At 34.7% G+C, this 70684-nt stretch overlaps 3 protein-coding genes across 4 annotated transcripts; all 3 read left to right on the forward strand.

Annotated features, from left to right (window-relative positions):
* The first annotated feature begins 9926 nt into the window (after window positions 1-9926).
* LOC21404954 (tubulin-folding cofactor C) lies at window positions 9927-23642 on the forward strand. 2 transcript variants are annotated; one of them, XM_024166060.1, is made up of 3 exons: window positions 9927-11234; window positions 11673-11729; window positions 23089-23642. In XM_024166060.1, exon 1 carries the CDS (start codon window positions 10040-10042, stop codon window positions 11135-11137), a length of 1098 nt encoding a protein of 365 aa, XP_024021828.1. In that variant the 5' UTR covers window positions 9927-10039; the 3' UTR covers window positions 11138-11234; window positions 11673-11729; window positions 23089-23642. The 2 variants fall into 2 exon arrangements, with proteins under 2 accessions (XP_024021828.1, XP_010087605.1); XM_010089303.2 differs by lacking the exon at window positions 11673-11729 and having other exon boundaries at window positions 23089-23641.
* A 17292-nt stretch (window positions 23643-40934) lies between these two features.
* LOC21404955 (transcription factor MYB93) lies at window positions 40935-42467 on the forward strand. Its single transcript, XM_010089304.2, has 3 exons — window positions 40935-41067; window positions 41170-41299; window positions 41677-42467. Exons 1-3 carry the CDS (start codon window positions 40935-40937, stop codon window positions 42437-42439), a joined length of 1026 nt encoding a protein of 341 aa, XP_010087606.1. The 3' UTR covers window positions 42440-42467.
* Window positions 42468-67113: 24646 nt separating this feature from the next.
* Window positions 67114-68344, forward strand: LOC21404958 (protein SENSITIVE TO PROTON RHIZOTOXICITY 1). The gene has a single exon (XM_010089307.2). It carries the CDS (start codon window positions 67223-67225, stop codon window positions 68183-68185), a length of 963 nt encoding a protein of 320 aa, XP_010087609.1. The 5' UTR covers window positions 67114-67222; the 3' UTR covers window positions 68186-68344.
* The last annotated feature ends 2340 nt before the right edge of the window (window positions 68345-70684 follow it).

Here is a 70684-nt window from a genome sequence, read left to right on the forward strand (position 1 = left end):
TGTCCCTCAACCGCGTGGTCTTCAGCCACATTATTACCTCCAGCCACGACCACAAGGTTCAGGTTTTCAGCAGAGTCAGAGTTATCAGCCTACTCCTCAAGCTTCTGGGAGTCAGAGACCTTACTTTTCAGGAGGAAATGCTGGTGCAAGTAGCAGTCATGGGAATCGTGGTAGAGGACAAAGGAACAAGGGAAAGTCTCAGGGTCAGGCTTATGCTGTCACATCAACAATAACCATTGGTCGAGGACAACAGGCTGATCACTCCGTAGTTGATGGTACGATACTTGTCTCTCATTCTTGGGCTCAGGTGTTATTTGATACTGGTGCCACGCATTCTTTTATTTCTATGTTATTTGCTTCAGTTCTACAATTAGGCGTTGATACGCATGATCCCCCTTTGACTCTTAGTACACCGATGAGAGGTATAGCTTAGGTATCTATGATTTATAGATCCTGTTGTATAGTCTTAGGCGATCATCGACTATCAGCCGACCTATTTGTGTTGCCAATGACTGGGTTTGACGTCATACTAGGTATGGATTGGTTAAGTAAGTATCGTGCTACAGTGGATTATTACCGGAGACGTGTCACACTCCTTACTAAAAAGGGCAAGTCATAGACTATCAGGCTAAGACAGGAGCAGTGACGCCAACACCTATTTTAAAAGCTTGCATTGGAGGTCGGAAGAATCTAGAGAGCTTGGGAATGGTTTTCGCATTAGAAGGAGAGTATGAGGCAAATGAATCTTCGTATATACCGGTGGTGGATGATTTTCAAGATGTGTTTCCAAATGAGCTACCAGGGCTTCCACCGGACAGAGAGATTGAGTTTTGCATAGATTTAATCCCCGGTACCTCTCCTATTTCTATTGCTCCATACCGCATGGCACCTGCTGAAAATGTTGAGTTAAGGAAGCAATTGTAAGAATTAATGGAGAAAGGGTTTATTCGTCCTAGTACATCACCGTGGGGAGCTCCTGTCCTTTTCGCAAAGAAGCATGATGGGTCATTGAGACTTTGCATGGATTACCGTCAACTCAACCGAGTCACCATAAAAAATAAGTATCCATTACCCCGCATTGACGAATTGTTTGATCAGTTAGGTGGGTCCCGATATTTCTCCAAGATTGATTTACGGTTAGGATATCATCAGTTGAAGGTAAGAGATGAGGATGTTTCAAAGACGGCTTTTCGCACTCGCTATGGTCACTACGAGTTTCTTGTCATGCCATTCGGGTTGACCAATGCACCAGCCGCATTTATGGACCTCATGAACAGAGTTTTTCGTCCGCATTTAGATCGCTTTATCATCGTCTTCATCGATGACATCTTGATTTATTCCAAGACTCAAGAGGAACATGCAGAACATTTGAGAATTGCCTTGCAGACTTTAAGGGAACATCGTCTATATGCTAAGAAAGAAAAGTGTGATTTCTAGATGACTGAAGTGAAATTCCTTGGACATGTTGTTTCCCAAGAGGGCATATCAGTTGATCCCTCCAAGGTAGAGGCTGTGTTGAACTGGGGGCATCCGAAGAATGTGTCAGAGATTCGTAGTTTCCTTGGGTTAGCGGGATATTATCGGCAATTTGTGGAAAATTTCTCGAGGATTGCATCGCCTTTGACAAGGTTGACGAGAAAGGATGTTAGGTTTGTTTGGGATGAAGAATGTGAGGAAGCGTTCATGGAGCTGAAACATCGACTCACTAGTGCTCCTATTCTCATAGTCCCTAGCAGCAACGAACCCTACATAGTGTTTACCGATGCTTCTAGGAATGGAGTGGGATGTGTGTTGATGCAGCAAGGTCGAGTGGTAGCTTATGCTTCATGATAGCTGAAACCCCATGAGGTGAATTACCCTACCCACGACTTAGAACTAGCTGCAGTGATCTTTGCACTCAAAATTTAGAGGTGTTATCTCTATGGTGCAAAATTTGAGCTTTTTACTGACCATCAAAGCCTCAAGTACCTGTTCACCTAACGAGATTTGAATTTGAGACAACGAAGATGGATAGAGTATATGGAAGATTACGATTTCAATCTTCAGTACCACCTAGGAAAAGCTAATGTTGTAGTAGATGCTTTGAGCCAGAAGAGCCATGGAGTCTTGGCTAGTTTGGCATTTGAAGATTGGAATATGTTAGCTACCGTTGGGAGTTTTGATTTGCAGTACTATGAGGACAGGTACAAGGCATGTGTCTTCAACATTGTGGCAACTCCTACCTTGATGCAACTGGTAAAGCAAGGGCAATGGCATGATGAAGAACTTGGTGAAGTTTGGGACCAGCTTCAAAGTGGAGAACAGATTGAGGAATGGCAGGTAAGTCCAGAGGGATTCCTCCTTCGGAGAGGGAAACTTGTGGTTCCGAATGATCCTGATCTCCGAGATGCCGTGTTGTATGAGGCTCATCGCTCTAAGTTTTTCATTCACCCTGGGAGCACTAAAATGTACATGGACTTGAAAAGGCAATACTGGTGGCACGAAATGAAACGCGACGTTGCCAATTTTATGGCTAAATGTGCAATATGTAAACAGGTCAAAGCGGATCATCAGAGACCTGGTGGCGAGTTGCAGCCCTTACCTATTCCTGATTGGAAGTGGGACCACATGACAATGGATTTCGTCACGGGATTACCTAGAACCCAAGAGGGGTATGATGCTGTATGGGTTATTGTGGATCGCTTGACGAAGACTGCCCATTTCATTCCTATAAGAGCTAATTATAAGGTTCCCAAGCTGTGTCGATTGTACATCGAGAGGGTAGTCACGTTACACGGTGTCCCTATGTCTATTGTCTCTGATTGTGATGCTCGATTCACCTCTAAGTTTTGGAAATGATTACAGAATTTGGGAACTGAGTTGAGATTTAGCACCGCTTTTCATCCCCAGACTGATGGCCAATCAGAGCGGGTCATACAGATTCTTGAAGATATGCTTCGCACTTGTATTTTGGACTTTGGAGGCAGATGGGGTTAGTACCTACCAAATGCTAAATTTGCCTACAATAACAGCTATCAAGCTAGCATTGGAATGGCTCCATTTGAGGCTCTGTATGGTAGACCCTGCAGATCTCCTTTATGTTGGGCTGAGAAAGAAGAACACATTAATCTCGGGCCTCAGTTTGTACGGGAAACAACAGATAAAGTTCAACTTATTCATGATCGCCTCAAAGCTGCTCAGAGTCGACAAAAAAGTTATGCAAATAACCGGAGACAACCGTTGGAGTTCGAGATTGGAGATTTTGTGTTCTTAAAAGTGACCCCAAAACGCGGTGTTTCTCGTTTTGGTGTTCGAGGCAAGCTTGCACCGAGATACACAGGGCCATTTCAGATACTAGAACGAATTAGACCAGTTGCATACCGCCTAGACCTGCCATCCCAATTGTCTCATGTCCATAAGTCTTCCACGTGTCGATGCTATGGAAGTACGAACCAGATCCGTCTCAGATAATAACATGGAAAGATGTCCCGATCCAGGTAGACACGACTTACGAGGAGTTTCCTGTTCAGATTTTAGAACGTGAGATTAAGACTCTGCGTCGTCGTGAGATACCCTTGGTAAAAGTTCTATGGTAGTATCATAGAGATGAGGAAGCTACTTGGGAGCTTGAGTCAGAAATGCAGAAAAAGTACCCTTATCTATTCTAAATACAGTTGTAATTGTAATTTCGAGGACGAAATTTCCCAAAGGGGATGAAGTTGTAAAACTCAAAATTTATTTGGGGTCAATTTGTAATTTTTAAAGACTTAAGTGTGAAAATTTTAGAAATCTGGGCCAGAATTTGAATTTAAGAGAAATATGGGGGTCAAAAATGAAAATTTTGACAGTTAGCATGCCCAACCTGTCATTTAGTGCCACTTGGGTGTGTTCCTCATCCTCACCAATCAGAAAACCCTCATTTTCCCTCTCTTCATTTTCTCTCATTTTCTCTCCTTTTCTCCACGCACGGCCGACCCACCTTCGGCGAGATTCCGGCATCCGTTTTCGACACCTCCCGGCTCGTTGGAAAGATAGCCGCCAACTCCGCCGGACGACGCCACACTCGCCAGCCAAAGTTTCAAAAAACACCCAAACTTTCGATCGTGATATCTTCGCCGTCCGGTGTCCGATTGAGGTGATTCTGGTCCCAATAGACTCAGAATGAAGAAACGAAGAAAACCGTACTAGCAGCACGACTTGATTCTGACCGGAGCACCGCCGCCCGTGGTGGTCAGATTTCTCGCCACCGCCGCCCTCGTACCTCCCTCCGCCGACTGTCGTGAACGACACCGCCCAGCTCATTAGCTTCAGAGGGAGCCGACAAGTCGTTCTGGGCCACCAGCCGTGGTCACCGCCGTTGGCTTGCCGGAAAACGAGCCGCCGTCACCGTGAGAAAAATGGGAGGATGGTTCCGGTGATCTAGCCGTTGGATCCTCGTGATCTTAGTGTCAAAATACTCAGAATCTCACGAGTAATGAAAGCCCTCAATCAATTTTGAAGATCCGTGACTGAAAAACAAAGATTCAAGACTCAAAATTCAGCCGGAAGTGAGGAACCCGATCCGTGTTGTTAGAGGCCGAATTTGGTAAAATTGACATCGCCATTGGATTCAGAACTATTGATTTAGGGGGGATAGGACCCAAGTCTGCCGCAGGATTCTTCACCGGGAAGCTCCGTCGCCGTACCGCCACCGCCGGTGGCCGGATTCCGGCGAAGCTTCATTTCTCAGCTTCTCGACTTCCGATTGACGATCCGTTTTGAGGTAGGGGTCCTATTACTTAACTTTTGTGGTATTTTATTTAATTTATTTTATTTTTTAAAATTTGAGAAGATTGAAATTGTATATCAAACTTATTTATTACTGTTATACGATATGACTTGAAACAGAACCATTAGGGGGCCCGTCCTGTAATGTACAGCGTGGCCAAGAGATTTTGACATAATTTTGGAATCTGACACAAAAGCATGGTTAGGAGAATGTAAACCGGACCCGATAGTGAGATAGTGTGCTAACAGTAGGTGTGGCCGTTCACCATCCCTGGGTGTGAACCCGAAAAGGTAAAAGAGGGGAGGAGTGATGACGCTCTCCGGGGTTGAGAATCCCTAAGGTTACTGTACAGTGGTTGCGTCTTGGTGAGGGCTCAGAACGACAGTTCACCCTTGCCCGTGGTTCGAGAACTGATCTGGTAGGGACGCCGAGATAGAGCTCCTTGCTATCAGTGCCTCTGAATCATCGCGCCCTTCGGGGGTTTTTCATCACGAGTGTACGGATTGGGTTATCTCACTGATACTGATCATCTGACTCATTATACATAAAACATAAAAACTACTAACCATGCAGGCTTAGTTGGAAAACTAAATAAAACTAAAGGTGAGTAATAGTCCTCCTACTGAGCATTTCATGCTCACCCCTTTTCTCTTCCCATGCCCAGGTGGTGTGCAGTGTAATCTTTCAGACGAGGAGTAGACGTCTCACAGTGTGCACGTGTTGGAGACCTATCCCTTCTTTTGGTCTTCTTTTTTTATGTAAGATTCTGACTGAGTTGTTTTCAAGATGGATGTGACTGATGATGGTTGTATTATTTTAGTATTTTACTTGGTGCTACATTGTACTGTGGATTTCTGGTTTAATTTTCTTTGTCGAGTTGTGATTTTAATCATGAGTTTTTCGTTAAAAGTCCCATGGGCACTTGTCGTTTATATTTCAGGAGTTATATTTTCGTTTATCCCTCGTATTTTATTCTTATTGCGTAACCCCCACCTAGGGGTGTTACAAGCATTTGGTTTTCACTTGTTGGTCTAGTACTGCTTATTTCGCTGCGTTGTGGTGTCCTTGCAACGCCGCTCTTTATCACTCCTCTCGTCACATGGGATGGCTCATTGTCTATATTTTTGTCTGTGTTGCTGGGGTTTCTTCTCTATTTGTGATAGGTGTTTATTGAAAATAAAGGCGATGTTAGTTCCACCATATAGTTGTTGTGTCTTGTTTTTAGGCTATGTTTTTTCTTTAATAACGAAGGTGGTCTCCTCACTCTCTCGTTTTGTGTCCTACCCGTTAAGTAGTTTCTTTGTGGTGTTGTGGATGACCTATGTGATACGGGTCTCGTGGTCTTAATCGATTGGAGTTATCCTTTGATTGTAAAAATATTATTTAAAGAGTTTTATGTATGCTTGATGGTGTGTGTGCCCTTTTAGTTTTCTGTTGTTGGAACTTGTTGCACATTTTACCTCTACATGCATTTTCATTAGAATTTACTGGTGGATCTAGTCTACGATCAGGGTTATATTTCCTTGTATTTTGAGGTCATTTGAGTTGTGTGTCTTTCTTTAATTTGAAATACAATTGCCTTTAAAAAAAAAAAGAATAGTAATTTGGTCATTGTATGTCCTAAAAACCTATTTTAAGGTACCAAAGTGTCGTTTTTGAAAGAGTCAAGTTACGTTCTTGATATTATGAAAAGCATAAAGTGATAAAGTAATCTTTTTTTTTTTTTTGAAAAAGATAAAGTAATCTTTTTGAATAACACAAGATATTAAAATAATTTTTTTGTGTTGTCAAAAATGATATTTTTCCTATTTAAATTTTTTTTGTGATACTTTTTAGTATAGAAACTTCAAAGTTTCTCAAAACAATAACAATCGTTTTTACACTGTATTTTAAGTATATTCAAAAAGTACACTATATATTCTTTTTACCTCATCAAATATAAATTTGTACCATATACCATTTCCAAGTCAATAGACAATGTTTGAAAAATCTAAAAACTAAAAAGAAAAGTTACGCATTGCCGTAGAGCAAAGTGAGCCTTATTTTTTCTCTTCAGGTGTCGCCTCCGCATGAGCATCGTCGATCCTCGTCCCATTACTGTAGAACAAACGAGCCCGACATTTTGTTGACTGTCCACGTTTTGCAAATTCTCCCATTGTAATTTCTGGTGAGAAAGAGAAGATGCAATTTGAAGTAGTATTCTTTTTTTTTTTTGGTTGCATTTTTAGTGTATAGATCTTCCTTACAATGTTTGAATCTTATTTGTCAATGAATTTGAAATATTAAGGGGACAAAATCAGAAACTTAGGCCTTGTTCGTTTCGCGGATTCGAGTTATTAATTTAAGTTAGATGTGACATTTGAAAGCTTTTAACTATAGCAGAAAAAGTCAGATGTGACATTTTTTAAGAAATTTCAACTATAGAAACCTAGAACTGAAAACTCAAATTTGTGAAATGAGCGATGCCTTTGTTGAAAATAGTGTCATAGAATCATGAGATATAATAAAATATTTATTATTTATTTAATAAAAGAGTTTATTCATTATTTTATGTGCATATATTATTGAATATTTTATGAATATCATTGAAAATTCTAGGATCATTTATGTGACCTTAAATATTATATATTAACATTATATGCGATAGGATAATATTTAATGATAATAATAAAAACGATGTTCGTAATGAATTTAATTAAAGTTTATAATCTTTAATTAAAACATTACTAATACGTGTAATTCCTATTTAGAATGAAACGGCGTTATCTGCACTGTTAATATGATGAGATTTTGAATGAGAGTATTACGCATGATGAGATTGTGTGGAACCGGGACACAGACACAATATGAATTTTTGATAATTTCTATTAAGTATAGAAATTCTAATTGAGTTTATTGATGGTTATATATAAAGCGATCTTAATCCTGAGTTATCAGTAAACTTCTATTTATGAATTTGTGTTTTTGATTTACTTGGTACAGATTCTGAGATGTTAAATCCTATTCCTTGTTTTTTAGAGAAATGATGAAGTGAGTAGACGAGAATGTTATTATACAAGATGAAATCCATTCCTTCTTGAGAAAGAAGTAGATAAATAATTCTCTTGATGATCGATTCGGTTCTTAGACTAGAAGGAGCTCTGATTCATGAATTTATTTTATAAATTACTGTGCATTAGAGAATCAATGGTACTCAAGAATAAAGATGTAATTAGATAGATTACCGGATTTCACCTAGCTCTAACTATGAGTTATTTATAGATGATTGATCTATATGTAATGACTATATCAAATGGACACTTCACAATTTAGAAGTAAATTATATATATAATTATGAGAGTGCAATTCCAAATTTAAAGTGGAGTAACTTTTTGAATTAGTAGAATTAATTAAAGAGTTAATTAATTATTAATTTTATTAGATCTCAGAATTATAGGTCCATAAGTCCATGTGTCATCCTTGTAATCTTACAAGACAATAAGGGCGAAATGGAAAGTTTAGAATTATAGAATTCTATGCTTAAGAATAATTAATTGAGAATTAATTATAAATTAAAATAATGTGATCATTTAAAATTTGAATTTTGAAACACACATGTGCATGAATCCATATGGTGTACATGCCTTGCACTGTGAGAATCCTTTAGAGATTCAATTGCTTACTTTCTAAGTTATCCAATTGAAATTCAAATTAAATTAAGTTTGACTTTTATTGGAATTTAAATTTGAGTTAAAATTGGATTGCATGATAAAGAATTTTTTTTTCTCCTTTCCTATTTGCTATTTGAGCCAACCACACGGGAGAATATCCCTGTGCTGGCCGGCCCCTATGGCAAAGAAAGAAAGAGAAATTTGTTTCCAAAATCAATTAGAATTAAGAGATAATTATCAAGCTTTATATTGGAGATAAGGATAAGACTTTTTGAGAGTCTGACAACTACTCTATAAATATGAGATTGCGGAAAATTAGAAAGCACAAGTTTTGCTCTCTTTAGCATAGTGTGGCCGAATTTTATAGAGTGAGGAAAAGAAAAATTTTATCTCAAATTCCACATCGTGCATGTGTTGGTGTCCGTGTTATACTTGAGTGTTTATTTGCTAATCCCGTTTTGTTTGAGGTGTGCCCACACACACGTCTTCGTAGATTCAAAAAATTGACGAGGAAGATATATATACTATAAGCAAGTTTGGAGCGAGGAACTTTCGTAGTCAAAGAATTTAAATTATCGACATAATCATTCGCTAGGTAAATTTATTCATAAATTAATTTAATTAATTTATTCGTGCATAAATTAATGTATTCTGTAGAATATCTCGAAGGTTTGTTAAAATTTTTATTATACACGATCCGTTAGATACAAGCTTTTGCATAGAAAATCGTTTTTAAAACCAACAATAACCTCTTAGACATTGACGATGGTGGAGAATAAAGTGTTTTACTGCATTTTTTCCTTATTTTCTTTTTAGTCATGTTTTTAAGTTTTTATAAATTTTTATAAATTTATTTTAATTGTATCATTTTTGGGTCAAAATTCACCATTGAGTTGGAGACAGTATGTACCTCTTACGTATTAAATTAGATTTAGAAGTAGATATTACATGAGGTCAAAAATTAAATGTATACTTTATAAATGAACTCAAAAGAGAGCTCATAATTCTATATAAAAATAAGACAGGTTATAAAAAGTTAGAAATGTCTTTAAGTTCGGCGCTCGAACTAGTCTAGTAAATATAACTCTTTTCTCGTATTTTTGTGTAATATTGTTCTTTAATATAATTTATTTAAGTATGTGTTAATATTAAGCGTTATATTTAAATAAATTAAATGTTACACAAATATATAAATGATGTTATATGAGAATACGAAAAAAAAAAAAAAAAAAAACATTTGTTGGACAATACAGGTGCCGGATTTAAGATTTAAAAAATGATATTCTCATCAAAATAAAATCTCATTTGTATCTCATTTACTCACAAAATAATGGATCTCGGTCCTATCCATTTAACTAGACCGCTTTAGGTGAGTAAGGTGATTTTAACCGATGAGATAAATAGGGTGCTCTACTGCTCTTAAGATTTTATCTAAAAAGTTAATTAAACTTTTTTTTTTTTTTTCTTTTTTTTCAAATTGTTATAATCGTTTTTAACGTTATTTGTTGTTCTTTCAGAATGTTGTCGTTTTTAAGCTCAGTTTTGGGTTTTTCACAAAATCACGCCTCCTTCCCTTCCTCGCCTTCTTGTTCTCCCGCGCAGACCAAAATCTGAACCAGCCACGCTTACCTTCGTTGCAACAATGGCGGACGAAGAAGACGCTCTCTCATCAAACCCTAACGAGGCTCCAAACCACTCGGAAGAATCCCGGCAAAGGAAGCACGCTGCGCTGCTTGAACGCCTCGCGAATCGCCACCAGACTCGTCTCGAGAACTCCCTCACCCGCCGATCCGCTGATTCTGACTCGTCCTCATCGTCCCCTTCCTTCGAGTCGACCTCTTCCTTCCTCTCTCGCTTTGCCGATTCCAAGCGCTCCATCGAGTCCCGAATCGCCCAGTGCCGACTCACCCCAACCTCCGAGTCGACTCAGCTCAAATCTAACCTGGACAGCATCTCCGCCTCCATATCCGATCTCGAGAAGCTCGTCGCCGAGAACTCCTACTTCTTGCCGTCGTACGAGGTCCGATCCTTGCTCAAAGCGATCTCCGATCTGAAACAGAGCCTTGAGAGTTTGAGCTCCGAGTTGGTCCCGAAGAAGAAATTCATCTTCAAGAACAAAGCGGCGAAGAAAGAGAAAGCTCCAATTTTCGATTCAATGAAAGAGAAGGAACCTGAAACCGACAAGCCTGCGAAGGTCGGTTTCACCGTTCCGGAATCGCCTGGGTTTCGGAACAAGACCGGCGAGGTTTTGGTGAGAGAATTCAAGGGATCGGAGATCGGAGAATTCACGATTTCGGACCTTGATTCGTGCGAGGTGAGGCTGATTGGCTGCGTCAGAGCGTTGTTTGCTCACCGGCTTCGGAACTGTCGAATCTTCGGAGGCCCTGTGTCGGCTTCAATCCTGATTGAGGGAGCTGAGGATTGCGTGTTCGTAATCGCATCGCATCAGATTCGCATTCACCATGTGAAAGCAAGCGACTTTTATCTCAGAGTCAGAAGCAGGCCGATAATTGAGGACACTACCAATGTGAGATTCGCACCTTATTGTTTAAGCTATGAAGGGATTGATGAAGATCTTAAGAGTGCCGGGCTTAATGAGGAGACAGGGAATTGGGCCCATGTGGACGATTTCGGGTGGCTGCGGGCAGTTCAGTCGCCGAATTGGTCGATTTTACCGGAAAATGACAGGATTGGGTTGATTAAGATTTCAGATCCGAATAAAGGAGCAGAGAAAATCTAGTGTTGTGTTGAAGTTTGAGTTTGGTCAATTTTGTTGCCCCTAATGAGTGCTCAGATTGTTTGTCTCTGAAATGGCTCGTTCAGTTATGAGAGTTCAGGTAACTTGTTTTTTGTATTTAGAATTTATGATTGATATTTAGCGGATTACATTCTTTTAGTGATTGGTTGATCATTGTAAATTAGAATGCTATTCTATGTTATGCTATTCATATCAATTTGCAATTTCTGTTGTGCAACATGAATACAAAAATTGCAATTTGTACGATATGTGTACAGATATTGCTATTTGTAACAATATGAAATTGAAGTTATTCTAAATTGCTGGGATAAGTCCTATAAAAGTAGTTAATTCCCAGTTTTTGTGACAATGTGATTATACTGTTGCGTTATAAACCTCTACAAACTTGTTGGTTATTCAGAATGGGAGATTAATGTTATAGCTGGTTAAAGGATATTTGTTTGACAGTCGATTTAAGTTATCCATTTAAATTTGTTTCAAAATGTTTATGTTTCTCAATATGAATTTGTATCTCAAGGCATTTCCAAATTTTACTTCTACTGAGCAAGAGTATCTCCATCGGCTATTTAGTCAGGTATTGACTATTGCCCTAAATTTCATTTTATGCAGTAGACAATCTCTTATGTGGGTTATTATTTTTTCTTCTGAAATTATGTTTTGAAATTTTGTGAAATGATAACTGTGGTTTCGAATGAGAATTCTATATTTAGTTGAGCCAAAACATGGCTATTTATACACGGTATACAAGCTGTCTTTACAGCTATGATTACATCAGAAAAAAGGAAACAAAAACTATTTAGGAAACAAATCACCTAATCAAGAAACATGAAACTAATTACACATTAATCCTTGAAAGTCAACTATCTACTTCGCTAAAATGTATTCGGATTCTTTCCTATTTTCTGACACTACCCCTCAAGCTGGTGAGTATACATCTTTCATTCCCAGCTTGGAGATAATTCCTTGGAATGCTATGTTATCCAAGCCCTTGGTGAGTACATCTGCAAGTTGTCCTTTGGTTGAGATATATGGAGTACAAATCAAGCCACTATCCAACTTTTCCTTTATAAAATTCCGATCCACCTCAATATGCTTTGTTCGGTCGTGTTGAACAAGATTATGAGCTATACTTATTGCAGATTTGTTGTCACACAGTAGCCTCATAGGTCCTTCCCACTTGATTTTTAAATCCTCTAGGATTATCTTGATCCACAGTAACTCGCATATCCCCAGTGCCATTCTCTTGAACTCGGCCTCTGCGCTTGATCTTGCTACCACGTTTTGTTTCTTACTTCTCCACGTCACAAGATTACCTCCAAGAAATGTGCAATAGCTTGAGGTAGATCTTCTATCAATAGGAGAGCCTGTGTAATCTGTATTGGTATAGACGTCAAGTGACATTCCACCATTCCTTCTGAATAGAACACCTCTACCAGGATTTCCCTTCAGGTAGTGTAGTATTCTGTTTACCGCGTGCAAGTGAGCTCCCTCCTTGGGAGCTTGCATAAACTGACTCACAACACTCACGGCAAACGCAATGTCTGGTCTGGTATGAGTTAAATAAATGAGCTTTCCAACCAGCCTTTGATACATCTCCCTGTCTGCTGCTGGACTTTCACTTGCTTCGCCCAGTTTTTGATTTACATCAATCGGTGTGGATGCTGGTTTGCATGCCAATTTCCCCGTCTCTCTTAAGAGGTCTGTGACATACTTCTGTTGTGAAATAAGGATCCCTTCACTGGAGTGAGCTACTTCAATCCCTAAGAAATACTTCAGTCTACCAAGCTCCTTCTTCTCAAATTCCTTGGCTAGACACTTTCTCAAGGCCTCTTTTTCCTTCTCGTCATTCCCAATCATAATTTTTTCATCAACATATACCAAGAGAGTTGTCACTCCCCCTGAATCTGAGTGCTTGATGAAGAGTGTATGGTCTCCCTGACTCTGTTTGTATCCAGTGGCTAGCATTACTTTTGAGAATCTTCCAAACCAGGCTCTAGGAGATTGCTTAAGACCATATAATGCCTTCTTCAACTTGCACACCTTGTTATCTCTTGTATTCCATTTGAATCCAGGTGGAATTTCCATGTATATCTCTTCCTCTAACTCGCCATGGAGAAAATCATTTTTTACATCAAACTGATCCAAATACCAGTTGTAGTTGACAGCTAGAGACAATAGGATTCTGATGGTATTCATTTTGGCCACCGGAGCAAATGTCTCCTGATAATTTACCCCATAAGTCTGTGTGTATCCCTTTGCCACAAGTCGGGCTTTGTACCTTTCAAGTGAACCATCTGACTTGTACTTCACAGTATACACCCATTTGCACCCCACGGCTTTCTTCCCTTGTGGTAGATCAACAACCTCCCATGTATTATTCTTCTCAAGTGCCTGCTTTTCTTCTCTCATAGCAGCTTTCCATTTCTCATCAGATAACGCCTCATAAATAGTATTAGGGTATGAATAGTATTTAACTGGACCAAGAAATTTTTATGTAAAGGTGAAAATCTTTCAAGTGACATATTTTGCTAAAGGATACAAAGGATGTTTAGTGCATTCCCTTGTACCTTTCCTAACAGCAATGGGAAGGTGAACATCATCGGATATTGGAGAAGAAGTAATGTTTGGAACTGTACTCACCTCAATTCCAGGAGTGGGAGCTGATTCTTGGATTTGTTCTGGAGTGGGATCCGGATCCCTACACCTAGAGTAAACCTAGTCAAACCTAAATGTGTCATGGATTCCTGTCATTGGTGGAGAAGTTGGTTCTCTTTGAGATAGTTTAGGCTTTGTTTGGGATGGCTCAGGTGACTCAGCTGGCTCAAGAGGTACTGGTTGAGGCAAGGAAGGAGGCAATATCCTGGAAGGGGAAGAAGATATGTCAAGCAAAAATGTGTCCCTATCCTTATCTTCCATAAATGGCATTGACTCCCCTTGAAGATAAGGTTGAGTGAAATATGGTTTGTGTTCTTCAAACATAACATTAGCCGAGATGTAGGTTTTTCTGGTGGGTGGATGAAAACATTTGTAACCCCGCTGGGTTGGAGAATATCCCACAAAAATACACTTGACAGCTCTTGGATCTAATTTTTACCTGTTATGGCTATGAATGTGAACGGATGCAGTGCATCCAAAAATTCTAGGAATAAGGTTACTTGTGATTCTAAGGTCAAGATAGAACTTGGAAAGAGTTTCCAATGGTGTTTTAAACCCTAAGACTTTCGAGGGCAGTCGGTTGATCATATATGCAGCTGTGAGAACAGCTTCCCCCCAATAGTTTTTCGGAACATTTTGGCGAAAGAGAAAGGCTCGAGTGGTTGCTAACAAGTGACCATTTTTTCTTTCGGCCACACCATTTTGTTGGGGAGTGATACACGCTTGTGTTTCGCAAATTCACAAACCTCACAATGTAAGTGTTCATTCCCCAATCCTTTAAACAAAGATGGAAACATAATTTTTAGGATCCCAAAAGATGGTTGTCCTAGTCTAAAGTGATAGAGCCAAATGGTATCTTTATTGGATAGTGACAAAAAGAAAAATTTTTCTTGACATTATTAGATTTGCTTGATTCCTCTAGGTAGTATAGTCCGTCTCTCTCCTTTGCAAGCCAATCCTTTTCCCCGAAACCTGGTCCTGAAATAGACAATGAGAGGGATAAAAAAGTACGTTACAGTTCATGTCATGAGTAAGTTTTTTTATGGATATCAGGTTGGCGGAAAGTTTTAGACATGAAGCACATTTTTTAGGATGAGAGGGAGAGATGTAAACATCCCCTAGACCAGCTACAGTGATAAGAGAACCATCTGCAACAACTATTTTTCTATTGCTTGGACAGGGAATATAAGTGTTGAAACTTAGTGAAGAATGGGTCATGTGGTCAGTGGCTCTTGAGTCAATAATCCATACATCCTTGATACTATTTCCTGAGACAGTCAATCCTTAAGAAACAGAAAACTTACCTGAGAATGCAAGGGAGCATGCACTAGTCGGTTTCTCCAGGGTACCCAGAAGTTCTCTCAGTTTGTCTATCTCCTCTCTAATCTTTCTTGGACTCAGATGCCTTTCCTGACTGGGCTGAGTTTGATTTGCTGTGGTATTGGCTTGACTCTGGTTTCTCTGTGGAGCTCCTCGTTGATTCCATTCCCTGCTTGGTGGCTTGCCATTTAACTTCCAGCAGTTCTCTTTAGTGTGTCTCGATTTCTTACAAAAATTACACCAGAGAGAGTCCTTATTGTCTTGATTCCGAGTCCTTGATAGCTCTGTTTACCCACTCTCCTTCGATGCTGGTTCAGGGGCTGTCACCATTGCAGATCCGTCCATACTTTGAGGCTCGAGCATAACCCCTCTGCGACTTTTCTCGGCACGAATCAAGGAGATTTGCTTCATTCAGTGATGGCAATTCCTCTTTGCCTAAAATTTGGACTCTAACTTAATCAAAGTCAGCATTAAGTCCTGCAAGGAAATTGTAAACTCGATCTTTCTCGATAAAGTTTTTCAGAATTGCTGCATCTTCGGAGCATTTGGTTTCAATGCACTGGTAGTAGTCAAGTTCCTGCCACAGATTTTTCAACAAGTTGGCATATTCAGTCACAGTTTTACTACCTTGCTTTGTTCCACTAACCTTGACCTTGATCTCAAAAATTTGGGCTGCATCAAGAGCTTTCGAGTATGTCTGTCGAATAACGTCCCAAATTTCCTTTGTCGTGGATAAGAACATGACAGTGTCACTAACTTCTGGATTCATGAAATTCCATAGCCAAGACATAATCATAGAATCTGCTTCATCCCATGCTTCAAAATTTGGGTCATTCTCCTTTGGTTCTGTCCCAAGAAGATGACTTAGCTTTCCTTTCCCCTTCAAATAGGTTTTCACAAAGTGAGACCACTTCAAGTAGTTTCTCCCATTCAACCTATATGCTGCCTGCATATTTTGGAGATCTCCAGACGTTTGTTGAACCAGAGATTCCTCAGATTGTGCAGTGGTCTTAGAAGACTTAGTTTCAGACATGCTGTTTCTGACTAAGGGAAGAATTGAGGGCAGAAAATTTGGTAGGGTTTTCTGGCAATGAAGGCTGGAAATAACAAGGGCTATGAAGGCTGAAAAAGCTTTCAGAGTTTATGGCTCTGATACCATGTGGTTTCGAATGAGAATTCTATTTTTAGTTGAGCCAAAACATGGCTATTTATACACGGTATACAGGCTGTCTTTACAGCTACGATTACATCAGAAAAAAGGAAACAAAAACTATTTAGGAAACAAATCACCTAACCAAGAAACAGGAAACTAATTACACATTAATCCTTGAAAGTCAACTATCTACTTCCCTAAAATGTATTCGGATTCTTTCCTATTTTCTGACAATAACAACATTAGAATTCCCTATAACTTGTTGGTGGGAAAGAATAGTGAAAGTTTGATAGGATCTGGTCTCAATACAAATCAGAAAGTAGCATGACCAGGGAAAATAGATCGAACAAAAGATTCTGAATAGTTTTCTATTAAGTAAAATAGCAAGGAAAATACAAGGATATGGGGTTTTCAAGTGACCCTTGCACTCCCTAGAGCTAATGCTTGTCTAGATGCAGAAAACTTAGAGAAATTGGTCGATGCCTTCCACTGAGCCCTCCTCCAAGTTTTATTCTTTCTATCCCTAACTAACTAACCGAACTTCTCCCAATGCATTCACGCAATTCCCACACCAAAGCAACTAACCCTCGCTTACTCCATTGCAAGCACAACATTGCTAATGTTAGACCCTGCAGCTTCTTCCCCTGCCAACTCAGCAGCACACTCACTTGCACTGCATTCAGCAGATTCTACCTCACGCAACCCTTCTTTCCTTCCTTTTTTGGCAGTTTTCCTCTTCCAAGCATAGGTAAAAACGCAAAGGAAGCTTATCAAAATTCAAACAACTAAAGGGAAAAGGCCCCTTGGATCCTTTATTTTAGGCAACCCTAAAAAAGTCTTGAAGTACTCGGATGGCGGCAGGGTTGTCTTGTAAGGATTGTAAGGGATTTCCCTTATAAGCTCTTTTAAGAGTATAGAAATGATGAAGAGAAGAATGTTGCAAGATAAAAGTAATGGTGGTTGAAAGGCATTTTGAAAAGAATGAGGCTGCTTTTATAAGATTTTTGGTCTCTAGAGGTGGTACTGTCTGAAGGGGAGGTTGTTTAGGTTTCTGAATTGGGTAAGCCCTTGCACATTGGGTATTGCTTCCCAACATCATATTAGAGATTGGAAACATGTCTTCATTGTACTTAACTAAGGTTAGGATTGATGTTTTTCTTTCCTTTGTCATGGTTCTTGAAAGGTTGCACTGTCTTCTCATGTGCTTAGCCGTGTCTGTTGAGTTTGTATTGTTTTCGACTGTTTGTGGTCTGCTGCTCATTCGGCCACCAGTTTTCCTTTTTATTTTTTATGCTGTTTGCATGGATGCCCTGTCCTTCTTTGGTTGTACATTTTAATTACTTTTTATTTTTCAATAAACTTCTCTGTTTCTTATTTATTTATTTATTTTTTTAAAGTTTGAACTATAGAGTTCTTTCACTGTTTAGAAAAACAATGTTTTATTTCATTGCAAAAATTTTATAACTTTTATTAACCTTTGATAAGATGGGTTAATGGGCATTGTTAGAATTGTTTTTGGGCTTTATTCTTATGGGCTTAGTAATCAATTTGTTTGTCCTTAATATCTGTTCTACAGCCTTTATATAAAAAAGGCATCTTATGCATTTCTCAGTTAATAAATGACAATACATTTTAGCAGAAGTAGCAAATTCTTGTTTTCTCCGTCTCCTTCTAGAAACCTGTTCATGGTATCAGAGCCTTAGATCCATGGCAACTCTTGCAACCTCAGCTTCTCCTAGCTCCACAAAGAAATTTCAATCTAAACCAAACCTCAAATCCCCAGATCCAACTTCCAAACACCTTTGTATTCCGCTGCAAACACTATTCCCACATTCTATTCCCAAAATACCCAAATCCAATTCCAACCGAATTATCCTCCTACCTTCCCTCAATATCTTCCTATTCGGCTTGCTAATTTTCCTCCTCCGTCTATGGATCAACCCCTTATTGTGAAGCTCAACATTGACAACTATTTAATTTGGAAAAATCAACTACTGAACATGATAATTGCAAATGGTATGGAGGGCTTTATTATTGGGACTCATCAACCACCAGCTCGTTTTCTTGATCTGAATCAACAACAGAGTAATCTTAATTTTTGCTTTGGGACAGGTATAATCGCCTCTTAATGAGTTGGATTTATGCGTCTGTTTTTGAAGACATTATGTCTCAGATTGTTCTTTTTGATACGGCTCAAGAAATTTGGCAAAGTTTGGCTCAAATGTATGAATCTGTTGCTCTTTCTTGAGTTACTGAGTTGAGGACTCAGCTCTAGATCTTGAGAAAAGATGGCTTGTTTGCCGCTAAATTTGTTCAGAAGATTAGGAAAATTTGCAACTGTTTGGCATTTATTGGATACCCAGTGTCTAGAGAAGATCACCTAATTTATTTCTTTAATGGTCTTGACCAAGAGTATAACCCATTTGTTGAGTCGGTGAGTAATCGTCTAGATTCACCGCCTGTTGAGAAGATTCACAGCCTATTCTTCAATTTTGCGGCCTGACTTGCTTGACAACACGCCACTACTCAGCTTAGCTCCCTTCAAGCCAATGTTGCTACCACTTTTCCCATACCCACTCCAAAGACTTCTCAACCCCGTCATTACCAATATTCTAACAGAGCTCCTCCCAAGCCAGTTTAGAATGTTTCAACTCAAGCTGGTTTACTCGGCAAACCACCAAGTTCCCCATTGACTGGTCGCTCTAAACAAACAACTGGAGCACTTTTTAGGTCATCTCCTTGCCATATATGTGGCAAAGATAATCACACTGCCTATATTTGTTATCAGCGGACCAATGTGAGCTATAAACCACCAGTTATGAAGGCCTTTAATGTCACTGCATCCTCAAAAACAGAGCTTGGGTCTACAAATCCATTCCTTGATCCAGCTCTACAAGCACTGTTCAGGACCAATCCTGGTATCTAGACTCTGGGGCTACACACCACTTCACTCCAGATGCTTCTTTGTTGCAAGATGCTGAGCCATACCATGGGATTGATCATGTTGTGGTGGGAAATGGTAAGACTCTTGCAATCTTGAATGTTGGGCATGCTTGTATTCCATCTTCACTGCATAAACCACTACACTTATCTCTAGTCTTACACACACCCGCATTATCTTCAAGTCTAGTCAGTGTCAATCAATTATGTCGTGATAATCAGGTCTTTGTTGGTTTCACCCTGATTTTTTCCTTGTCAAAGATCAGGTTTCCAAGCAAATTCTCCTCCGGGGCAAACTTAACAATGGTCTCTACACCATCTCCTCTTCCAACTCCTCACCAACCTCTTCAATCCAACCTTCATGCTTGCTCCATCAATTGTCTCCTGATCTCTGGCACTCTCGTTTGGGACACCCCGCCTCTCCTATAGTGCATAGGATTTTACAATTTTGTAATCTTTTAAGTTCTAAGCAATCTCAGCTTTCCTTTTGTAATTCCTGTAAAATGGCTAAAAGCCATCGTTTACCTTTTGTTTTGTCAAACTCAAGAGCAATGAAATCCTTTGAATTAATTCATACTGATGTGTGGGGTGCTAGTCCTGTTCAATCAATCACTAGTGTTCGTTATTTTGTGTTGTTTATTGATGATCATACACGCTTCACTTGGCTTTATTTACTAAAAACAAAAGATGAAGCTTATATAGCTTTCCTTCGGTTTAAAGCTTTAGTGGAAACTCAATTTAATTCAAAAATTAAACGAGGTCAATCTGATTCCAGCTACACCAGAACAAAATGGGAGGGTCAAACGAAAACATCGTCATGTTGTCGAGACTGGTTTGACCCTTATGGCTTATTCTAGCATGCCTTTAGCATATTGGCCTTATGCATTTCAAACAACTGTCTATTTAATTAATCGAATGCCTACCTTGATTCTACATCATAAATCCCCTTATGAACTCTTACATAACAAATTGCCACTCTACGATTCCTTACGTGTATTTGGCTGTTCTTGTTTCCCATTTATCCGTCCTTTCAATGCTCACAAATTACAATACCGATCCGTGGAATGTGTGTTTCTAGGATATAGCTCGCAACATAGGGGTTATGTGTGTCTTGATTACCACTCCGGTAAAATATACGTCTCTCGCCATGTGGTGTTTAATGAGTCGTCCTTTCCTTTCAAATCCTTTTCCTCTCAGGCTAGCCGCGCTATGACGATTGAGTCTTTTGCTTCCCTTGCTTCCTTTTTACCTTCTTTTCCTACTTCTACTCCCACATCTTCTCCTTATCCTATCTCCGCTAGTCCTCCACTTCGTACTCCTTTCTCCGTGTCCTCGTCTCCCACCTCGATCGTCTCTACTCATTTTCTTTCCTCCCCTTCCTATTCTTCTACTCATTCTTCCTTTCCACATGGTCCTTTTCCTCCTTCTCCTACTTTATCTACTAGTCCTCAACATGCTCCACCACCTTCATTTGCCGCCGATGTGTTTACTACATTGCCTGACATTCAATTGCATAAGCCCCCATCCCCTTTTAATGTGCATCCCATGACTACAAGAGCGAAAAAAGGCGTGTTTCAACCAAAAGCATTCCAAGTAGGCCTCAGTCAGCCTACTGGTTATAAGCAAGCCTCTCACCATCCGGAATGGATTGGTGCTATGAATGCTGAGTACAATGCACTAGTTCAGTATAACACATGGTCTCTTGTGCCCCTCCCACCGAGTCACACCATCATTGGTTGTAACAATGGTACTGTGGACTGTTACAAGGCACACTTGGTTGCAAAATGCTTCAATCCGACTGAAGGTCTTGACTATTTTGAGACTTTCAGTCTAGTTGTTAAGCCCACCACTATCCGCATAGTTCTCACTATTGCCTTATCTAGAGGTTGGTCCATTCACTAGTTAGATGATCTCATTGAAGAGGTTTATATGCAACAACCGCCCGGTTTTGTTGATTCCTCTAATCCTACTGCTGTGTGCTGTCTCCATAAATCTCTTTATAGGCTTAAACAGTCTCTTCGCGCCTGGTATACCAAGCTTAGCACTTTCTTACTTCAATGGGGTTTCACTGCTTCTCTTGTTGACACATCCATGTTCTATTTTCATGGTCTTCAGGGCACCCGGATTGTGCTAGTTTATGTGGACGATATTCTTCTTACTGGCAGTGCTGACTCCGTCATTCATGATTTGATTTTATATTTACAATCGAACTTTGCCATCAAAGATCTCGGTCCCTTACATTATTTCTTAGGCATTGAAGTTGCTGTTAGTTTACCATCCATCCCAAAAGCTTAAGCTGTTAGGAGGTATGCCAACAATAGTTTTATACTTTAACACTCCCCCTTACTTATGGGCTGGACAATGGGCAATCGTGTGGGTAAATTAATTGGAAAGCCCAACACGTGAATATTTAAGCCCGAGATATATTAAAGACCCAACACATGATAATTTTAAATGGGGATAAAGAGTGCACTTACGGGGGTTTGAACTCAGGACCTCCCTCTCTGACCCATCCCAAAAGCTTAAGCTGTTAGGAGTTGGGCCAACAATAGTTTTATACTTTAACAGTTACTTGTCATGCTGATACAATTCATTTATGCCAAGAAAAGTATATTCAAGATCTCTTATCCAAGGTTGCCCTGCTTGATGCTAAACCCATGACAACACCCATGGCTTCTGGCCCGGTTCTTTCGTCTCAAGATGGTTTGCCTTTGGCTAATTCTACCGTCTACCGTAGCATTGTTGGAGCCTTACAATATTGTAGCATTACTCGCCTGGATATTAGCTTTGCTGTTAATAAAGCTTGTCAGTTTCTCCATCGTTCCACTGACTGCCATTGGCAAGCTGTGAAATGGATCGTCCATTACCCCAAAGCCACTCCATCCCATGGTTTGTTACTGCAACGGTCCCCTAAGCTCTCTCTTCAATGTTTCACATATGCAGATTGGGCTTCTTGTCCTGATGATTGTAAGAGTACTGGTGGTTACTGCGTTTATCTTGGTCACTGCCTTGTTTCTTGGTCCTCCTCTAAACAAAAAGTAGTCTCTCGCTCCAGTACTGAGTCTGAATATAGGGCTCTTGCTAATGCTGTTGCTGAAATCAGTTGGCTTGAGTCTCTTCTCTATGAGCTGCACATTATTTAAGCTTCTGTTCCCACTATTTTTTTGTGATAATCTTAGCACGACATATCTTGCAGCTAATCCCATTATGCATGCATGGAGTAAACATGTTGAAGTTGACCATCACTTTGTTCGTGATCGTGTGGTCAAGGGTTCCTTATTGGTGCAGCACGTTCCCTCTCCTGACCAAATTGCTGATGTGTTTACTAAGCCTCTTCCTCAAAAAGAGTTTCTAGCTTTTCGTTCCAAGCTCACTGTCCTCGTTCGGCCTGTGTAAGATGGGTTAATGGGCCTTGTTAGAATTGTTTTTGGGCTTAGTAATCAATTTGTTTGTCCTTAATATCTGTTCGGCAGCCTTTATATAAAAAGGCATCTTATGCATTTCTCAGTTAATAAACGACAATACATTTTATCAGAAGTAGCAAATTCTTGTTTTCTTCGTCTCCTTCTTCTTCTTCCTTCTTCCTTCTTCTAGAAACCTGTTCAACCTTGTGTTAAACCTTGTGTTAATTTAGCTTTGCTCAATTCTATTAGTTTCAAATTTCCAAGTTGCCACGTTTTGCACAGAAACATATTGGTACCTCTTCCGACACAAATTTGAATGTGTTATGTATGGACTTAACAATATAGCATAATTTTTTTGTTTCCAGGAATAGTTTTGCTTAAACACTGTATAATATGCTGGGATAAAATTAATACAATTAGCTAAAAAGCTGAATCTCATTTGTCTCTGTTGAATATCGCAGGAGGAATTTGAATCGTTGTCTTGAAACACAGGTATTTCTTCTTCATGATGTTGCTTTGTAATGTTATTACATATGTATTTGTGCATAAGAACTCTCACATAATTTGCGGTTGTATGCAGAGTTCTTTTTTTTTCTTTTTCCTTTTGTCTTCTTAATCTTGATGCTTACAAATTTTTAATGCGCTACAATGAAAAATAGTAAGATGATGCACAAAAATAGTTTCAAGTGCATAAACCGACATGGAGTTCATTTGTGGTATTTGGTTCGCACGCTGTGCTACTGTTCTTGTTGCACAGACTCTGTTGTGTTGATCCATTATCATGCATAGCATAAGGAAATAGATTTCGATTTTACGACAGAGAAAAGGTTATGCAGAGTAGCTTATGGGTTTGACATGTCTCCATGGAGCATATTGTCGATTTTGTCACAAAGAGTATTGACACTCGTCATCTTAAATAGTAAGATCACTGTTCAGAGTCCAGATAAATAGATAATGCAGAAAAGGATCTAATCCAAAAAAAAAAAAAAAAAATTGTCTCAACCAATTCCAACCGTTTCCTGATTCTGACATTGGATAAAGATCTTGCTGGCATTCAACTGTCTATAAGATTATGACATACTAGTATCAAGGACGTGGCCCCATTCGTGACAATATATATATATATATACATTTTTTTTTATTTTATATGTCTTCTTTTGTAAAAAATTTATCTGATATTATTGAGTGTGATTAACAATATTTCAGAAAAACATTTTTCTATTCACTTTGGAATCTTTTGTTAAACTTGACTGTGTATAGCATTTTCTTCTCCAAACATAGATATGCAAACATGAATAATACCAATCTGATATTCAGTCAGGGAAGATACATTAAGACTTATATACATACAATAAAAGAAATCCATGACTTATGTGAAATTGATTAGCCCTTGAGTCGATAATGTATGACAATAACTAACACTTCGATACCTAAATTGTATTTTTTTTGAAGGAATTATAGAAAGTGGTAATAACTAATAAGTTGTCCTCAAAAGTGAAATAAAACCTAATAAAAAAACTTTACAGTTTAAGTATGAAGGTTGATGCTAACACTGATGGCGTTTTACAAAGATGGGTGTGTGGCTGAAACTTTAGTTCCTTTCCAATGTGGGACTCCTAACATTTATTGTTGTGAGTTTCAAACCATTCAATATTATAATAAATATTTTTCGGGTGTCCAGACTAACACAACAATAGAAGTGGTGTACGAGTGGTAAAGCATGCATGTTAATTACATGCCCTTAGACAGAGGCACACCGCTTATGGTCAGTTCGGGTTGATTTGGTTGATGATTGGTTTACGTTAGGTCAGGTGACTTTTGGTGCGGTTTCGGCCAATTTTATCGATTATTTCGGTTGAATCAATTACTCTAAACACCCTTACTCACTATATTTTTCGGTAAATTTATCACAAAGTATAACATTTGTTAAGTTTAACATATAAAATAGCATTTTGTTAAGTTTAGCATATAAAATAGCATTGTATCGGAGTGATTTTTCAATCAAATGTCAAAACTTAGTATTGGAACATCAATTTGATTTTGTATTAGAGATGCTAATCATGTCCATAAGTTAAAGCATAAGCATCAATGGTCAGATAAAAAAAAAGTAAATGTCATATTTGGCCAAAAAAATAGGAGTTATCTCGCTTTCTTCTTGCAACTTATGATAGCACAAAGATCCCTGGTTTTCCAAACTTGTAATAAATTGTAACTTCTGCACTTCTCTCTCCCTCTCTCCCTCTCTCTATTGGCCGTTATGTATTGTTAGCGACAAGCACACCTCTACATGCACGTAGTAGAAAAATAAATTGAAACAAAAATAATAGAAAAACATAAAATATAAAGATTTACATGGTTTGAAAAAATTTCTTACGTCCACGGGATATGGAGAAAAATTCACTAACAATTTCAGAATTACATACTCAACAAATTTTCTTACTTTCTCTCTCTACCCAAAATCCCTTACACCATTTACCTATTTCTGTTCTCACTTTTTTCTATTTCTCTCAAAAAGACACTCTTTTTTTGCACTTTTTTCTGAGCATACATAAAACCTACACAAAACACTTATTTATAGACTTCTAATAAGCTAAAATATAACTCTTGCCAAAAAAAAAAATAATAATAATAACTTACCCAAAAATACAAAGTAACTTTTTCAAAACTAATTTGAGTCACATACCCAACATATTTTTTATTAATTGTTCCCTAATAAGATATTCCTTCCTCTGATCCACCTCTCTTTCCTGAAGCTGGCTAATTTGTCCATACTACAATCACGCTTTAGGTAATTTGAAGATTTTGACCATTGTGCAGCACATTCACACTGACTTTGACTTCAGTCTGGCCTAAGAAATTGCCTGCATGTTCCTTTCATCCTCATAACTTCAATTAAAGATCTGATTGTTTGAAAATGCAGGTTGGTTTTTGGTCCTTAATCTATAACCAAATTGCCTTTCTCAAAGAAAGTAATCGAAGATTCTATGTTGGAGTCATCAAATCTAATATTTTAAAGAGGTCATATGAGAAATCTGTGTATGGCTAATTTAAAAGTGATTCCTCAATGTGAAAGTTTGTGTTGTCAGCTTTTTCTGTTAAATTCATGTTATCCAAAAGTCAATTTCCAACTCCTGTTAAAGTTTTCTACTTGCCAGCCTAACCATAGTTGTAAAGGAAAAGGTCTCTAGAAAACAACACTTCTTACAGGAGATTTTGAACAAGTTTTTCAGTGCTTTCTCATAGTTTTAATCACTGAAATATGTCCTTTTTTCCCCCCCTCACCTGGGCCCTCTTACTTTGAATAATACATTATATTTTCTATAGTGCAACATGACGATGCCCTAATTTTAGCCTTGCTCTTTATCTATTGAAGTTTTGGACTTTTTGGTGTTGCTTGTACCGACTCCAACAACGTGATTCTCGTTATAAAACTTTGACTAGGTTCTCTTAGATCTAATATCTAGTCAAACTGATTATTTTTGAACTAAATTACCAGATCATGCCTATATTTGCTATTTCCAATGTGATTATCTGCTGATGATCTTCATGCAGAACTTTTCGAAACCATTTTTCATTTGTCTGAGATAGTCATGAACACATCGATATCATTCCACACAGACTCTTCTATGTTCATCATGCATGATTCATTTCCAGGGTCTTGTGAATTCGGTTTCGAGTATTGGGTGGTGTGAAGGACCAAGATGTCTTGCCAGATTCATTGCTAAAAACTGCAGGTATGTTTTCATTCACATGTTGAACTTCAATTGCAAAACCCCATGTGCTGAGGATATAAGATTTCATGTCTTTACACCACCGTTATTGATGAAGTGTTTGTGTATCCGTGTCTGAATTTGAGGGCCCCTTTACTACTAAGTATTTTAATTACAAATGCTTAAATAATTTCTACCATTAATTTATTTTCTTTTGACAATAATATGTTCAGATAATTTCTTCTCAAAATGACAGTCCTTACATCCTGAAATTTTAAGTGATAAATAGTTTGGATGCTTTGTCATGACCCAAGATCATCTAACAAAGTAACATTGCTGCCCGCTTATTCTTGAATTGTATGATCTACTTGTACGCATTACACATTCCGATCAGATTTTTGCCTCTAGTTAGTAACATGATTTTCAAATTCATTAGACTTGGACGTGCTTGATTTCTACCCCCAAGAAGGATAAAAAGAGAAGTAAGAAGATGTAACAAGAAGATTTTGGGCCTGTTTAGTTTGCTGATTCGTGTTTTTAATTTGAGTTGAGATGTGACTTTATGTGAGAGTTAAAAAAAAAGTGATTATCTCAGAGAGCTTTTTACTGTAGCAAAATTTGAATTCTAAACTCGAATCGGTGAAATGAACGGAGCCTTAATTTAGATTTTCCTTTTATCCTTTTTGTTGAATACCAAGAAAAACAAGTTGAGTTATATGCTCTGTTTGATCTGAGGGATTTAGAGTGTGAAAGATGAAGAGTTGTAGGGATGAAGAGGGTTACAATAATTCTTTTACTTTATTTGGTGAGAGAGAGAATTGTGAGCATCGATCATAGTCATATATTTTTCATTTTACTATATATTGATAATTCTTTTTGAAGGGTAAAATAGTATTTTTAACGTAAATTTCAAGATTGACGGGCCCAAAAAGAGATTCTCACCCTCTCTCTCATTGTCCCTCCCACCAAACACACTGGTAAGGATGGACTTCTTACATAAGTTGTGAGTGGGCTTGGGCCCATGTACATAAATAAATGAAAGAACTAATTATGCCATCATATTGCTAACGATAGGGTATCAAGCTTTGAGTCTTGTACTCAAAGAAGCACATAGTACGTCACAATCATATATAATATGGTATCAAGCTTTGTTTATTCTTGATGCGTTAGTATGATCAATAAATCTTCGTAACTTTATATATCTTAGTGCACTATCACAAAATTAACTGCCCCTTATGATCTTGTGGCATTTGTGTATGACCTTTTTGCTAATTACATTTTAGGCTGTTTAGTTGATGTATTTAAACTTTTAATTCTAATTACGGTAGTGTTTTTCTCTCATAAAAAATTTGAATAAAAAATTCTCACCAACGGTTCTCTTACCAAATTTTCATCAATGAATCAAAATCACTGACTTGAATGCATAAACCAATCAGGCCCTTTATATCACATTAGTAGAAGTTCTTCACCGCGACTTAGGAGAAAGTTATGGTTCGACCTTTTATATATGTCAAATTTTATGTTCAACTGTTTTTGTTATAATTCAAGAAAAAGAAAACTCAGTTTGCAAAGGGCTAATTAACCATGTTTGTAATTATGTGTGAAAACTGTTAGATTAGCTCTAGTTGAAGTTTAAATATTACTAGCAAGCAAAATCCAGTTCTCTTTCCCACTTGCAGCAATTTTATCCCTTTCTCTCATTAATTAACGTCTGAATCGTAGTCATTTTTACTTTCATTTATCAATTTATATATATATTTATATATATATTTTTCAATTCTTAATGAACTTATAAGCTTGTAAGATAGTTAAATGTATCCAAAAACTTGTGAAGTATATATACTTGAGATCATTTTGAGTTTGAAATAAGAATTAAAGATGCAAACTAAAACGAAATTTTCTTAAAAAACATACTAAATATGAAAACTGATAAATTTAGGGGGGACAAATAAGGGGGGAAAGTAAAATTTGGTGGCAATGGGTCTACATTTTAAAAAAAGGCCTTGGGCCCACGCCGGAGGGGGGGTACTGCGGCGGGAGGGGGGCAGCTGGGAACGATGCAGCTCCGTCTCTACTTAATTTCTTTACGAAAATTTCTGTCACAAAAAGTCACAATAACACCTTATTATTTAAAATGACATAAATAATAAGTCTCCACAAAATCATAATAAATCATTTACTTTTCTCTTTCTTTTATTAAGAAATCATGGAATATCCAAGCTAGCGAAAATGGAATATAGTTGGACAGTTCTCCGGCTAGTTATTGAAATTATTCGAATTCTTTGTTCTTCCTTTTTAAGGAAATAGGGCAACATGCATCTCATTATGAGGATAAATCTCAACTAGATTAAAACTCATTGATATTGCTTTTCTGTTTAATATATGCTCTATTTTTATTTTCCTTTTTTCTATTAATGCAACCTAGCTAGGATCCTTCTAGTAGTAATAAGGTACTTCCGAGCTTCATTTTCTTCCCTATATTGCAATTGAGAAATGTAGCATCACTATTTCTATCATTTTCTGCTTTTATTGTTAGACACGTGCACTCCACTAAAATGATATATTATTATTTAAACAGAAAATAAAATAATAGCATTTCTCATTGTAATTTTGTGTACTACATTACATGAAGTGGCCATATATATAAACCGAGATATATATAGCTGGTTCTTAAAGTAATCATTCTTGATAAAAACTCAAGGAGATACAATAGTATAGTATACATGGGAATCCATAAATCATAAGATTTTAAATTTCACATATAGCGTGATACTCGTTGGTAATGCGTTTGTAGTTCAACCAGAAGTTGTAGAAAACGATGGCTGAATACGTATGGCTCGTGAACAAGTTCTCGGGACCAAACAAGAATAAGAAATAGATATATTGAATAATGTTATCTATAATTATCGTGCTATAATAAGATATAATATTATATATACATATGCTTTTTGTTGCACCAATTAAATGTGTATAAAGATGGTTGCATATATAGTTTAATGATAATTTTACACCTAGAGTTTAAATCTGCTTCTCTTAAATTACAAAACAATTATGCATATGCCGTATATTTGCACATTAAGATAGATGTGCGCGTGAGTATATATTTGTTGTTCACTGCATCGTGAATTTGATAATCATGTTCAATTCAAACTAATCTATCGGATTGCATTTGTGTTATCCATCGGATTGTGGATTGTGTATTTCCTAATTCACGAAATCCACGAATCCATACTATATATACATTTATAAAAATTTTATAACATATATACGCATATATTACTCATAATTTTTTATCCAAGTTTATTATAATAGATCATAATGCTTCAATTTCGTTTATTATAAATATTTGTACTCGAATGTGCTATATAAATTGGATTTATTTGAATTTTTATGTTATGGTATGCTAATTTTATAGTGAATTTTATGAGAATAGTACAAAAATGAAAGTACAAGAGTTTTAAATTTAGAGACGCAAATCATAGGCCCAATCTGCTAATCTGTGAAATTCGACGTAGGATTGGATTAGGGGAATTTTGAATTGATAATTATAAAAGGATTAAAATTACAAAATTTACCATGAGTTTAAACTTTTACTTCTTATTCTTGATAAATACTCTTTTTTTAGTGTAATTATTTGATTAAAAAAGTTATGAATTAAGAGTTATAAAGTATAAAAATTCTGATCTATGCACTTTAAAATGGTATTTGTCAAGATTACACTTTCTCAACTCAAAAGTTTTACATTAGATTACAGATTGACATGTAATCCATGAAATCCCATCAGTTGGTCTTGGACCAGTAGTGTCCTCTGTTGCTAGGGTAGAGGCTTAGATTCCAACGGCTCGAAAATTTAAAGCGTTAAATGTTAGAATTAAAAGTTCAAAATTATTTTATAAAAAAGAAAAAAAAGAGATTTGATGGTAGTGCCAATGACCCTTAAATTTGTTTTGAAACAGTAACCATTAAATTTTTGGACACCAAATACTAATTACATTCGAGGTAATAATAATCTTTTCCTTCAACATATCTTGGAAAATATAGGGGTTTAGATTGGATTTTTTTATTGATGTTGATTTTCCAATTTGGAATTGTACGTAGAAATGATTGCCAGATTATTGAACTCTTTATATATAAATATGTATATGTATATATATATATATATGCATGTTTAGAAGCATATTACTGTTTATTTGGCGAGTTTAAACCATAATTCAAATCTTTTTGATATAGTATATTTTTTTCCTACAAAATTTGAAATTTTGTCAATACGGGTATTTTGTCTCACAAATTACTCATTGTCCGATACTTAATTTGTCTCTTAACTGTTCCTTTTCTAGTGTACGTAATATATGTATGTCTCTCGACAGAGAAAGCCATTTGATAGAGGATTAAGTTACTAGTTGCATTTAATATCAATTATTCTTTTTCAGTTTATTTAAAATATCTCTCTCAACAAAGCAAACCTAGAGCTAGGTCCTCTTTTTACATATACATACAGACAAATTTTCAAATGTATCTTTTACATATACATACAGACAAATTTTCAAATGTAGCCACGTTTTCATGCCATTAATTAATGTAAAAGTTTAATAACATGACGCGGTAAGAATCTAATTTTATTAATTATTATAAATAATTTTTTAATTAAATATTTAATTTATTACAACCGTCAAATTAATATCTTGTTTTCAAAATTATGACACTTACTGATGAATAAATATTAAAAATACCATTAAAACTCTGTAAGTATATTTTGCACGTTCCTGTTTTCTGTTACATTTCAGCATCCAAATTAATGAGTGTGTGCCAGTGCCACATATATACGTCGTCATATATAGGTAGGGCAGTAATATTTTTCTACAGAAATATTGTACAACTACAACTATTCCTACAAAAGTTGGTGTGAAAACTGCAGTCAGTTAGTGACCAAATTACTGAGATGATCCTCAAATTTAGGTTCCATCCACATACACATTTGTATATATCAAACAATTATCAACTGTCAATGTCACTATCTTTTGTTGTCACTTTTGTTATTAGCTTTATATATAGCTGTTATGTGATGTCACTGCCGATAGAAGTTAAGCCAACAAATAAAAATGTAGTAGTTGATGCCTAAGACAATGATTTTGGAAGTAAAATAATTTCTATAAATTACTTTCTATATATAGAGCAGCATTATGGTATAGAAACCCCAAAGAAAGAAAAAATATATATTCTAAGTGTAGCTAGTAATAATAAATATCATATATTGTTCCAAAAAAAAATATCATACGTATTTAATTACCTCTTCAATTCCACTATATTGGGCATAACGGTTGAGAAAAACTGTACCCTAGAAATGGTGGTCAACATATAATCAATCAGGAGTGATCAAGAAGCTTTGAGCACTAATTTTAAGGTTGATAAAAAGTTGATTTACATAGTTTGGAACGACGACTTTGAAGTCTTTTTTAATTAGTCTGTCCTTTCAGAATTTAAAAAAAAAAAAAAAACTATTGTTAATGATTGGTAAAACAGTCGTGGGAAAATAAGAAAGAAAATTAGCGGGTTTGAGATGTAAGGAATATTTTTTTTTAAGGTGTTTATTATTTTCCTCCACAATAAAAGTTTGCTAACCAAATTTTGTGGCAAATTATGATCTGGTTCATATTAAACCTGGAGGTATTTAAATTTGACCATCAAATTTAACCGATTTGAAGATATTAAAAATGAGCACCCTAAACGCTGAAACGCCCTCATATCCAAACATGAGGTCTGGTGGTGTACACCAAGAGAAATTATTCATGTACTAATTACACACATTTCCATATTAAATATTTATATATTCTTTCTAGATTCTCAGTACGGGACTTTCAGTTTTTCATCATCTCATAAATATTATAATTTCCCAACAATAGTAATACATTTAAGTTTTATTAATTTTACACTTATTAAAGTTATCTATCTTACTTGTTAAATGACTAATGCAGTAGTTTTGGTCAAGATCACACTAAATAAAATTATCTTACTTATGATATTGCACAAAAAAAAAAAAAAAAGAACAAAAAGAGCACCTCAGGAGAAAGACAACCTTGCCACACGTAATTATCGTTGAAAAACGGTAAAGATATGATGAAATTAGCACAGATTTTGCAGACCCCACATAAAATTTTTTTATGCTTTGTATCAATAAAGCTGCTAATGTGAATGGTTTCAAAGGAGAGAAATTAAGTTGGTGTCTACGTATGATATTCACATATATATAGAATTCACGTGTATCAGACGTAATGGTAGTAGTTTTATTATAAACCATTTTCTGGTTGTCTTCCTGTTGCATGTCTATTAATTAATTACCTTGTTTTTTTTTTTTATATATAATTTTCTTATAATAGTCTTATCTTATTATATATGATCAATCAAGCACCTAAGAATATATTCATTATTGTAAGTCGTAACTGTCGTTGTCATTCAGTAGGAACAATAAAGAAATTGCATGCATTAGCTAATCATATACATATATATAGGACTATACGTACAAACACACGAACTGCATGTATACAATATATGCATACATATATATATGTATGTATTAAATCTTCTGTTAGAAAATATTTCATTTTAATCGACTTGGAAGATTTGATCAACCAGAAAATACATTTGGTTTGCTACGTTTCTTTTTCCTCCGAACTTTACTCCTCTCTCTCTCTCTCTCTCTCGAACTTTCTTTAGGAAAGTCAAACAACTAATGCAATAGTAGTCAAAACTACAATATCTTCAAACCTAGCCTACGTGTATAAATTAGTTAAGTATAATACGGGAATTGTTTTGTTTTGCCATGGAGATTCACAGACGAAACCGTTATACGTGGCACGAGAAAGTGTAGAAAGTCTCAGTTTAGATGTATATTGGGTAGAAACTTAACAGAGAAAGCAAATCAGTTGTTTAGCTGACACTAAACCTATATGCTTTATTCCTCCTAATTAATATCACTGTCTTTAGGTGACATCATTGATATATATATATGTATTTATATATATTTGAATTTCAGGATTTATTTATTCATTAAACCATCCCTTTTGATGTGAGATGTTGATCCACCCGACAAAGAAATGTAGTCCAACAAGCAATCTCTGATCTCTCTCTCTCTCTCTCTCTCTCTCTCTCTCTCTCTCTCTCTCTCTCTCTCTGTGTGTCTCTGAGGGCCAGTGAAAGATATTTCACTATTATATCTTTCGTGAAGAAGGTGTTAAGAGGGGTTCTTTTTCTACCTTTCTCTAACTAAATTCGAGAATCTTTTAACTCGAGGTTTTCTTGAGGTTAAAGCTTGTGCATACCGACGTGGAAAATGAGGTAAGAGGGAAAACGAGAGGATCATAGTGAGTGGGACCCAATCTCATCGTCCTTTTTCGGTTTGATTGTACGTGGCTATTGATGTGATATGTTTCACACGAGTTTAGGTTTGATTTTGATATTATACAACAATTTATGATATTCATGTATAACAAGAGTAGAATTCATCCCCCTACGATAAAACCTCACTTACAAAATGGTGGTAGATAGATCGGATCCGCCTCATTTGAATAGCGGAATTTTAACCCCATAAAAATAAATATGGGAAACAAGAAATATGTTCTTAATTCAGGAGAATATAAACTAAAGACTCTTATGTTCTGAGCTTATACAAGAAATAAAAAGAAACGTATTTAGAACAGTATGTTTCTTACGTACGTAATTGTGCACGTAAGCATGCATATATATATATATGTATATATATATATATATATAGACTTGCACTGCGTGCAGATCAATATTCCCAAGTCTTTAATGTATTAATTATTAGATGGTAATTCTATATAATAAGAATAATACATTTAGATATCAAAAAATCGTGTCTGACATTACTTATACGTATACATAGTGTTCGAACAATAGGTATAAAAATGTAGCATCACACAAATACACAATTACACAATTTTCTCTAATTTGGTGTATGATCACTAAGTCAAACGGCATGAAATGAGGTGAAAAAGGACTTGAGTAATTTAGTCCACTAGCTAATATCATACCTAGCAGCCTTTGTATTCAATCTTAACTGTCTTCTATCGTAGAAGTGTTGGGTTGATATTGGAAGTCCTTTAGCGTGATCAACTTTCATTAGGGAAAAAAAACATCAGGTTTTGTATACATCTTTCATGGTAAATTAATGATACAAAAGAATTAAGGGGTAGAGAGATTCTCTGGTGATTAAATAATGTTGAGAAAGCAAAATTTTACTAACGCATTAATTTATTATACCCTCAATGCAGTGTGTGAATAGTGCATCAAGTGTCAACAAATTTCTGCCTACCATATAAGAAATTATATATAAACATTTTATTAATTAACTTTGTACAATATTAATTACTCTTGCTTGTGATAAAAGTCTCATATTTTTCTTTAACTTAAACGATTACTTACCAATATCTTCCACCCTCTTGAGGAAATGAAAATAGTGATATAATTAAATATCTATTTTCTTTCTTGTACAGGACAAAGGGGAAAGGACGAAGAGCCATCAACAAATGCCATTGACGGGTTCTTCATGGCAAGGGAAGAACGTCTTTAGGGTTTCAAAATGGAGTGGAATTTGGAGCGTTTGCCGCACCAACTTCTTGTCTAACTTAGCTTCATGGTCAAAAGTGTCACATCCTAATTTCATGTCCTTATCCTGGTGTAAGTATTGTGATATAACCAAATCAAGTTTTTCTGTCAAGTACATTATTGATCTTCATTTGGTATGAGAAAATATATTTTGCTGATCAATAAAATAATGAGGAACAAGCTGTTATTTTATCATAGATTTTAAGTTTAAATTTTGGCAGACGTACGTGTCTATCAAACTACATTGTTTATATAGTACTATCTTATATTTTTGTATTTAATAGGTACGTTTTTAATATGTCTAAAGTTGGAGACGGAATAAATTCATAGAGTAGAGAGGGAGGTTATTATGAGCAATGTGCTTAATTGGAGTGCCCAATGAATGAGCATACGTGGAAGAGACTCCAACACGATGAATGACAAGTGACAAACCAAACTCTCAAAATATAATTAGACAATATTGGAGGAACAATTAGTGATGAGCATTTTTTTATAGCACATATTTTTTCCTATAAAAAAGTGATAGAATTGAACCTATGCTACACTGACAAATATATATATATATATATATATATAGGCAAAGTCTTAAATCTAGCAACCATACAGTCTAACTAATGTATCTTTTTTCATATGTACATGTAACATCTTTGTTCACCGTATAATTTTTTTCGTATGCCCATGTAACACTCAATATTACATGTGTTGGATAACATTTCGATTTAAAGATTAAACTAAAACAAACTGAGTGTTACACACAAGTACAAGTGATTCTATACAGACATAAAAAAAGTACACATGTCTGCCTAGTCTAGGTACCGAACTTAAGACAATTCTTGTGTGTGTGTGTGTGTGTGTGTTCTGTTTGGCTTTGATTCTTGAAAGCTAATTCAGCATCCTGAGCTTCAAAATATTTTTTGAAGTTTCAAATATTTTTTTAGAAGAGCTTTGGCCTCCAAATAACTTTGGTTAAAGTCACAAAATATGAAGACTAAAAAAAAAAAACTCTTTTAAAAGTACCATATAAAACTTGTATCAAAGTAATTTTAATTAGTAAGAATTTCGAAATTTTACTATTAAATTATTTGTCCAATCAAACCTTTTAAATATCATTTTTGTCACATTAAACATTATAAAAAATATGGATACAAACAAAAACTTAAAACCGATAACTTTTACCTTTTCTCTAATACTAGACCAGAAGTGAGCAAAAAATATTCTTCTTGCTTAGACATATTGGACCATTAGAAGAAGAAGAAGGAAGTTTCTTGAAATTAAGTAATATATATATATATATATATATTTTTTTTTTACAAATATTTTCCTAAGATTACAATATTCTTGTACATGTAATTAGCAGCCCTTCATGGTTTTGTTCTATTATGAGTTGTTATTTTATATATACGGATAAGAAAGAAATACACTTATGGTTTTCTTGGTAATTAGGTGTGTACAACCCTTTTTCTTTTTCTTTTTCTTTTTCTTTTTTCAGATAGACTTAATATTATTGCTAACGTGTACTTTATATTGGTTGAGTTGGATGTACTGTGTATTCAGAGTGGACATCAATTTTTAAAAAATTGGTCATTATTTAAAATAAGAAGATGAGATCCAGAAAAGTCGGAGATGTATTTGCTAATCTAATTTATTTTGATAAGGTTGTAATGTTTTTGTGTCTTTCTCATTCTGAGCACAAAATAAAACCAAGGTAATAATTAATCTCAAGCATATATATTATTGATGAGATAAAATTCAAATAAAAATCTACTAAGACAGGCATTAGAGGGTAAAAAAGGATCCATATATATTCTCAAATCGTAGGAGCGAGCAATATATTAATAGACATATATAGTCAATCATATTGATGATAAAAAAGCTGACAATTGAGTGGGGACGTTGTAGTAATACAGAGGAGTTCATGAATTCATTTCGTTTTGTTTTTTGTTTCGTTCCTTTCCTTGCAATAAAGGAACTAAAGTCGATTGAATGAGAAAGTACAAAAGCTAAGGCCAAAATTGCATATAGAGGACCCAATTGATTTTCATATACGTGACAAAATATGAGAGAGAGAGAGAGAGAGAGAGAGAGAGAGAGAGAGAGAGAGAGAGAGAGAGAGAGAGAGAGAGAGAGAGAGGGAGAGGAACCATCAACCATGCAATGAGTGACGAAAGAAAGGCCCTTCTGTAGCGTGCATGGGAGGAGTTTCTCTGACCAACCAATGATATGCCACCTGTTCCTTGACGTTGACTTCCACTTAAATTGGTCCTTATAATAAAATTCCACCTCGTCGCACCCACAAATAATTATCAGACACGTACATAACTATTTAGTACCTCTTTTTTTTTTTTTCCTTCTCTTGTCCCTTTGGATTTAGGTTAATTAATGAAGGGACAGCTGGCTTAACTATGTTAGTTAATTAGGAAACAAGGATTTAATGAACCAAATTGATGTAGCAGAAGTTTAATAAGAAAAATTAAAACATTAATAAAAGATAAAAGGATAGACCACAAATATCAGGAAAATTGCTTCAAGATCCATTGATTGACACAAAATATCAGAAGTTGACAATAAATAAAATTCGTTGATTCAAAACGAAAAACTGAGAGAAAACTAAAAATTTTTATTAATCAGAACTGATTTTCAGAGGGCATCTAAATATATAGACAATATAAAAACAAGAAACTAATCTATTATTCTATATTTAAAAAAAATAATAATAAATATGAAATTTTCTAAAAAAAAAGGTAAATTTTGAACTGGAAACAAAAATTGAAACTACCAGACATAAGGAATAAGAAAACGTAATCGGACCTAGAATATAAAATTTCTAGATCAAATCATAATTACATTATAATTGAAAAAAGCCTTTTTGAAGGTCTAAAAGATGGAGTTTGCCTAGAAATTGTCGCACATCACGGCTAAGCTATGAGTCTTGTTTGTTGGCACATTTTCACCCCAAAAAGCACATATTTTTAGTCCAAATATGACACCGATAAAAGACCTTATGAAAACTAAAATTTTATTTATTTGACTTTAGGGTGATCCCTACACACCATAAAAGCTAAGTCCGAATCACAAACAATCCTCAATTAGTAGGAATTGTGAATTGATATTGGAGACATTTAAAAACCCATATATAACCCCAATGATTTAATATTGAAGTATGACGTTAATTCCAAACAATCCTCAAAATACAGAGATACAACTTTTTGAATAACAAGTTTGCTCCGGAAATCGACCAAAATTTTAACTCATAACGGCTCTTTTTATGCGATGTGCTTTCAGTCCAACTGATCTACTCCATGTTATATGTTGCTCGCATTTGGACCAGCTTACATTATTTCGAGCAATTTGTTTCACTACAATGTCATTTACGACGACATTTTTTGCGACGACAAATGTCGTCGCAAATAATACAATATTTTCGACGATATGTCGTCGTAATTACTCCTCGTTAAATAAAATAATCATGTCGTCGCTAATAACTTAAATGTCGTAGCAAATAATTTTGAAGCGCAAATTTCAATGGCGCGGATTTTTTCCGCCATGGTAATTCATTTTTGCGACGACAAGTCGTTGCAAATAATAAGATATTTGCAACGACAAATGTCATCGCAAATAATTTCGTGTTATTTGCGACGAAATTTTCTCTTTGTCGTCGCAAATAATCTTTTTAAGATTTCACTAAAAACTAAACGTGGGAAAAATAATTATTTGCGACGACATTATGTCGTCGCAACTAATTGCCAACTGTGATGTATTTGCGACGACATTTTAAATTTATTTGCGACGACATTGTCGTCACAAATAAGTCTGATATAATATACCATATCTAATAAGTCTGATCTAATATAAAATCGACCAAAATTTTAACTCATAACTTCTCTTTTTATGCGATGTGCTTTTAGTCCAACTGATGTGCTCCATGTTATATGTTGGTCGCATTTGGTCCAGCTTAATTTATTTCGAGCAATTTGTTTTCATTTCCTCCTCGGACTTACTCAGGATCATAGTGCAAAATGGCTATAGGTTTAATGCTATAGCTTAGCCTAAGATGATCAAGTTTTCTCTCACTGTAAAAGCTTTAAGCATGAATCACAATAACTGATCCTACTTAATTGAGCAAACCTTAAACAAGTGAAAGTGTTTAAATGCATTCCACTTTAATTTAGGGTTAGACTTCTACCAGATCATAACATGAATTTCAAAATTCAGTTTTAGATTCTTTGATTTTAATAGAAATATATAGCACAATATTTATTTTACACCAACATAAATATTTCCACAACCATATGTTGTAGACTGTAGGCACACAAGCCGTCCACTCACTGCGCGCACGCCCACTGTGTAGGAGAGACAATTTTAATAATTATAATTACTTCTAAGAGTTATGCCGGAGAATATTTCGAACTAGCATGAGAACCAAATGGACTCATATAATTTAAGCTCCGGATATTTAATTAAGTAACTTACAATAAAATTAATTAAAAATATTAACTTTAATTTATTCCTTTAAAAAATCAAAGTTGCACTCACAAATTAAATGAGCATTATTTAGAAGTTTTAAACAATCGACTCATACAACAATTCCTTTTAAGTTGACCCTTCACAATAATACTCCTAGTTAGAATGTGGTTATTTTTTTTTTTTTTTCAAATAATATCTCTAATTACATCTTTGTCTTACGTCTTAATTTGAACCCAGAAAGTTTATTGGCAACAGGTCGGCACAAAGTGATTCATCATGCTCAAACACGTGCTGATCATTCGTTAGCTATGCTTTATAAATCATGAAATTCCCACAAATGGAATGAGAAGTGGGTCCTCGTAAATGATCAAGACCTAGCAAATAACAAAAGCCCCCGTCCTCATATGGAGTTTGGAACCAAAAGCAATCTTCCTATAAATTAAAACATAAGGGATAAACATGGTATTTTGAAAAAACACAAGAAACATTTTAGGCATGTTAATAATAAGAGAGATGTAAAAGTGATATTTTGACTACACAAGATAGTGTTTAGTTTCTTTTTTTCATTTATTTTTTTATGAAGTTGTATATAATTGTGAGTGTGTGGGTACACTTTGTTAAGTGAAAATAGATAATTATTTATTAATTCCCTTAATGCAAAGTGTGCTTTATATCGTATTGTTGAGTACTATAATAGTAAAATGCATAGAGATTCTAATTATTCAATTTGATGTTTATTTGGGATATATGAGTGACAGCCGCATCATTTATTGAATTTGATGGAAATTTGGGATATATGGTCATATATATGCCCTTCTATAAAATAATGCCTATCAAACAATTAACCTGCTCATGTGACATTTTCCAACTTCTGGCGTAACACTATCAACACAAACTTGTAAATTGACATTGCATGAATATAATAATAATATCTGGCCATCGTATGGATGATGAGTAATCAAGAGTCTTGTCTTAGTCGTATGTGTTTTGTGGGGCATATTTGACTATTGAGCACAAAATCGATTGTCGTCTACCTACGATTAATACAATCAGCACATATTTTCCTTCTGATTGGAAACATGATAAAGACTTTCATAGGGAAAAAATTTATAATATGGGACACCAAACAAAAAAAAAAAAAAAGAGAGAGAGAAAGAAAAACTTTATCATGTAATATGCTCAAACATTATGATTTTAACAAAACCTATATTAGGGGCAGGTGTTAGATATAAAGTTTAATTTTAAAATTTTATATATATCATACGGAGCTAGGTATGTATATTATTTTTGTCACATATACTTACTAATATATAAAATAGAAAAGTAGTGTGTAGTTGTTATGCAATCAAATTGGAAACTAGCACGTCAGTCAGCTTCAATGTGATTGGGGGGGACAAGACCGTGATGGCTATATAAATACAAAGGTGTAGTTGATGATTGGATTGGAGGGAGGCAAAGGCAGCCAAAAATCTTCTCATCTTAGAAATTAAAACATTAGAGAATAGATCATCATGGGAAGATCTCCTTGTTGTGACGAGAGTGGCCTCAAGAAAGGCCCTTGGACCCCAGAAGAAGATCAGAAACTTGTCAAGTATATACAAAAACACGGCCATGGAAGCTGGAGAGCCCTCCCTAGACTTGCTGGTAAATAAACATTTATTACCCCACATAAAGTACTACACAAATTCTTTCTCTCTCTCTCTCTCTCTCACTCTCACAGACGGTTTAATATTCCTTTTTGTGCAGGGCTCAATAGATGTGGCAAAAGTTGCAGACTAAGGTGGACAAACTACTTGCGGCCGGATATCAAAAGAGGGAAATTCTCCCAAGAAGAAGAGGAAACGATTCTGAACCTCCATTCCATCCTTGGAAACAAGTAATTATTCAACATCCTTATAATAAGTTGCTCTTTTAACTTATGCATTAACACCAAAACTAATATTGTTTTCTAGGACTTGTTGCAAATTGATTTGGCCATTTGCTAGGGTATCATGTTGTACATGCTTATCATCTCTCTGTCTCTCTCTCTCCTTTTTTTTTTTCAATGATGATCGTCAAAGTGGCCAAATATGCTTTAGATTTAACGATACTTATTTAGTTATAGGAAGCAAATAAGGAGTACTATTGTGCTTATTTTATTCAATCAACCTTTGAAAGAATTTAAACCATTTAATATATTGAATAGGATTCAAAATTTTCTCCACAAATTAATCTAATTTCTTTTCCACTTTTTTTGTTTTGGTTATTAATCAGATGGTCAGCAATTGCGGGCCACCTACCCGGCCGGACGGACAACGAGATAAAGAATTTCTGGAACACCCATCTGAAGAAAAAGCTAATCCAAATGGGGATTGATCCAATGACTCACCGTCCGAGAACGGACATCTTCTCAAGCTTGCCTCATCTCATAGCCTTGGCCAATCTCAAAGAGCTCATGACCATGGACCATCCTTGGGAAGAGCTACAAGCCATGAGATCTCTCCAAGCTGACCAAGCTCTTCAAATGGCTAAACTCCAATACTTGCAATATCTCCTCCAACCTCCAAACCCCCAAAACAACAACAACCAAATGATCAACATGCCGGACCAGTCCCTCAACAGTCTCCAATCTGTCCAATATGATTCCGTTCCTTTCGATAATTTGCCGGACTTGTTGCAAATCTCGGACCAGACAACACCACTACAGCTCATGAACAAACAACAAGTGGTTGATCATATTATTCAGGCACAAGATAATTTCACAGTAGGGTTCAGCCAAGCTGGGGATATTGATAATGATGACCACATCATGATGAATATCTTTCCAAGTTCCTCATCATGGGTTAACCCTAATTCTTCAGCGAGTTCGACTCCTTCACCTCCTACGGCGGCGGCGGCGGCAGTGGAGGCCACGTCCTTGAGCAATCTGCAGGGCGGTGATGCTTGCAGTGCGAATTCGAGCTACGGAGAAGTGGCTGCCCCTTCTGTTTGGCCTGACCTTCTCCTTGATGACACTTTGTTTCAGGAGGTTGCTTAATTTTATATCCTTTATTTTCTTTGTTAATTATTCACCACATATAATATAGTACGTACTACATATTTAGATATTATATTCTCTATTATTATGTCATATCTATACTGTTCATATAATATGTACAATTTTACCGGTGAGAGGCCTTGGATGATTAGTTCTTAGAATGTTGCTGATGATATGATGCAAGATCTTCGGGATGTGCTTGCTAGGCTCCTAATTTGCTAAGGATAAAGGAATAGGAGGAAAAAAGAAAAAAAGAAGAAGAAAAAAAAGAAATTATTATATTACGTCAAGGACATACTGTAGTACTTATTATATGTGTTATAATTTTGATTAATATACATAGATCTCTATGCTTCCAAAACAGTGTTCTTCTGGTTATTATTATTATATTTATTGTCTCTCTCGTTCTCTCCTTCAAATTGACTCCATTTTCTTGATCTATTTATTTTTGGTTCTTTATTGTTTAAACATTAGGCAAATGAGACTAATACTCCTTAGAATGAATGAGGCTGGATTTTTACCTTGACTCTTAATTAATATATGAATTTTTACTTATTACTCTTGACTAATATACTCTTTAGTAAAATAATTATATTAATCAAAAGGATATTAATAAAGAGTAAGGGGTAAAAATCTAGACTTATACACTCTAAACGTAAGATCAATAATTTCCTCTTAAATATTTCTTGATGTTAATGGCGACATTAGACAACAGAGTGCTAGTATTCCTATATATAGAGCATAAAACAGGAGTGGGTGCTAAAGATGGGCTAGCCTAGATGACTGAAATTGCAATGAAGTCGTATATTTGGATAGTGGCAGCCATAACTTCGTATGAATTCTAATAGAACCATTAAAGTCATAGCTTTTGGAATAGAAAGACATGCGATGATAAATTTTAAAAGTTAAAATTTCTAGACGAATATGTGACTGATTTTAATCTAATGGCATGCAACCACCATTATTTGGCTCACGTAGTTCCGAAGTGTAAAAGAATGACGCATATGAAAACAAGATAACCAAGTTTTCGAAAACTTTTATTAATCAAACTCTTAAAACAATTTTAACATAAAATGTCTATTTGTAAGAGACAAACTCTAACTCAAATTTAAGTCGAAAGTAAACTCAATTTCTAAAATGAAAACAAATCTAATTCCTAATAATTTGAAATCAAATCTCATCATAAAGTCCTAAAAGATTAATGATTAAATTATACTCCTAATTGTAAATTTTCTTAAGAAATTATAAAATAATCTCCAAATATTTTCAACTTTTGCCTTGAGTCACTAGTAATATTTCCTGAAGACAACTAACATCCTAAGTTAATGTAACAAATTTCTTTGCCGCGTTATGCATCTACGAATATATATTTTCACTTTCAAATAACTAACGTCTTAAGTTTATTCCAATATTGGATTATATTAACTTGATTCTTTACATGATAGATTTACATTCTCAATAATCTTCTCTTTGAAATTCAATTATATATGCTTTTCTAAATAAACTTATGTGTTTTCGCTTACACAAGTAAACTCATTCAACTGTGGTTAACATATCAAATTTGTGCTCATAATATAATTTTGATTAGTTTGTCTTCTTCAAAGGAAAAAGAAGATTAATGAGAAACGAATTTATTTATTTAGTGTGTTTAATTTCCGGTGTTCATAATCGAGTCTCCACGTTCACACATAAAACTGATAATTCTTCTTTTATAGTTTCCTTCTGCTCCACTTTGGTTTTAACATTAGATTAGTACAAAAGTAGAATATGTACTTTTCTATTTATTTAAAACTATCATTCTGGGGTTCATTGACCAAACAATTTCGACCCTGCACCGGCTACTAACCACTCTTGTGGATACAATGGATTCGGAGCTCGATTTCTTCTTTGGAAGACAAAACAACATTTAACCTTGAGAATTAACTCTTTGTCTTTCCATCACGAAGACACAGAGAGAGTTGACCATGTCATAAATGTCAACAAGTGACGCAAAAAGGATTCTCTATGATAAGAGAGGGACCCCAAAGTAGTTATGACTTGGGAAGCACCAAATAGGATTTTAGAATTTGGAAATTTTCTGACTTTATAGTCAAGAGATTCGACAGCTAATTGCCACCAAATGTGTTTCTCTCTAGACTATAGAGTTCTACCGTGTTGTAACTTTAGACTGTAAAAACTATATATAAATATATATATATATATACACACACACACACATATATAAGGGCATGTGATTTTAATGGCTAAATATCAGATAATTGACCAAAATAATTTATACAAATTAATGAGATTGACCAAAATAATTTATAGTCAAGAGATTCGACAGCTAATTGCCACCAAATGAGTTTCTCTCTAGACTATAGAGTTCTACCTTGTTGTAACTTTAGACTGTAAAAACTATATATATATATATATATATACACACACATATATAAGGGCATGTGATTTTAATGGCTAAATATCAGATAATTGACCAAAATAATTTATACAAATTAATGAGATTAGATTGTTATAAGCCACACTATCAAATTTCTATACATAATTGATTGTAACTACCAATAGGAACGTAAATATTAAATACTTGTAATTATATATATATATATATATATATATATTGGTAAAGTTCAGCGGCCATACAATCCGACAAATTAATATAACTTTTTGTATATATGTGTAACGTTGTTTGTGTGTAACTTTTTTTATATGTCCATGCAACACTCAATCTTACATGCATGTGTTGGACTATAATTATTAAATGTCACATTAAAATAAATTGAGTGTTGCACATAAATATAAACGATATTACACGAACAAACAAAAAAGTTATACATACCGAATTGGTCCGGGTGTTGAACTTAAAGACAATTCCACATGTGTGTGGCTATATATATATATATATATATTATCAGCTGAAATATATCATGATCATTTTGAGATAAATATATGACGTAGAATATGTACCTTAGTGTCTTGCCTCTTTTGAAGCAAGTCTTAAAAGCTCCCTAATCATATTATTGATCATGTCAATATGTGTGAGAATAGCTTAATTTTCTTCATTTAGACAGCAGGCAGAGACTTTTTTTTTGGAAGCTTTAGCCGCCTTGAAGAAGATTAGCCCAAAAGTATCAACTATACGCTAATCAGAGTCGACTAGCTAGTAATTAAATGCTATAGGTCGTGGTTATTATAATTATTAGCGTCCAAATCGATGGAAAAGAATTTGTATAAAAATAAAAAAAGAAGAAGAAGAAGATAGCACATACATCCGTACATTTAGATATGGAAATTTTAATATTGGTTGTCTGTCTGCATGGATATATAATAGTATACCATAGGACAATGTCCTCTACAAATAATTACACAAAATATCTACTTTAATATATTGAGTTTTAAAATGTCTATTTCTATGCGGTATTACAAATAGATACTTTTTAAAACAGAAGACTTGGGATACCCATTATATCTTTTTTTTTTTTTTTTTTTTTTTTTTTTTTTTTTTGGGAAACTGGGAACAGTTTTTTGTGTGACTATTTTTATAAACGTTTTTAGCAAATTATGTTTTAGTTGACCACGTTCCTATTTTTTGATATTAATGGTAAAATTAGGTCATTTATTGTGGGATGGGCACCAAATCTTTTAGGCTTTCCGACACTATTCCATTTTTCGAATTAATTTTGTTTTGTTTGCTTTCAACTTTGCTTCTTGGTTTTTCATTGTTGACATTTGTTTTCTGGCATATGTATAGTCCTCTCTCTCTCTCTCTTCACGTTATATTTGCTCATTATTCATTATAGGTTTTTCATGTTTTATTTGTTCTCTGAATATTTTGTTTTTTCTTTGGCTTTTTTAACATCTTCTCTTTATGATGATGCCTTCATCTATTTTTTTTTTCTCGTTATTTTTTGTTGAACAAGTCTAAGGTTTATAGATCTATTGGCTCTTTTTCTAATACGACTATTATCATAAAGCCGTAACCTTTATGGTACTATTGAACATATTTGTACATTATATGCAATCATTGTTGATCTTTTCAAAATTTTTAATCTTACTTCATTGTCGTAAAAATGTAATATTTACAACAATAACCACATATATTTGCATCTTTGTCATTGAGCATTAAGAGTTGCAATCTCTATAATAATGACCAAATATGTATGGATATTATAAATTAATAGTCATACATAATTACTGTCACTAAATGATAATGAACACATGTGGAGGGGCGTCGTTACTGTTCTAGTTTTTTTTTATTATTATTACTATTTATTTTGGCTTTGCCGATAAGGTGTGGGGTTTGGTAATGAGAACTGACTTTATTTAAGGTTAATATGGTAATTTCATTAAAATGCTACTAAAGTGCTAGAATACAAGACTGCATCAAAGGCATAGAAACGAGTGCCACTCACAAGATTAGACATTGGAAACGCACCCCTAATCCAATAAGGAGGAGGACACCTCCCAAAAGTGGCTCTATAACATTTGGCCATCAAAAATCAACTCAAAGTGAGTCAGATCCTAGTCCTGTAATAGACCTCACACATATACACATACCTCATACCAACCGTTGGCTGAACGAGGAAACACTACAGACTGAGAGAGGTGGAGAAAGCACCCTCTAGCAGGAGAAACACACTGGGGGATGGGAAAACTATTTTCATTATTACACCAAAATAAATAACAAAATACAAAAAACTATACACAAATCTACAACTTACACAAAAGAGATCTGGTTGGAGATGGTGTGAACACCATGAGCAAGCAACTCCCCCAAGTCGATCCTTGAGTCTCCAATGTCCACAGCCGGTGAACACCCTCTGAAGATCATGCAAAACCACAAAGAAACTCATACCTTTATAGACCGGATATGACGAAACACCACCTCTTCTGATTATACGGAGCCCGATCATCTCGCTGCGGGATCAGAGATGAGATTTTTATGGCTAGAGATCCGGCAACACGCCCGACCTCCAGCCAAAGAGAAAAGGCCGGGAGAGAAACTTAGAGAGGAGTGATGAAAATTGATTTTGATCGCTTATTGTTTTATTTTTTTTAGGTTTAATTATGTGCTTTCTTTTTCCTTTTAAATGAATGTTTACCCTTTAAAAAAAAAAAAAGAAAAAAAAGAAGATGGCATTAAATTTGTTAAAATTGACTGTTGTTTTTGAGTCAAGTGTGTCGTTTTACTTGTATTGCGTACAATGGTTGTTCTGAGTACGTCGTATTCTGTTTTTGTTAGATAGAATAAATTGGCCGATCATAATATCTCCCGATATTCTGAACAAAATAAAAGGGCCAGTGTTTGTTAGGATTTTTAGTTAGATATTATGGTAGTACTATTAGACAAGAGAATTTCCATTGTGTTGAGAGAAAAGATCAGAGAGGAGATTGTGAGACTTTCGTGAGTCTTTTTTGTGTAAAATCTGGGACAAATGAAAGACGAGAGAATTTCTTATTTTAAAGATTTATTATTGTTTCCATTTTTTTTTTTTTCATTACATACGGTTAGAAAAGTTTTTGTAGGTCCTGTTTTAGACAATATTGTAACTAAACAAAAAATTAGACATTTTCAAACTAAAGATGCTATATTTAGACATTTCTGTAGTGACTATATCCTTTGAAAATGACTTCTTTAAATTTTTTAGGAAACAAATTTTTAATTTTTAATTTTAATTTTTTTTTTTTGGGTTTCCTGAAGTTTCCTTTTTATTGTTGCCCCCCCTCTCTGAAAATAGAGTGGACGGTTTAATGTGAGGGTGGGTGACTATTAGTTGCATGTGATCTTCTCCTCAAATGCTAGTTGTCCATTCTCGCAGTTCAATTTTTTTATAAAAAAAAAAAAAAAAAAAATCATTTATGTACTTATATTATTAATTTTAACGCTTTAGTAATTTCGTTGATGGAGAACACTATTAGAGTTCTATTAGGATTAGAATTATTTTGAAGTTATGTTATTTAATGTTTATCTAATACAATTTAGTCTTGGTCTCCATCATTACTATAATTGTCTGACCATTACATGTGCGTACTTACGCAGAACCCATTTTTGAGAAATGTTATAAAAATGTCACACCATCAATTAAATGAACTACTGTGCCCCTATTTGTTTAACAACTCAAACTGTTGTTCAGGAGAAAAAAAATTCAAAGACAATTCAAACCATTAATAATAGTTTAAAAAAAACTTAAATTGTTGATTTTTGAATTCACCTCCCCACCTAAATTCTAACAATCTGAATAGTGTCAATAGTCCAGTAATTTTAGATTTTAATTTTTCTCTCTCTATTTAATATCAATCTTAAAAATGTCATAACTTCCTCATTTTAATTCTGATTGAGATGACTTTTTTTAAATGTGTTCATAATAAATAGAGGAACAAATTCCCACTTATATTGCATATTTTTTAACGTAATTTATAATGAGGTTTTATAAGATTTGTTACAAAATTTTAATGACAGTTTTCAACATTTTATTCAAACACAGTTTGAATTTTATTCCCAATTTAAATTACAATTTATTTACATATCCAAACAACATTTTAAATCACCATAGTTTAGATTCTACAATTCTAACAAAAAAGGTTCAAATTTTCATAGTTTGAGTTGTTGAAACAAACAAACCTTATAAGTGTTATTGCTTCTATTAGTATTCGTTTTCTCGTTTGAATATAAGAACAATAATTGTATCCCTCAGAATGGGGAAAAAAATAGAACAATAATTTTACATTTCCATATATGTTCTAATAACCTGAACTTAACTTTAGGACATTTGATGATGCCCATAAATGAAGCTCAGCGTTTCTTAAAGTTTTTTTTTTTTTTTTTTTTTTTTATATTTGACAGGTTTCTCAAAGTTTTCTACAAAAGTTTAAAATTTCCTGCACAATAAATGCAGTGGTTTTTTTTTCTTAATGTCGAGAAAGCTCGAAAGATAATTGATATCAGATCTTGCTAGCTAGTATATCTAATTAGGTTGACACCTACTAGAAAAATCATCCTATACTAAACCCCAATTCAAATATTATTAAGAAAATAAAAAGAAAAAACAATATAAATAATTAGGTTCGGCCAAAAAGGCTAAAGACAAAGAAACAACTCGAGAAAGAAAAAAAGAACACACCTTAATTTTTAAGGAAACTAGCAAGCCTATACGGGTGTTTGGTATGAAGATTCATGTCATTGTTTGAATCATAGTTTGTGGCTCGCTACAGTGTTTTCTCTCATAAAAAAACATACGTAAATTGAGAATGATTATGAATAATAGTTCTGAATCCGTGAACTAAACGTCTATGAGTGAAGCAAAACTTTCTCTACGCCAAAACCCAACAGAGGAGCCCAAGTAAAACCAAGGAGAAAACTAATGAAGGAAAAAGAGTACTCCAACTCAATGAATTAACAAAATTTATAGCTAAAAAGACTAGACATATCTCTAACAATCATTGATTACAAAAATTCGGAGACGTCCACCACCACATTGCTGACTAAAGAAAAACCGCTTTCGATGTCAGCTTGTCTGGAACCTAATTACCTTTTCTGTACATATGAAAAGTTATAATATTATGATCATGTGTTGTTTGCGCTATATGTACTGAATTAAAACGCCTAGAATTGATCAAATATCGATCAACTGGCCTGACTTGTCTTCTTGTCTTGAGATGCATGGGAGTATGTATATATGTGTGTATGTATGTGTCAATGAATGTGGTGGATCAGAAGTACCTTCCAATTATCAGAAAGTAGGTTTTAGATAAATTTTGTATTTGACTCCATTCCAATAACAAAAATTGTACCTCCTCATGTATGACAAAACAATATTGTTTGATCTTCTCGTTAACATAAATAAACAATGAACAACAATTAATAGAACAATGCTTTCTATAAAGATTGCAAAATAATCATAATCCAACTGTAGAGATTTTGTTAGTCACTTGTAACATTTTGAAATCTCCGAAAAGTTATGTAATAGCTTTTTTTTTTTTTTTAAATTGAGTGAATAACTTAGTGACATCAAAGAAGTTTAGCACATGGCAATGTGATTGACACCTATTAAACTTGTTCTGCATATATGAAACACCTATCTAATATAATAATAAAACAAAAATAAAGAACAGAACTAACTAGTTTCAGAATTCATTAACAAATAAGGCTAACAAACCAAGGGGAAAAAAAGACAAACAAGAAACAACTTTACATCAAGGCAAATACAAAATAACAAACATAACAGAAAATGAACTTTTGATCTCGTAAAATCAACTGGAAATCTGGTAGAGATGAGTGTATAATCCAATTTAATCCAATTCCATCTTATTTATGAAACTTTAAATCCTTTCGACTCTGCTCAGCACTATATATATATATATATATATAAGTAAAAGACTCGCCATAAATGTGGATTGTTTCATGTACCCTTGAGCACCTCCAAGAAGGAAAAGTCGGATTTCATTAGTTACATGAAGAACAACCAACTTTCTTCAACATGAAATGATTATTAAATATCTTTTTTTTTTTGTTGAGAATTTAGGGCGTAATTAGACTTAATTATAATGCACAACTTTATGCGTTGAGGGATGATTTCAATTGCAATGATTAATATTGTTATACCTAATTTTCCAAAGGAAAGAGAAAAAAATTCCTATGGCTATATTATATATTTCCTCTGTGAGCAGGTGAACTTTGTTGCTTTTCTAAGAAGGAATTGACTGCCATTTACTATACTTACCAAAACAAGTGATCATGTAATTATAAATTTCGAAAAAGAAAAAAATTCAATTGATCATGTATGCACACACACACACACACACATATATATATATATATATATATATAATCAAAGCAAATTCTTAGTAGAACATTACGATTAGTAGCCGTGTAAGAATGATCAAGTATCAGATGGCGCTGTAGTTGTTGATCTAAGTCGTTTTGAGTAAGCAACAAATTTTGAGCTGGTGTTGAAAAGAGAGAGAGGGATTTGAAAATAGTTCAGCTTCATGCCTTCTCCTCAAAGAAACATGAAAATATTAATTAAGCAAATCCATCTTGCAAAAGTCATAATAAAAATTATACATTGTGTGTACAAAATTCTACTCTACGCCCAATTATCCTACTCGAGCTTGGTTGAATGATGACCACATAAAATTATGTTTATATTTAATATGTCACTCGAGTTTATTTTACCTTTTACATGACCTTGGTGCTTTTTTAGAGTCACAAATCTTACAAGCTGCCCGTTAACTTGTTGGAATCTCATACTTAAAAATTAAACTTGCTAAAAAGTAAAAACTTAGTTGTCATCTTAAATGGTACTCAACATGTTAATTAGTGTGATGGTATGATATTTTTATTATTAGTTTATATTTATATTTAAATAATATGAGATTCAAGTTTATTTTACTCTGTAAAATACGCACCTGTATATATTTTCACTAATATTCATATACGAGGAAAGTGCGTTGATTTATTTTAAAGTGTGTTGATTTATTTTTAATGTTTATTTGTATGTGTGGGTACACGCACATATGTGTTCTGCATAAAAGAATGGTAACAAGTGTTGCTTATTTAAATTTTTTGGGGTTGTGGGTATAGTTATAGGTAATATTTTATCTAACTCCACCTTGTGTTAAATTTAAATTCCCAACCCTCAAATTCAGGGAAAAAAAAAAAAAAAGAGAAACAGAATCCAAATTCCTTAAAGGTAAAAAAAAAAAAAAAAAGAAATTAAAGAAAAGGAGAATAAAAGTGTCCAATGAAACCTTAGTGGTTTTTTTTTTTTTTTTTTTTTTTTTTTTTTTTTTTTTAATGATAGAAGGACGGGGATCAGATAGAACCTGCAAACCTTCCCTTGGCAATATTTATGTGCTCATGAAAAATAACTATTCAATTGTCCCAAGTAAATAAAATAGTTAGAACGTTAATTCTTCTTAATTGTTTTCTACTTCATGCAAGGTAACAAAACAAAAAGTATCACGTAAGAAAATCTAAACGTTAAATTTAAGTTCCTTTTATCGCTTCCTGATCTTTTCGAAAGATACTTCACATTTTGAATTTTCTTCTAATAGTTTTACCCTGCGTGTAAGTGTAACCGAGATATATAGCAGCCCTCTAGCTGCTTGGTTTTGCTTAAAGTTCATATCAACACTGATTAGTAAATGCTTAGCCTAATTAATCAAAGAATGAAAAAGGCCAAAATAGTGGGAAAGGAATTTTTTGCCCTGCAGCCCAAAAAAAAAAAAAGAACATATATATTAATATTCATAAATCATAACCAAACCACTAAGCAATAGTTGTGAGTATATTTAGTCACCATAATAATATAATAATGCATCGCATCATTGGATACCCCACCTGGAAAACCACAGCCAAAGACATAATTAATATATTATATGAGAGAAAATTCAGTCAGCTGACAATTTAATTAGTCAGTACATTGATGAAGTTAATAGTCAAAAAGGCACCCATTTGTGATTATTGATTAAATAAACAAGGAGTTGTCACAGAAAAAGCCAATAAATATATGCTTAAGTACCTGCAGCCACGAATTCTGCTCCTTGCTGCTACCAACTACGTACATCCATATCATTATATAGGAAAGGTCTTTAGTCCGGCAGAAACTATTTATCTGACTTAGTTGGCAGGTAATTTTCAGCCGTTCGATGGAAATGGACGTGCGGGATTCATCACGTCATTACAGAAGCATTCATAGGTGCTAGCTTCCGTACACTGCAAATGGTAGCTTTTATTGGCCATGTGTTGAACGAAGAGAAAAGGGAGAAGGAAGAGTCAGGTTGGTGGCCACGTATATATCATGTGAGAGACAAGGGAGATGGCTACAGGGAAAAAATATATTAAAAAAATATGAAACCCAATTTAAAAAAAAAAAAGCTCTTTTAGAGAGAGGCTTGATTAGCAAAAAAAAAAAAAATGTGTGAGGCTTAATCGTTTATGGAGGGGGGAAAAGCTTAGTAAAAGCACAGTTTTTACAGTTTTACAGTAGGCGAAAGAGCCATCCATACCACCTCAAGTTCTGAAGTTAAATTACAAGTTTAACAAAGCAACTGAACATGTTTATTGAAAACACAGGCGAGCACTACTAGTGAGCCAACAATTGATGTTGGTGCCAGTTTCCCCAGTGCTAAGGTTGCCACTTTGAAAGCCAGTTCAAGACAATAGTCGCCGATATATGCGTGATTATGTGGATGGTGGACAACTTTAAAGATGAGGATTACTCATTGACTATATGTGGGAAGACGTTATTGTCCTCACAGCGGAGTTGTTTGGTAAAATTATGGGTTTGTTTGATGGGGAGGACGACTTCGAATAACAAGACACTGATGAGAAAGTGATTAATTGGAAGAAACAAATCAATAACATGAAATACAACAAATCAACCAATATACATATTAAGGATGAGTCTCTAATCCAGCACATTAATTTTACCTGACTGATCCGCTCAAAAATTGTGGCCATCAGATTAAAAAATCGACGGTGTAAATGAAAGGTTTATTTTCATGCGTCTCTCAAGCGCACTCCCACTCCCACAGCCAAACCCATTTCTCTCTCGACCTCCTCCGCAGCCATCTTGCTACCGGCGACTTCCGACAGACGGATGAGGAGACCCACCGCCTCACGACAACGCCCGCAACTAAACTTTTTTTGGTTGATTAATCCCTGAACTTTGCGTTTTCCTTGAGCAAAACTTTTGATACTAATAATAAAAGGAACAATGATTTTAAAAATTTAATGGTAAATTACATATGCTCATCACGTGATAACTTAAAATTTTACATAAAAATCATATAAGGAACAAAATATTACCTTCAATGCTAGTTAAAATGTTTGAAAACCACAACATTGTACTTCTGTAAATATACAAGACTTATGCTGAATTGTACAACTGCCGTATGTAAATATACAAGACATATGATGAATTGTACAACTTGTCGTACAACTTATACATCTTTACATGTAAATATACAAGACTTATATTGAATTATACAACTTCCATATGCTAAATTGTACAAGACATATGCTAAATTGTACAAGATATATGCTGAATTGTACAACGCATAAATATACAAGACTTATACTTAATTATACAACTGTCGTTATGTAAATGTACAAAAAATCTCTAAATTGTACAACTGTCGTTCTGGTCAGGCAAAAGATGCCTACTTGACTAAAGACTTTACCTTATTATATATATCATGTTTTTAAATCTTTAACAATTTAATGGGGATACATATTGTAATTAATCTAGAGTCTTGTTGTCAACAGTTACTACTAATGTGATAATAGAATTAATATTAACAAATATATATATATATATATAGACGCGATCTTACTATTATTACATATAAAAGTGAAAAAGTAACACCAATATTGAAAATGCGAGATATTAAAATAATTAATTATCTCCGACTCTTATTAACCTTTCTAACACCCGTCTTACGTTAGGTAACTAAAGTAAGTGTGATAAAGTCTGAGATGGTTAAATTTATGGTGTTACAGTTTTTTAACATTCGCATTATGTTAAATAAATGTCATGTTGCCTTTAAAATATTACGATGGTAGGACTATCCTCATTGATGGAACCGTAGAAAAGGCTTATACATATGTGTGTGTTTTTACATATATAATAATGATGGTACGTATGAAATGATTACGGCCCTCTTCATTTTATCGATTTGAGTTTAAAATTTAAGTTTTATTACAGTAAAAAAAACTCTTAGAAATAGTCAGATCTAAATTTTTTTCTATAATAAAAAACTCACATAAAATTATATTTCAACTCAAATTAAAAATTTGAATAAGCGAATTAAATGAGTCTTATAACTTTGCAGGTCCTATACCCTAGAATACTGTCGATAATCTTTGAACATAATGATAAGCTTCTAGGATCCATTAATTTATGTCGTGAATTAACTATATATATGGCCGTGTCGTACAAAAGATGCAACGAGAAACGACGTGACGTATAGCCATATGCCGTATCTGTCAAATAACATGTCGTGTGTCTATATACTACACATTTGACTGACCACGACCATGCTTGATAGTTCTATTCTATAGTTCCATGTAGAACGTGCACTTTTGACAAACAACTAGATTGAAAATTAATTATTCTTTTTAATTGTTTATTGTGCTGTCATTAGATGAATAACAGAAATGAATTGCATATTGAACAATAGGGAGTAACATGCAGTCTTGCAATGTGATTAAAAACAAATTATACGTACTATAATGGCATGCATGGCACGTAAATTGAAAGAATAGCAAAAGGGAAGCGCTCAGAAAAATATTAAATAATAATAAAAAAACACAGAGAAGTGAGAGAAAACGTGCACAAAGTACAACCATATATATAGGACATATCGTACGTTCAATGCCAATTAAAGACGCCAAAGGAAAGAAGCTTGTTTTTTGAAAAATAATTATTAAAAAAAAAAAGAAATAGGTCAAGATTTAAGATTAATTAAAATTAATAGGTTAATAATTTACATGAATTAATAAATAGGTCAAAATTAATTTCTATAACTAAAAATTAGCTTTAAACTTTGACATATTTCTTACTATTTCTGAAAAAAAAAAAAAAAAATTGCCCATTGGATTGGGCCGAGTGAACATGGCTCACTTTGGGCCTAAAAATGCAACCGACTGGCGTTTTGTATAGCAAGATTAACTATTAACAAACTTATATAACAAACTAGAAAATAGCAGTTGATAACAGTTGCTGACTAACAGAATTTTGCTGAGTCAGCTAACTTGATTTCCCCAGTAACTGCTTCAAGACATGATCGGATTCCACTTTTCAGTTTTCTTTCTTTTCTCTGTAACCAACTTTCAGTTATTTCTGTTAAATCTGAAATTCCCAAATAATTAATTCGATGGAATTAAAATAGGATTCACATTTCTATCATTCTCCGTTCAGAACAACTCTCGGATTCAAAGCTAAGCTATAACGTCCGGTAAGGGATTTACGAAAAATTGTTAATTCAATGAGAGCATCTCTAAGATTATAGATTATTTTAATATTTATTGAGTTCAAAAATATAAATAACTTTATTAAATTTTAAAAGAACTTTTGTATTTATTATAGTTTGAAATAATAAAATAATAGAAAAAATCAAATAGCTAGCCATTTCTTGTTTGCTATAGTTAGTTAGTGTGAAATAGATTCTCTAAAATAGCTAATTATTTAGCTAATAATTGGAGTGGAAAAAAATTAAATTCTAGTTAAATCATTAGCTATTTGAACTAAAATAATGAAATAGCTAACATGGTTAGAGTTGCTTAAAAAACATTATATATGTATATATGTATGTATATACTGAACTATTTGAATATATGCAGCGTAAATAACAGAAATTGGAAAGCTAAATCAACCTTTCCCCTGTGAAACAAAAAAGTAAATCAATAGCATTCACAGAAATGGAATTGGTACATAATTAATCCACCATCCAGGTAGAAACGAACTTTACATACATACATACATATACATGCATGCATACTGTACATGCATGCATGCATAAATATTGAACACTTGTATATATCCACGGCAAATAATATAAATTGGAAATCAATAATATTCGCACAAACAGAATTGGTAATTAGTAATCACCAAGTAGAATGAATCGTTGCGATAACCGAGAAAGAAAGAAAGGAAAAATGATCATATGAATGTCATTAATCACTACAAGAAAAAGGAGTTTTTACGACGACAAAAAGTCGTCGCAAAAACCCCAGTGTCGTCGCAAATAATTGTTTCGGCGACGACATATCGTCGCAGATATGTCGTTGCAAAAAATTAGTCACAAAAACTTTTGTTGCAACGCCACAGTGTCGTCGTAAACATATTTGCGACGACATATTTTTTTTTGCGACAACAAGCGTCGCTAATACGCCGTTGTGAAATTCTCGTGATATAATATTTTTTGCGACGACAAATTTCAAAATGTCGTTGCAAATAATCTTACTTTTTTGTGACGACAAGTATAAAAAAGTCGTCTTAAAAAACTGAAATAAATTTTTTTTTCAATTTTTTAAAAAATGGCAATTAATTAATTTTTAATAATTTTAATTAAATATTATAATGTTACATACTGAATATAATTTATTAAGATACATTAAAAGTGGAATATAAATTAATATTAAAACAGTAAATCTAAATAAATTTATAAAATATATTATGAATACTACATGAAGTGCATATATAATGTTCAAAAAAATATAAAAGTCTAAATGAAGTGAAAAATAAAATAGAACATATAACGGAACTATTCGTCTAAGTTTGTAGCATCGCCAACAGCTGAATCATCATCAGGACTGTCATCATCTGAAGGAGGCAGATGAGCGTCTAGGTCAACTATATGATAGAACGAGAAAAAAAGTCAGAATAACATACCAAACTCACAGTATGCGGGGACTCTGTGAGGATCGGGAAGAGGCTGCGCTCCCCCTGAAGAGCCAGCACAAGTCGCTACCGTACCAGCCATCAATGTTTGTGAACAAATTCATATTAATAACAATATTTATAAATTCAAAGAAGATCATAATATTAAAATGAAATCTGAGAAAAATGACAAAGATTACTATTCTGTAGTTCTACTCATCATCGCTGCTACATTGTTGATTGTCGTCATCATCATTTATGTCATCATCGTCTTCAGATTCGATGACTTCCTCTTCAACGTACTCCTCTAAAGTTTCATCGTCTTCGTTATTAATAAAATCATCAACTACGGCAGACTTATCTTTCATAATTGCATCAACATCGGAAGTGACAACATTAGACGATCCATCATCTCGATTCAATACAAATGAGTCAATCTCTGGTAGTTCCACTACTAACTCAATATTTGTAGACTCTGTATCCTGGCTTATCATCACGTCATCAATGTCAGTTTCTGGAATGTCCCAAATATGTCGATGTCTAAAGTGTTCTACAACCTTCCAGTTTGGACCATTAAATAAATTGTCTGCGTAAAAAACTTACTCTGCTTGAGATGCAAGTATGAAAGGCTCGTTTTCGTACCACGTGTCTTTAACAAAAACACTTATTCTATTTTTGTAGTGTTGAATCCTTTTCTTCCCCGGACGAGTGTTAAACCACAGACATTTAAAAAGCATAACATAATTGTCATTCAAGTAGGACAGTTCATAAATATCCTCTAAAACTCCATAAAACATTTGGTTATCAGGTCCGTGAACACAAACACCACTATTTTGAGTACTTCGATTCATATCCCGATTGCGTGTCAGAAACTTGACACCGTTTACCACACAACCAGGATAACTTTGACATGAGAAGCTTGAACCACATGCGTACTGTGCATCCCGGATACAATCCCACCTGGAGCTCAGAAAGTAGATCCTTAAATTCAATGTACTGTGCATCTTCTAGATCCACATGCGTCTCATCCAACATTCCATGGTCATCATTAATCCCAGCAACGTCTTCTAAGACTGCAAACATCTCATCTACTGGTTGATTAACTATTGGGTCTACACCTGAAACCGCTTCTACTTCACCATGGTGAATCCATGTTCTATACAATGGATCAAAACAAAATCGATGTATATGCGCTTTCACAATTTCTACTGGATGCATTTCATGGTTTCTACATTTCATACAAGGACAGCTGATATGGCCAATTGAAGTTGCATAATTTTTGGCGATCTCAATAAAAGCAGATAACCCATTCCAATATTCATCCGACAATCGGTTCCTCAAATAAGTCCAACTTTTGTCAATCGGCATTTCAACTATAAACAACAACAGACATAACAATTTATTAATGTGTTTAATTAATTTTAATTTTACTCTTAATTAACACAATTACGTTTTATTAATTAAAGTGTGTTAATGAACTTATTAAAATTCTGGTTTTCTAACTAAATTTCGGCAGCATAACGACTTATTTTTCATATAATCCAAAAATCAAAACCTGCAGAAAAACAACTTTAAAAGATTTCGGCACACCATAGCTGCAAGATGTGCCACCCAGAACAAGAATCATAAACATATACTAAATTTCAACAATATAATGAAATCATAATTCAAATATTGTCATCATAATCCCAAATTCATACAACTACTACAATTTTAAACTAAATAAATATAAAAAACTTACAAAGTTCAAACCCAATAAACGGGGGCTGAAAATAGAAGGATTACGTCAGAGGAACCGTGCAAACAAGGACGAATGTGAAAAATCAAACGCCTACTCAAACGCCTACATCAAATTAAAACATCAAACATAATTTTCAAACACCAAAATTAACATTTTATTAACATCTAGAGTAACATATAGACACAATGAGAGTTTAAAAAAATATTATGGGCTTGATCCACTTGTATAAAAAAAAGGGCTACAATAAAAAAACGCAAAAAAGAATGAATACTTTACTTTTTTATAGTTTTAAATTTGATACACAAACAAATTAATTGCTTATTCATAAAAAGTTTTGCATTAAGATTAATATTAAATGTTCTCATATGTCTCTCACATTGATATTCAATGAGAGTTTAATCTCAACAGAATTGTTACTAATTAATGAGTCATATGTTGATCTATATGATGCATATAAATAGAAAATATTAATCAATAAAGTTAAATTTAAATTAACGAATATGAAAATTTAAGCAATCACTCGAAAATATACGAAGATAATTATCTAAAGTGCGGTCTAATTTGACGAAGCTTAATAATTTATGAAATGCTACGACTACAAATTCTAGAAAAAAAAATGCTATGCTCTTCATGCTCGAATCTAGTTCCAAGTATAATCTAGTTCTAAGTATAATGCTTAGGAAATGATTCTAAGTTATAAGTATAATCTAGTTCTAAGTATAATGCTTAGGAAATAATTCTAAGTTCTACGTATAATCTAGTTCTAATAACAAGTTATTGTGAATGCAATTCGTCACCAGAATTATTTTAAGGAAAAAAAAACTCACCTCTATGCAATCCTGGCAAGGGCAGGGCGGCGGGACCGGGGCGGCGGGAGCAGGGCGGCAATGCGGCGGCGGCAGCAGGAAAGGGAAAGAAGAGAGAGAGAGAGAAGGGAAGAGAGAGAAAGAACGGAAGAGAGACAAGGGGAGAGAGGGAAGGGGAGGGCCGGCGGCGGCGGAAGGAGAGGGGAAGAAGAGAGATCCACTCGGAAGAGAGAGAGAGAAAGAAGGGAAGAGAGAGAAGGAGAGGCCGGCGGCGGGGGCGGCGGCGACGGGATGATGAGGCAGAGAGAGAGATATTGCAAGAGAGAGATTTTGCAGGAAAGAAAGAGAGAGAGCGTCGGGAGAAAATGAAGAAGAAGAAGATGGGTATATTAGGTCAGAGTTATTTGCGACGACATATTCGTCGCAAATAAATTTAAAATGTCGTCGCTAATCTAAAATATTTGCGACGACATTGTCGTCGCAAATTAATATAAATGTCGTCGCAAATACTAAAATATTTTCGACGATATTTTCTCGCCGCAAATATTTTAAAGTCGTCGCAACTAATGATTTTTTCTCGCGCCTACTTTATCGTCAAATCAGATTATTTGAGATGACAGTAAAACAATGTCGTCGCAAATAAGGTAAAACTATTTGTGACGATAAATGTCATCGCAAATAGTGACGACTTGTCGTCGCAAAAAAATGGATTACCTTGGCGCCAAAAATCCGCGCCATTGAAATTTGCGCACCAATATTATTTGCGACGACATTGAAGTTATTAGCGACGACATGGTTATTTTATTTAACGGTTGGTATTTGCGATGACATGTCGTCACAAATAGAGTATTATTTGCGACGACAAATATCGTCGCAAAAAATGTCGTCGCAAATGGGCTTAATTGTTGTAGTGAATGTTCTTGAATAATAACAATTGAATTCACTACTGGTGATTATCAACAAGCTACAACAGATGATCATCCGCTAGAAACGAATAGAACTGACACATGAAGAAGAATACCGGGAGTAACCTAAAATTCTTGAAAGGAAAAAGCCTAGCAAATGACAATAATGCTCGTCAATTTGAGCCAAACAGTTACTCAAGACTACCAAGAAACCAACACAGAGACCAATTAGAACAAAGAAATCATGAATTCAACCGAAATTGAGCAAAATCGATCAAGAATTACGAGTACCGGACGTCAAATTTTTCAAAGAGGCATCGCCGGAGAATTGATCTGGCTCTGAAGAAGGCCCGTCCAAGTGTTGGAGAGCTGGGCGACCATCTCTTCCAGAGCGTTCCAGAGAGCCTGAGAAGTGTCGGTCCCAATCGCGACGCCCAAAATCTCTACCCGCAAAGTCGAGAGAATCCAAGCATAGAGACACTGGTCCTGGCATTTCCAGGTCACGTAATCAGGATTCTCGCCCTCAGGAGCCACTGGACCGTTCTCTGCTGGGGCCACTGGACCGTCTCCCGCCGGAGCCACCGGATCGTTCTCCGCCGGAGCCACAAGATCGTTCTCCGCTAGAGCTATCGGATCGTTCGCCGCCGGACCGTCTTCCTCCGGAGCCACCGGACCGTTCTCAGCCGGATCCATAGGATCGCTCACCGCCGGAGCCACGGGGCCGTTCTCTTGCGCGATCGGAGGTTGATCTTGAAGGTACTTCGGCGGAGATGGATGAGTGCCGAAGATGAAGCCTTCGTAATTGAAGGCGCGAATGAGGGGAAGAACGGCGCACCTCCACGTCAAGTAGTTTCTGCCGTCTAGTCTGACGGGCGGAGAGTAGTTGAAGATGCTGAACATCGTGAAGTACGCCATGAAAGAAGTGTCGATCGGCAAGGAAGTGAAACGTAGAGAGAGAAAGTGAAGAGAGAGAGAGAGAGAGAGAGAGAGAGAGAGAGAGAGAGAGGTGAAGCAGAGAAATTGAAAGGAAATTTGAGCGCTAATGATCAAGTAAGGGACAGGTTTTAGCCTTTTATACAAGTGGAATTTTTTTCTTTTTTTTTCTTTTTCGACGAAAATTTAGTTGAATTATATTTTTACCGAAATTCGGTTTTCTTTTGAAATCCTTTATGAACTGCGTTGGTGGTTTTGGGGGATTTACATCGCGGCCCGAGAGGGTTACTGTCTCGCTCAACGTTTTTTAATTAAAAAAAATAATGAAAATTTTGTAATTTTATTTTTTAGCCCCCACTCCGATTGGTTATTTTTATGTGCCCGTTTAGTTTGATTATTCGAGTTTTTAATTTAAATTGATATGTGATTTTATGTGAGAGTTTTTTATTATAATAAAAATATTAGATGTGATTGTTTCTGAGAACTTTTTACTATAGTAAAACTCGAATCAGTAAAATGAACATGTGTGTACCTCCATTTTACATCACTTACCTATTGTGATATTACTTATGAGTCTTACTATATATGTATTTAGTAGCTGTTAAACAATACTATAAAATAAATGTACACCCAACTAAAGGTGGTAGACTGGATTTGCCGCTGGGTGGTTATGGTTTTGGGTTTTCTTTTTTTGGTTTTGTTTGGTGATATCTCATTTTTCATCCTTAAGTTTTTTTTTTTTAAATTCCATTTTTTTTTTTTTAGTGTATATGATTTAATCCCATTTTCTCTTTGACTACTTTATATACTGTATCATTCCCTGCACGGAGTCTTTAATCCCACTTTCTTAAATTTATTTTTTTTAATTTGTGCGTTTGGTTTCCATTTTTAAACTTGAATTTGTCTTCTTTTTTATTCTCCTATATAGGTCATTTGAATGCCATTCTTTTCGTTGCTGATAATTTTTTTGCTATTTTATTTTAGTGATGAATGTACAAGTGCAGAAAATTTTTCTTACACGCATCATTTTATTTTATTTATTTTTCATTTTTTCTATTTATGAACTGAGTTTAGAAATGCGACTGAAAGTAGATATCAAAATGATAGTCTGCAAGACATGTCGCTCTATTGGAAAGCTACATGTTATTTACAAAATATACAACCTACATGTCATTTAGAAAATATACAACGGGCTCTTATAAGCTAAATTAAGAGTATGTTTGGTAGGATAGATGGAGGTAGGGAAAGGGGTGGAGGGAGAGGTCTAATTTCTTGTTTGGTTGGAGGGAGAGGAGAGTGTGGAGGAAAAAATGGAGAATTTACTCTTAAGAGTGCATGAGTCTGGACATTTACCCCTTACTCTTGATAAATACTCTTTTATTAGTCTAATTATTTGACTAAAAAAGTTATGAATAAAGAGAAAAAAGTAAAAATTTTGACACACTTTTTATGGGTATTTGTCAAGATTACTCGAGGTGGAGGGGTGTGCTTTCCCTCATGGCCCACCAAATTGAATCGTTACATTGATGGAAGGATCCAAATAATCCATATACTTTTAACTTTAAAAGACTATTTTACCTTCTAATTAAATTATTCAAAAAAATTTAAATGGACAATATAGTAATTTAACAAAAAATTGTCATCTATCCTTTCAACTCCCCCTTTATCTTACAAAATAACATGAATCGGAATGTACCATAACACCTTTTCTCCCATTAGATGGTTTCTTACCTTTCTTCCACCTAGACTCGTGGCACACCAGACACTCATTCAAACACGCAATCATTCAATACAACACACAATCTTTCAAACACGCATGTATCTTCTCGTATTATATCCTCATAGAGCTTAACGCCTTCTTAGCCTCGTATATAGAACCTGACACTTGATTATTATCTGGAAGTGCATCTTTTAAAAATTCTAAGAATTCTGTGAAACTTGCATTTGACCGCCCACCAGACGCCTTCAAGTTCCACAATCTAATCAATCCAGACAATTTGATATATGTCTTACACCCATTATACAATGGTGTCTCCGAATCTTCCATCATCTTCTCGAATAACTCTGGTTGGTGCACAAATTCCTCCTCCATATCCTTAATCATTTCAACCATATTACTTCTATCTTCCTCATAATCAACATCAACGTCATTCCTCTCAATTCCCCTAATCGCTAAAGATGAACTTGGAACCTCTTCACTGTGTCATATCCATGTTTGATAAGTCCAATCAATGCCATATAGGAACAAATAGAATCGAAGATCTTGCATTGATTGTTTTCTAATGCAACCATGTTGCACACACGGGCAACGAATCATATTCCCTTTCGTTGTATTCTTTACAAAGGAAATAAATTCTTCAACCCCTTCCTTATATTCATTATTCAACCTATTTGTAAACATCCATTTCTTATCCATTGTTACACAAAAAACCAAACAATAATTATCTCACTTACCCAAACACATAAATCGTACAATTACTTAAAACAACAAATTAAACCCAACATCGATATTACTCAAAACCAGAAAACATAGACTAATTTCATCATCTACCTAACAAATTCAAGACAAAAAATAAAAACGCAACGTCTATATTACTCAAAATCACAAAACATAATCTAATTTTATCATCTACCTAACAAATTCAAGACAAACCCAATATCTATATTACTCAAAATTATAAAATATAAACAAAATTCATTATCTACATAACAAATTCAAGACAAACAATAAAAACTCAACACCCATATTACTCAAAACCACAAAACCTAAACAAATTTCATCATCTACATAACAAATTCAAGACAAAAACTAAAAATGCAACACCCTTATTACTCAAAATCACAAAACCTAAACTAATTTCATCATCAACATAAACAAATTTTATCAAACAATAAACACCTAACATCTATAATACTCAAACCCATAAAATCTAAGTTATCTTCTTCATTTTTTTTATCAAGTTTATACAAAAAAATGGGAAAATTAATGAAACTTACTTGATGTTCTTTGTGGATTTATGGCTCCTCCCGGATTTGTGGAGAAAACGGCGGCGAACGGAAGGAAGAAAGGGCCTATTTGGGGTGGCGGCGTTGTCTGTGCGGAAGCATTGGAAGAATAACTCAATGGGTGGGCATTTTGATTTTTGAGTGAATTTTCACGAAATAAAGTTTTTCTGAGTTAAAAATTATATTCAACGACGGTTTTAAGAAAAACCGTCGTTAAAGATACAAGTATTAGATGATGATTTTTTAAAAAACTATCGTCTATAATCGCCACGTCAACCACCATGTTTTTTATGGCACGTTTGATGACGATTTCGTATAAAATCATCGTCTAATTAACGACGTCAAATCAATAATTTTTGTAGTGTTAAGGGAAGTATGCTTAAATAATTGATTTTTAGTTGTTGTACTTAATTATTTATATTCTAATTAAATAATTGTTTGTAAGCTAGTTTATTAAATATTTATTGTAGAAATTGGCCAGTTTATTTTGCTGATTCGAGTTTAGATGTAATTTTATATGAGAGCTTTTTACTGTAGTAAAAAAGTTAGATGTGACTGTTTCTGAGAACTTTTTACTGTAGTAAAACTCAAATTCTAAACTCGAATCGGTAAAGTGAACGGGTGAGTGGTATGATCTAGCTTTTTAGCCTCTCTGGACAAACTCTCTACCCTTGCACGTTTGGGAACGCACTATAGCCTTGCTTGAAGCCGGCTCTCCTTATATTAAACATTTTCTTGGTATGATCTAGTCTTCAAATAGTTTAATATATTCTTAATAATTAATTAAAGGACGAATTGACATGATATTTTTTAACAACATTCATGGTGTTATTTCTTTAAATTACAAATTGAGAAATACTAGCATTAATTTTTATGTCGCTCTCTTTGTTACTCTCTGCTTTTATTATTTGACGTATGGTGTCTATTATCTCATTTTCTATTTAAATAATAATATATCATGTTATTGGAGTCCACTTATCAAATAGTAAAAGCTGAGAATGAAAAAAAGAGTGATAAAAAGAGTAGTGCTAGTATTTTTTTTATAAGTTAAAAGATCGGACGCATTATCTAAATTTTATAAGGATAATCAATAATTTTCCCTTTTTAAAAATAAATTCGACCACTTCTCTTTCTCTTATCTTGAAAATGTATAGTCGTCAATTTTATATAAAGGAGAAATAAGTAAATAGCTTTTCTGAAACAGTTTTAAAGTAAAATAACATATTTACTAGTAAAAAATTATTTTCTCCTAATACGTAATTATTTATTGATAATAAATTATTTACGCCGTAAATAATGATAAATATATTACTTACTTCAATAGTTTCAAAAACACGTTTTTATTTAAAGAAGCCGTTTAAAATATATGTTTTTTACGGTAATTAATGAACTTTTTTAAAAAAAACTTTGGGTGCATTTATATTGCTCTATTTGTGAAACTCTATTTTAACCGTTTGAGTTAACTTTTTAAACAGTTTGATTTAAAATAAGAACATTCTATATTGCGCATTGTAAATATTAAATGTGGACGCATCAAATGATTTAAAATTGAGAATTTTTTTAGTAATTTCTAAAAATATAGGTTATTAATAATTTTTTATTTTTCAACCGTTAAATTTATATTAAAATCAATCTGTTCTATATATTTTTTTAATATAATATAATGTTAGTTAAATTTAACAATTAAAAATTAAAACTACTATAAAACAGATTACTGAAAAAACTCCCATTAACAATAAAGTTTTTTGAGTAGTGAATTTCCTACCGTTTTTCCTTAGAAAAAAATAGTAGTAAATTTCCTACCATACAACTTCCCAAAATCTTTTTTTCTAAAAAAATCCTTATCTTGTAATTGGTCGTTTCCAATGTCCAGTCCTTTTTTGTCTTCTTTTGTTTGGCGGCTTTTTGGCTTATGTCCATCTTTCAACTTTCAACAAGTCAACACACGCACCAACTTCTTTCTTCTCTCATCAACAAACGCACTACCCCAGCTTCTTCTCTCCCTTCCAACGATGTCAAAGTCAAACTCCGGCCAATATTCCGATCCGACCGACCCGCTCGCCAACCTCCTCGCCGTCCAAACGAGGATGGATTCTCTACACCGCTTCCTATCCGAATCGATAAGCTTCAACTCTCCGATCAGTCATCATCAGATCGAATCAGTCTCCTCCGAGATCGCCTCCGCGATCCACGAAATCGTCGCCAACGGCACGGCTCTCCTCGCCCTTTCCCTAACCAAGCAGCTGCCGGTGGCGAATCAAGTGAAGGAGGAGGAAAACGACGGCGCCACCGCCGACGGCGGAGATTTCGAGGTCGTGGAGCTCGACGCGGCGGAGCTGCTGGCGGAGCACGTCCACTTCTGCGAGATCTGCGGGAAAGGATTCCGCCGTGACGCGAACCTACGGATGCACATGAGAGCGCACGGGAACCAGTTCAAGACAGCCGAGGCGCTCGCCAAACCCGGTCCGACCGGTCCGATCGGTTCCAACCGGACCATCCGGTTCTCATGCCCGCACAGCGGATGTAACCGGAACAAGGCGCACAGGAAGTTCCGGCCGCTGAAATCGGCGATCTGCGCGAAGAATCACTTCAAGAGGAGCCACTGTCCGAAGATGTTTTCCTGCAATCGGTGCGAAAAGAAGAAGTTCTCTGTTCTGGCGGATCTGAAGAATCACCTGAGGAGCTGTGGGACCGCGAAATGGCGGTGCTCGTGCGGGACCACGTTCTCGAGGAAGGACAAGCTGTTCGGCCACGTGGCGCTCTTTGAAGGCCATATGCCCGCCGTCGACGGCGAAGACGGTGGAGATAGGAAGGGAAAGGCCGTGAGTAGGGTCGGAGAGGATGAGGATGCTGATCGGATTTTAGGAGATGGAGGGTTTGATCCGAATTGTGACGAGGATGGAATTTTCGAGGGATTGCTTGATGGATTTGGGTCCATTGATGGCTTCTCTTTGCAGGACGTTTTAGGTATTTGATCTCTGATTTCACAGTTTTCTTTTTTTCTTTTTATTTATTAACAGGTCTGTATCTGAATACAGGGTCTCTTGTTTGTAATTCTTTTTGTTGTGCATATATAGGTGTATTTCATTTTTGTGACAGAATCTTTATCTTGCTGAGAATTTTCGTATATTGTTTTGTTCTTTTTTTTTTTTTTGGCCAATTTCCTTTGTAACTCTTCAATAAAATATTTTGCAGATTTTTATTTTTTCTCTTTTTTGGTAAACTTTTGCAGTTTTGTTTTTTGTTTTTTTGCTTGAAAAGTCATTTGCAGTTTTTGGGTGATGTTTTGTTCTTTCTTTTGCAATGGTGGTTGTATTTTTTGTATGTTGTGCACGTTTGTCATTATTGCTATTTGGATGGACTACCTTAGTAGCAATAAATCTTGAACTTATTGCAACACTTGTGCAATGGAGGCTGCATAATTGGATGCATATGGCTCACAGGAATAAAAATTAGCCAACTCAAGTGCTAGTAATATATATATTTTTTTTAATTTGGGGACGGGGATGCGAACTCATGATTTTATGATAGAGTCAGTGTGGAGTTATCATCAGACTATGAGTCGACTCAGTTCATTTTACCGATTTAAATTTTTATTTTTAAATTTTTATAATTAAAAGCTCTCAATAAACGTCATATTTAACTTTTTCTGTTACAGTTAAAAGTTCTCAATAAGCGTCATATTTAATTTTTTCTGTTACAGTTAAAAATTCTAAAAAAATATCATATTTTAGCTCGAATTAAATATTTGAATCCACGGAACGAACACACCTTATACTTACAATCACTTACAATCAAAAGTGTAGTAATATTTGATTAGCGAAAAAAGTGCGAATGATGATATTTGGAATTTTTTTCTCCTTTTATGAGCCGAAAGGGCAACAAGACTTCAGCTGCCACTTTTCTCTGTATTATACAACTTAACGAAATCTTCTGCAACAAGAAATTTTAAGGAGACACAGGGTCACCCGGATACACCCCACGAGAGTACCATAAGTATAATTTATCCAAGTTACTTGGCGCCAAGTATCACAGAAGCCGAAAGCTCTGAAAACATGCTAAATTAAAGGCCAACTCATGGTCTCGAACCCTTTCCGGATTTCCTGTTTTTAGGGACATGTTTCCTCCAAATCTCTCTTTTGTACAGCGTATTAACACCTTCAGTTTCCAAAGTCATGCAATCCTGAATTTGTCTTTAAAGAATGAACCGAACTGATTCTGAGAAACAATAACTCCAAGACTGTCAACAACAATGTTGGTAATAACTTTAAAAAGAGGATTACCAAGAACAATGGGATGAAAAACAACAATAGCCAAAGCATAACACAATGACATTAAACTTAAGATTACGAGAAATATGACCTGTGATCAACGATTGCTGAACAATGGGGTTTTCGTGAGCTCCGAGTTTTCGACATCTGTAACCAGGAGAGTCACCACAGAAGTAAGGATTGCATGCGACATCTAAACCTTCCTTTTAGACATCGCTTGTTGGGTGACGTCTAAAGTCCCCTTAACAATGCGCATTTAAAAAGACTTTAGACGTTGCTTACTGAACATGCGACATCTAAGGTACTGCTCAATTTTTTATTTAAAAGTCGTCCAGCTGTAGCCTCATATGCTTTATATACTTTCAATTCTTTAATCCACTATAGAAAAGAGAAAAGAAATCTTAAATTCATGTAACATAACTTATAACTTTTACAACAAGTAATCAAAGATTAAAAATAAAACGGTTCATAAGGTTCAGTCATACTACCAACGAAATAGAACCCATAAGAACGTCAAAAACAAACGGAAAAAAAAAATCATTAAATCTCGAGGGAAAAGTCAATTATGTTGCTAATATTTCATGCAATACTGGAATTGAACCCATTACATTTTCAGTGTACATTGATCCTGTTTAGAGCTCTACTTGCACAAAAATTAAAGTTACTCTCTAGTGTCTCATTTTATTTGTAGGTCATAAACTGAAAAAAAAAATTAAAAAAAAAATAAACTGAGTAGTCACAACATGAAAAAAAATCTTAACACCAACCCTATGGATGGACAACAGGATTAAAATCAGATAACTTAGTCGTTCTAATTTAATGAGCCAATCAAGGCATTATATAGTATTTTTCTTCTTTCTTTACTTTTTCGCTTAAAAAAAACAACATACATGAGCGAAAAAGTAAAGAAAGAAGAAAATACTATACAATGCCTTCATTGGCTAATTAAATTGGAATAACTAAGGCCTGTTTGTTTCCTTTCTCGTTTTCATTTTTTACGATTTTCGAGAATGAAAAATGAAAACGAGTAAAAAAACGCGTTTGGCGTTAAAATTTTGAAAAATTAAAAACAAAAAAGTTCTTGTCATTATATGAAAATCTGAAAACGATTTATAATCGTTTTCATTCTTCCGTTTTTGTTTTCTCTCTTCAGCAACTTCACGCGACCGTGCTACTGCACGCCCTCCGCCCCCGTCTCCGACT

The sequence above is a fragment of the Morus notabilis genome, unplaced genomic scaffold (genome assembly GCF_000414095.1).
Source record: "Morus notabilis unplaced genomic scaffold, ASM41409v2 Scaffold697, whole genome shotgun sequence".
NCBI lineage: Eukaryota > Viridiplantae > Streptophyta > Magnoliopsida > Rosales > Moraceae > Morus > Morus notabilis.

What these genes read in the sequence shown, in the direction of transcription:
- LOC21404954 (XM_024166060.1), top strand. Translation starts at nt 10,040, where the DNA reads ATGGCGGACGAAGAAGACGCTCTCTCATCAAACCCTAACGAGGCTCCA.
- LOC21404955 (XM_010089304.2), top strand. Translation starts at nt 40,935, where the DNA reads ATGGGAAGATCTCCTTGTTGTGACGAGAGTGGCCTCAAGAAAGGCCCT. An exon ending in AGCCCTCCCTAGACTTGCTG is followed by an intron (nt 41,068 to 41,169) that starts GTAAATAAACAT and finishes CTTTTTGTGCAG; the next exon opens with GGCTCAATAGATGTGGCAAA. An exon ending in CATTCCATCCTTGGAAACAA is followed by an intron (nt 41,300 to 41,676) that starts GTAATTATTCAA and finishes GTTATTAATCAG; the next exon opens with ATGGTCAGCAATTGCGGGCC.
- LOC21404958 (XM_010089307.2), top strand. Translation starts at nt 67,223, where the DNA reads ATGTCAAAGTCAAACTCCGGCCAATATTCCGATCCGACCGACCCGCTC.